Genomic DNA, 72,089 nt, shown 5'->3' on the forward strand with positions numbered 1-72,089 from the left:
TTACACAAGATGTCAGCTGAAACAGTACAGCACTCCCCTCACTGACAGAGTTGTGAGATGGATTTTCCCAGCCTGGAATCTCAGCCACTGGGAACACTTATTGGAGAATCATATAGGCTGCACCGGCAGGATTTCCTGACCTTTTCTGTGTAGGGAAATGGGAATAAGCTACCACATGGGATGTGAACCATCAATTCACCTGCATCATGACCTTCCAGCATTGACCCTGTCAGGGAATGTATTGAGGCCAGTGGCAGGTATCCCTCGAATCCTCATGCCCTCGGACACAGACAACAGAAACCAATTCATGCCTTTCAGAAGAATAAGTTATTAACCTCTTTGTTCCCCTCACATTGTCATGTCACAATGTTCTCCACAGCCTTTCATTCTGAGCTCGGTGAAGCATAACAGAGAAAAGAAAGATTTGCGTTCATATCACACTTTTCATGATTGGGGCCTCACGGTAGCATGGTGGTTAGCATCAATGCTTTACAGCTCCAGGGTCCCAGGTTTGATTCCCGGCTGGGTCACTGTCTGTGTGGAGTCTGCACGTCCTCCCCGTGTGTGCGTGGGTTTCCTCCGGGTGCTCCGGTTTCCTCCCACAGTCCAAAGATGTGCGGGTTAGGTGGATTGGCCATGCTAAATTGCCCATAGTGTAAGGTTGATGGGGGGATTGTTGGGTTACGGGTATACGGGTTACGTGGATTTAAGTGGGGTGATCATTGCTCGGCACAACATCGAGGGCCGAAGGGCCTGTTCTGTGCTGTACTGTTCTATGTTCTATGTTCTATGATGTCACAATGTCCCAAAAGGCTTTATAACAGTGAAATACATTTTTTTTGAACTGCAGTTTCTGTTGTATTGCAGGAACTGTGGCAGAAAATTTACACAGCAAGATCCCACAAACAGCCACTTGATAATGGCCAGATAATCTGATGAAACCACAGGAGCGTTCCATACTGAGGAATACCTTCAGCAGCGACTAGACACTCCCTCATTCCTTTTTTAAAAAAAATTAGAGTATCCAATTCATTTTTTTCTAATTAAGAGGCAATTTAGAGTGGCCAATCCCCCTACCCTGCACATCTTTAGGTTGTGGGGGCGAAACCCACACAAGCACGGGGATAATGTGCAAACTCCACATGGACAGTGACCCAGAGCCGGGATTGAACCTGGGGCCTCAGCGTCGTGAGGCAGCAGTGCTAATCACTGTGTCACTATGCTGCCCGACACTCCCTCATTCCTGTAAAGAGTTTGGCATCAGGGAGATACTGTCACGGTCCAGGATGCTACCATACCATCAATCATTGAAAATTTGACCCAGGCGATTGCTGGTCTATCTAGGCTTTGCATATCTAGGCTCTGTTCATGCCCTCATAATTTAGCAGACTCCCTTCAGGTTGTCCTTCAACCTCAGTTGTTCCAGTGAGAACAAACTGAGTTTATCCAACCTCTCCTCATAGTTAATACACTTCATAGCAGGTAACGTCCAGGTAAACCTCTTCTAAACCCCCTCCAATACATCCACATCCTTCTGGTAGTGTGACGACCAGAATTGAATGCTATATTCAAAGCGTGGCCTAACTAAGGTGCTATACAGCTGCAGCATGACTTGCCAATTTTTATGCTCAATGCCCCATCCGATGAAGGCAAGCAAGCCATATGCCTCCCTATTACCTTCTCCACCTGCCTTGCCACTTTCAATGACCTGTGGACCTGTACACCCAGATCCCTCTGCCTGTCAATACTTTTAGGGGTTCTGCAATTTACTGTATATTTCCCATCTGTATTAGATCTTCTAAAATGCTTACCTCACATTTTTCTGTATTAAACTGCATTTGCCATCTCTCCGCTGTAGATTCCAACCAATCTATTTCCTGTTGTATCCTCTGACAGTCCTCATTGCTATCCGCAATTCCACCAACTTTTCAGTGGTCCACAAACTTACTGATCAGACCAGTTACATTTTCCCCCAAATCATTGATATACAAACAGCAAAGATTGCAGCACTGATCCCTGCAGAACACCACAGCCATCCATTCAGCAAAGCACGCTTCCACTGCCAGCTTCCGTCTTCTATCGCCGAGCCAGGTCTGGATCCATTTTGCCAGCTCAACTCTGATCCCATGTGACTTCACATTCAGTACCACTCTGCCATGAGGGACCTTGTTAAAGGTCTTACTGAAGTTCATGCAGACAACATCCACTGTCCCACCTTCATCAATCATCTTCGTCACTTCCTCAAAAAATGCGATCAAGCTTGTGAGACATGACCTCTCCTTCACAAAACAATGCTGCCTCTTGCTAATAGTAAGAAGTCTTACAACACCAGGTTAAAGTCCAACAGGTTTGTTTAGAACACGAGCTTTCGGAGCACTACTCCTTCCTCAGGTGAATGGAGAGGTATGTTCCAGAATCGTTTATATAGACAAAGTCAGAGACGACCAATGCTTGGAATGCGAGCATTTGCGGGTAATCAAATCATTACACATCCAGAGAAAGGGGGTGATCCCAGGTTAAAGAGGTGTGAATTGTCTCAAGCCAGGGGTACCACAGTAGAAAACAATACAGGGGAATCTATTGTCAACTTGTCGGACTACACCCTTCAACCAGACGAAATCGAAGTCCTCAGCAGAGAGCTCAATTTCTGCACCACCACTAAAATGGACCCCATCAGTCTCGTGGCAGACACAGAGGAATTCATCAGATGAATGAGGCTCCGGGAATTCTTCCACAGACCCCAAGAGGCCGACAGCGAACCCAAGGAGACGACCAATGAACCGGAACAGCAGACCGCGAGATCTGCAGTGCAGCAAACGAAAAGGAAAGAGTCGAATTGGACCCCTCCGGAAGGCCGCTGCCCTAGACTCGACATGTATGCTCAAGCCGTCAGGAGTCGTGTCAATGCCAGATTCATCAGTCACATTCATAAGGCAGCCCCGAACGTCACCCAAGCACAACGCAACGCTATCCGCGCTCTCAAGACCAACCGCAACATCGTCATCAAACCAGCAGACAAAGGAGGGGCCACCGTCATACTGAACAGAACATAGAACAGTACAGCACAGAACAGGCCAGGCCCTTCGGCCCTTAATGTTGTGCCGAGCCATGATCACCCTACTCAAACCCACGTATCCACCCTATACCCGTAACCCAACAATCCCCCCCCCCCCCCCCCCCCCCCCTAACCTTACTTTTATTAGGACACTACGGGCAATTTAGCATGGCCAATCCACCTAAGCCGCACATCTTTGGACTACTGCAAAGAAGTATACCGACAACTCAACAACCAGCAACACTACAGACAGTTACCCACAGATCCAACCAAGGAACACATCCGCCAACTCAACAGACTGATCAAGACCTTGGATCCAGACCTTCAGAGCACCCTACGTGCTCTCATCCCACGTCATCCCCGCATTGGAGATCTCTACTGCCTCCTGAAAATACACAAGACCAACACACCAGGCTGTCCTATCGTTTCAGGCAATGGGACCCTGTGTGAGAACATCTCTGGCTATATTGAGGGCATCTTGAAACCCATCGTACAAGGTACACCCAGCTTCTGTCGCGACACGACAGACTTCCTACAGAAACTCAGCACCCATGGACCAGTTGAACCAGGAACATTCCTCATCACAATGGATGTCTCGGCACTCAACACCAGCATCCCCCATGACGACGGCATTGCTGCAACAGCCTCAGTCCTCAACACTGACAACTGCCAATCTCCAGACGCAATTCTGCAACTCATCCGCTTCATTCTAGATCACAACATCTTCACCTTCGACAAGTTCTTCATCCAGACGCACGGAACAGCCATGGGGACCATATTTGCACCTCAATATGCCAACATCTTCATGCACAAGTTTGAACAAGACTTCCTCACCGCACAGGACTTTCAAACGACGTTATACACCAGATACATCGATTACATTTTTTCCTTTGGACCCACAGCGAAGAATCACTGAAACGACTACACGATGACATCAATAAGTTCCACCCCACCATCAGACTCACCATGGACTACTCTCCAAATTCTGTTGCATTCTTGAACACACTCATTTCCATCAAGGACGGTCACCTCAGCACTTCGCTTTACCGCAAGCCCACAGATAACCTCACGATGCTCCACTTCTCCAGCTTCCACCCTAAACACATTAAAGAAGCCATCCCTATGGACAAGCCCTCCGATTATATAGGATCTGCTCAGACGAGGAGGAATGTAACAGACACCTACAGATGCTGAAAGATGCCCTTGTACGAACGGGATATGGCGCTCGACTCATCGATCGACAGTTCCAACGCGCCACAGCAAAAAACCGAACCGACCTCCTCAGAAGACAAACACGGGACACAACTGACAGAGTACCCTTCGTCATCCAGCACTTTCCTGGGGCGGAGAAACTACGACATCTTCTTCGCAGCCTTCAACACATCATCGATGAAGATGAACATCTTGCCAAGGTCATCCCCACACCCCCACTACTTGCCTTCAAACAACCGCGCAACCTCAAACAAACCATTGTTTGCAGCAAACTACCCAGCCTTCAGAACAGCGACCACGACACCACACAACCCTGCCAGGGCAATCTCTGCAAGACATGCCAGATCATCGACATGGATACCACCATTACACGTGGAAACACCACCCACCAGGTACGCGGCACACACTCGTGCGACTCGACCAATGTAGTCTACCTCATATGCTGCAGGAAAGGATGTCCCGAAGCGTGGTACATTGGCGAGACCATGCAGACACTGTGACAAAGAATGACGGGCATCGTGCGACAATCACCAGGCAGGAATGTTCCCTTCCAGTCGGGGAACACTTCAGCAGTCAAGGGCATTCAGCCTCTGATCTCCGGGTAAGCGTTCTCCAAGGCGGTCTTGAGGACACGCGACAACGCAGAATTGCTGAGCAAAACCTTACAGCTAGGTTCCGCACGCATGAGTGCGGCCTCAACAGGGATCTTGGATTCATGTCACATTACATCCACTCCCCACCATCTGGCCTGGACTTTCAAAATCCTACCAACTGTCCTGGCTTGAGACAATTCACACCTCTTTAACCTGGGATCACCCCCTATCTCTGGATCTGTAATAATTTGATTACCCGCAAATGCTCACATTCCAAGCATTGTCTGGCATCTCTGACTTTGTCTCTATAAATGTTTCTGGAACATACCTCTCCATTCACCTGAGGAAGGAGCAGTGCTCCGAAAGCTCGTGTTTGAAACAAACCTGTTGGACTTTAACCTGGTGTTGGAAGACTTCTTACTGTGCTCACCCTAGTCCAACGCCGGCATCTCCACATCTTGCTAATAGGTCCACTTTCTTCCAAATGGGAGTAAATCCTGTCACTGGTGTAAGGTTCATCGGCCTGCAATTTCTTGGATTATCCTTATTGCCCTAAAACAAAGGAACAACATTAGCTATTCTCCAGTCCTCTGGGACCTCATCTGTAGCCAGTGAGGATACAAAGATTTCTGCCAAGGCCCCAGCAATTTCTTTCCTTGCCTCCCTCAATATTCTGGGGTATGTCCAATCAGGCCCTGGGGACTTATCTACCTTAATGTTTTTCAAGACACCCAACACCTCCTCCTTTTGGATCTCAATGGAACCAAGACTATCTACACACCCCTCTCCAGAGACCTGAATAACATGTACCAGGCAGGAGAAAAAGTGAAACAGTTTTCACTTTTATTGTCTCAGATGTATCCTTGGCATCTCTGGACAGGACAAAATTATCAACTCAGAGATCCTGGAGTATGCCAATTCCATCAGCTCATTGTTAAGCCAATGACATCTGCGCTGGCTCAGCCACATTCATTGGATGGATGAGAGCCATATACCCAAAGGCCTCCTGTACTGTGAACTACTACTGGGCCACGATATCCATACCCCCTCCGTTGAAAGGAGATTTGCAAACGAGACATGAAGATGGTGGACACTAACAACTGGGAGACAGCTACCGATGACTGAGAATTCTTGAGACTGACTGTGGAACTTTGGAAGAGGCAGGGAGAAACAGAAAGCTCAGCTGCCTGAGAAGAAGACCCAGATAAAAACACAGGAACATAGAAACAGGAGTAGGCCATTCAGCCGCTGAGCCTGCTCACCATTCAATGAGATCATGGCTAATTCTGTGGCCTAACTCCATATACCTGACTTTGGCCCATATTCATTAACACTGGGCTGGTTTAGCTCACTGGGCCAAATCGCTGGCTTTTAAAGCAGACCAAGCAGGCCAGCAGCACGGTTCGATTCCCGTACCAGCCTCCCCGGACAGGCGCCGGAATATGGCGACTAGGGGCTTTTCACAGTAACTTCATTGCAGCCTACTCGTGACAATAAGCAATTTTCATTTTTCATTTTCATTTCAACAATAATAATAATGGTTTATTGTCACAAGTAGGCTTCAATGAAGTTACTGTGAAAGCCCCTAGTCGCCACATTCTGGTGCCTGTTTGGGGAGGCCGGTACACGAATTAAACCCTAGCTACTGGCCTTGTTCTGCATTACAAGCCAACTGGTTAGCCCACTGTGCTAAACCAGCCCCTGGCTAAACCAGCCCCTGAACCTTGCTTAACAAAAATTTATTGATCTCAGATTAAAATTATCAAATAATCTAGCATCAATTGCCTATGTGGTTGAGAGTCCCGTAACTACTACCACCCTTTGCAAGTAGAAGTACTTCCTAACATGTCTCCCGAACAGTCTGGCCCATTGATAGTCTATTCCCCCTAGTTCTAGAATCTCAAATAAGTGGAAACAGTTTATCTGTATCTACCTTGAATTTTCCTGTTAATATCTTGAAGACTTCGATCAGTTTATCCCTTAACCTTCCAAACCCGAGCGAACAACGGTTTAATTTGTATAATCTCTCCTCATAGCTTAAGCTCTGAAGTCCGGGTATCATCAAAAAAAGGTCAATGAGTTGTACACCTTCTCAGCCTACTGCCTTTCTGCTGAGAAAATGCAGCAAAGACTGTCATACCAGACAGGCTCCTGAGCCACACGAGGCAATGTTTAGCACAGAGTTTTAAAAAAAATTTTGAGAATACACAATTCATTTTTTTCCAATCAAGGGGCAATTTAGCATGGCCCATCAACCTACCCTGCACATCTTTGGGTTGTGGAGGTGAAACCCACGCAAACACGGGGAGAATGTGCAAACTTCACACGGACAGTGACCCGGGGCCGGGATCGAACTTCAGAACTTGGCACTGTGGGGCAGCGATGCTAACCATGCGCCACCATGCTGCCCTTGTTCAGCACAGAGTTAAACACCACCATGCAAACCATCCTTTCACAAGATAGAAGGTTCCCAACACAATCTTTTTTTTTTAACAATGTTGGCTGAGGGATAAATATTGGTGTGGGCATCAGACAGACCTCCTCTGCCCTTCTCTGAAAGGGGGCCACGGAATCTTTCCGCTTCACCCAACGGGGCAGGTGGGACATCCAATAAGTGTCAGCTAAGATTTTGTGCTCTAGTTTCTAAACTGAGACATGAATTCACACTTAGGGTTAGAGAGTTTAACCCACTGAACCAGGGTAACTAATCATCACTTCACCTAGACTCCAAACATACAAGTTCTGTCCATGTTTTATGCTCAATATTGTCGTTGTTTAACTTGGTTCTGCTATGTGGCCCATAAAATGTGTCCTTATTGCTTTCATTTTATTAGATTGTTAAAGTCTCAAGAATGAAAGGCCTGCCAGTGTAGCGGAAAGCTGATAACTGAGGCTCTACCTGTCAACTCATAAAATAATCCTGAATAGTTTTAATCTTCTCATGGATACATTTTTGCGTTTATTGTTTTCCGTACACGTTAGTGGATATATTTTGTGTTCGGTCTTGAGATTGAGTTGTGGAGCCTTTATGTACCTTTGACATGTCCAATTAAAACTATCTAATGTAAAACTGTGAGTGAAGCTTGTGGAGGCGGTGATACAATAGCATTTTAGGTTTGCTTACAAACAAGACAATTGCAATGGGAGGTTTGGTGATGAAAAAGGAAATGTCGTGAGGCTATCGCTTGACTGAGCGTAACTCGAGTGCATGCTCAGAAGCTAAGAATTATTTTGTTTATTCTTCCATTGGATGGGGTGTCGCTGGCAGGGGAAGAAATTGTTGCCCATCCCTAATTGCCCTTCAAATGAGTGGCTTGCTGGGTGTAGCGCTAACAATTATACTAAAAGCCAAGAGACTGGTTCAATAGAGGCTTTATTGTTGTACGATGTTGTCCCTCCATCTGCAACTGTAGACTGAGGGTCTGAGCAGCTCTCATACATTTATACATAAGCTCCCTGTGGGCGGAGCTAGCCGGCAGGGGCTTACCGGAGGAACCTGTATTACAGGTACAGGCATACATCCCCCTACTGCAGTACACATAACTACAGTGGTTATCTCACCACATTCACCCCCTGTAAAAAATGAGTCCGGCGGGGGTGACATGTAACTCTAATACAAAGGATGCTATTTACAAGAGGGTCCAACAAGGAAAATCAAGAGTCCATCCGGTTAGCAGGTTACAGGTTGAGCCGAATCGGTGGTCGAACGTTCCGCTGTGATCGGCGTAGCTGTGGTGGTGACGTCGGCACAGGCGGTGATGGCAACGATGGTGCAGGTGTTGGCGGTGTTGGTGCTGGCTGCTGGCGGGATGACTCCAAGAGCAGGCCGAAATCTTCCGTGTCCTCCAGGGTGGGCAGGGGGATGAGGGATGGACCTGATGGGGACGAATAGGGGGGCGCTGGGTTTGGCGCGGGAAGGGGTGTGGGCATCGGATCGGCACCTGAGGGAGCCAGGTCCCGGAGCGAGACTGTGTCCTGGCGGCCGTCGGGGAACTCCACGTAGGCATACTGAGGGTTGGCGTGGAGAAGGTGTACTTTGTCCACCAGGGGTTCCGCCTTGTGGTGCCGTACATGCCTACGGAGAAGGACTGGGCCCGGAGTCGTGAGCCAAGTCGGGAGCGACACTCCGGATGTGGACTTCCTAGGGAAGGCAAAAACACGTTCATGGGGTGTACTGTTAGTTGCGGTGCACAGTAGTGACCAAATGGAATGGAGCGCGTCAGGGAGGACCTGCTGCCAGCGAGCGGCTGGGAGGTTCCTGGACCGTAGGGCCAGCTGGACGGCCCTCCATACCGTCCCGTTCTCCTTCTCTACCTGCCCGTTTCCCCGGGGGTTGTAGCTGGTTGTCCTGCTGGAGGCGATACCCCTGCTGAGCAGGAATTGACGCAGCTCTTCGCTCATAAATGAGGATCTCCATCACTGTGGATATAGTCGGGGAAACCGAACAGGGCGAAAATGGAATCTAGGGCCTTGATGACGGTGGCAGACGTCATATCTGGGCATGGGATGGCAAAGGGGAACCTAGAAAATTCATCGACCACACTAAGGATGTAGGTGTTGCGGTCGGTGGAGGGAAGGGGCCCTTTGAAGTCCACGCTGAGGCGTTCAAAGGGGCGGGATGCTTTCACCAGGCGCGCGCGATCTGGCCGGTAGAAGTGCGGCTTGCACTCCGCACAGATCTGGCAGTCTCCGGTGACTGTCCGTACTTCCTCGACAGAGTAGGGCAGATTGCGGGCTTTGATTAGATGGTACAAGCGAGTGACCCCCGGATGGCAAAGGCTCTCGTGCAAGGCACGGAGCTGGTTCACTTGTGCACTGGCACATGTACCACGGGAGAGGGCGTCTGGGGGCTCGTTGAGCTTGCCGGGGCGATACAAGATCTCGTAGTTAAAGGTGGAGAGCTCGATTCTCCACCGCAAGATTTTGTCATTCTTGATCTTGCCCCGCTGCGTGTTGTTGAACATGAAGGCTACCGACCGTTGGTCAGTGAGGAGAGTGAATCTCCTGCCGGCCAGGTAATGCCTCCAGTGCCGCACCGCTTCAACGATTGCCTGGGCTTCCTTTTCGACAGAGGAATGCCGAATTTCGGAGGCGTGGAGGGTGCGTGAAAAGAATGCCACGGGTCTGCCGGCCTGATTCAGCGTGGCGTCAAGTGCGACATCTGAAGCGTCGCTCTCTACTTGGAAAGGCAGAGTCTCATCTACGGCGTGCATCCCCGCCCTGGCTATGTCAGATCGAATGCGGGCGAAGGCCTGTTGTGCCTCGGCCGAGAGGGGAAAATGTGTGGACTGGATAAGTGGCCGGGCCTTGTCTGCGTATTGCGGGACCCACTGGGCGTAATAAGAAAAAAACCCAAGGCAGCGTTTGAGGGCCTTGGGGCAGTGGGGGATTGGGAGCTCCATGAGGGGGCGCATGCGGTCGGGATCGGGCCCCAGTAGTCCGTTTTGGACTACGTAGCCAAGGATGGCTAAGCGGTCTGTGCGGAACACGCACTTCTCCTTGTTGTACGTGAGATTAAGGAGAGATGCGGTGTGGAGGAATTTATGAAGGTTGGCATCATGGTCCTGCTGGTCATGGCCGCAGATGGTGACATTGTCGAGGTACGGGAAGGTGGCCTGCAGTCCGTACCGGTCAACCATTCGGTTCATTTCTCGCTGAAAGACCGAGACCCCATTCGTGACGGCGAAGGGAACCCTCAGAAATTGGTACAGACGACCGTCTGCCTCAAAGGCAGTGTAGGGACGGTCCGATTTACGGATGGGGAGCTGGTGGTAGGCGGATTTCAGGTCAATAGTAGAGAAGACCCGGTACTGTGCAATCTGATTGACCATATCAGAAATGCGGGGGAGGGGGTACGCGTCGAGCTGCGTGTACCGGTTGATGGTCTGGCTGTAGTCCACGACCATCCTGTGCTTCTCCCCGGTCTTAACCACTACCACCTGGGCTCTCCAAGGGCTGTTGCTGGCCTCGATGATACCCTCCCGAAGCAGCCGCTGGACTTCGGACCTGATGAAGGCCTTGTCCTGGGTGCTGTACCGTCTGCTCCTGGTGGCGACGGGCTTGCAATCCATAGTCAGATTGGCAAAGAGGGAGGGAGGCTCGACCTTGAGGGGCGTGAGGCCGCAAACGGTGAGGGGAGGTAGGGGTCCGCCCAATTTGAGGGTGAGGCTCTGGAGATTGGAAATCCAGGCCTAGTAAGAGTGAAGTGCAGAGGTCGGGGCGAATGTACAGACGGAAACGGTCGAATTCCACGCCCTGTACAGTAAGTTTAACCAGGCAGAAACCCCGGATCGGGACAGAGTGGGAACCTGAGGCAAGGGAGATCTGCCGGTCGGCGGGATGGACCGCAAGGGAATAGCGTCTTACCGTGTCTGGGTGGACGAAGCTCTCGGTGCTCCCGGAGTCGATGAGGCAGGAGGTCACATGGCCGTTGACCAGCACCGATGTGGAAGAGGGTGCCAGGTTGCGAGGATGGGACTGGTCGAGCGTAACGGAGGCGAGCAGTGGTTGGTCGGCAGTTGAGTCAGATGAGTCCGATGAGGAGCGGTAGCGACCCGTGTCCCGCGATGGCGGCCCCTGGAGACGAGATGGCGGCATCCGCAGTACCTGTGGGTAAAATGGCGGCGTCCATGGAGCGCACGTTGTGGGGTCGGAACAAAATGGCGGCGCCCATGGAACGCACATGGCTGTGGTGGATGAAGATGGCGGCGCCCATGGGGCGCACATGGCGGGGGCGGCAAAAGATGGCGGCGCCCACTGATCGCACGTGGGGTCGGGGGAAGCGGACGGCGGGGCCCATTGAGGGAGCGGCTGAGGCGTGGGGACCGGCGGCGCGATAGCGGTGATCGTCCGGGACTGACACACCGCTGTGAAATGGCCTTTCTTGCCACAAGCTTTGCAGGTCGCTGTGCGGGCCGGGCAGCGTTGGCGAGGGTGCTTCTGCTGGCCGCAGAAGTAACAGTGGGGACCCCCAGGGGGTGCGGTGCGGCGGGCAGCGCAGGCATAGTGCGCGGGAGCAGCTGCTGGGGGGGCCGTTTGCGGGGTCCACGAGGGGTAGGACGGATGTTCGCCGATGGTGCATAGTTCTCCTTGAGCAGTTCCATAGCTGCGGTGTAGTCGGTCGCATCCCGAATGAGCGGAAAGACGCTGGAGCTAAGTCTGGAGTACAGGAGTTGCTTTTTCTGAGCCTCCATCGGGGGAGGGTCCGCTGAAGAGATGTAGGCCTCGAAGACTGCGAGCCAGTGATCAAAGTCTTTTCTGGCGTGAGGTGAATGCGGATCCAGCTGCAGACGGTCAGGCTTGATTCTGATGTCCATGGTGAATGGGAAATCGTACAACAATAAATTGTAGCGCTAACAATTATACTCAAAGCCGAGAGACTGGTTCGATAGAGGCTTTATTGTTGTACGATGTTGTCCCTCCATCTGCAACTGTAGACTGAGGGTCTGAGCAGCTCTCATACATTTATACATAAGCTCCCTGTGGGCGGAGCTAGCCGGCAGGGGCTGACCGGAGGAACCTGTATTACAGGTACAGGCATACATCCCCCTACTGCAGTACATATAACTACAGTGGTTATCTCACCACACTGGGCCATTCCAGAGAACAGTTAGAAGCCAAATTTGGGTTTGGAGTCATATTTAGCCCAGACCAAGTAGAGATAGCAGATTTCCTTCCGTAAAGCGCACGAGTGAACCGGAGGCATTTTGATAACAATTGAGAATGGTCCATTACTGAGGTGGCATTAGATTCCCAATTTGTTAATTGAATTTATATTCCACCAGCTGCTGTGGTGGGATTCATGCCCATATTGCCAGAGAATTAGCCTGGGCCTCTCGTTTACTGCTCCAGTGACATTACCGCAATGGCACTGTCTCCCCCAAATAGGGGCAGGGATAGGCCATTTGATCCATCAAGCCTGCTCTTTCAGTCGATTAGTTCCTGGTTTGTCCTTTGCGGCCTTAACTCCACTTTCCTGCCTGTCTTCCGTAACCCTTGTCTAACTTTGCCTTGAATATTCAATGATCCGGCCTCTACTATTCTCTTGAGGTGGAGAATACTGAACAATATCCACCCTCAGAGAAGACATGGAAGGCCAACAGTCATTTGATCGACACATGGACCGGGATTCTCCGACCCCACGCCGGGTCGGAGAATCCCCGGGGGGGGGGGGAGAATCACACCACACCGCTTCAACGCCGGCTCGCCTATTCTCCCCCGCCGATTCATGAGCACCCGCGGGATCGCCACCACGCCGGTCAGAGGCTGTTGAAAGTGCGATTCTCCGGATCTCGACGGGCCGAGTGCCCGCCGTGTTCGGCCAAGTCTCGTCGGCGTGGGTTACGTATGGTCCCACACGGCGGGACCTGGAAATTCTGTCTGTGAAGGCCGTCTTGGTGGGGGAGGGCTGATCCAACCCCGGTGGGGGGGGGGCCTCCACAGTGGTCTGGCCCGCGATCGGGGCCTACCGATCGGCGGGTGGGCTGGTTCCGTGGAGGCCTATGTTCCTCCGCGCTGGACCCCAGGGGCTGGCAGAGAGACGGGAACCCACGAGCTTGCGCGAACTCGTGTCGGCCGTGCCATGCCAGCTGGAGCAGCAGTGACCACTCCGGCACCGACCTAGTCCCCTAGGAAGGGGTGCATACCCGACAACCGAAGACCGTTGACACCGGAGTGGTTGGCGCCGCTTTTCACGCCAGCGTCAGAACTTGGCCGCAGGATTGGAGAATCCCGGCCATGAAGTGCCAGTAGTATAGTTCAGGCTCACAAGCCCTTTGGTTGTTGTATATTTTATATCTTGAAGCTAGGCAGAGATGATCCACTGTACAGTATCTGTGTGTATAATAGAAATTTATTTACAGCACTTTAAAACGTCTGCTCTCTCATACTTCCAGCAGCAAGCTTCTAGCTTGGTTTTGTTAAGATCCTGGACCAGATTTATGTTAGGAAACCAGATGAGACCCCAATGATTTTTCAATTTGTAAAACTGAGGAAAGGATACTTCAATCCAGGAGTGATTCCACTGACAACAAGGGATATGCTATATTAAGACAAACTTTATTTATAACACCCGATTAAACACATTAACGTCACAGTAAATAGTTTTTCAATTAACAGTTAACAGTTCTTAAAATAAAAGGAAACACTTTTTAATATTAACTTATACCTTCTCTGCCTTCAATTAAGCAAAGCCCATTGCAGGGAAAAAGAAATACTGGTGAATAAAGTTAGCAAACACAGGGATGCTTATGCTACATTTATATTGAGATTTCTTGGAAAGACTGCTTGGAGAGAGAGAGTGAGAGAAAGAGAGAGGCCTATTCAGGAAACAGCCTGCTGATCCTTCCGTCTTTGTCAGACTCCTGCTTAACCTGGCAGCATCTTCAAAAATCTGCTGCTCAACTAAAAACTCCCTGCAAACTGTCAAACATATGTCAAAGTGCAAAACTATTTCAGATATGTCTGTTTCAATTAATTATGTAATTTTTATCCTATTCAGATCCCTGCTTACCAAAGTTTAAACATGAAGGGCGGGATTCTCCCTTCTGGGGACTAAGTCCCCACGCCGGCGGAAAAACTGGCGCCAACCACTCCATCGTCAACAGGCCCCGAAAGTGAGGAAATCTCCAAATTTACGGGGGCTAGATTGACGGCAGAGTGGCTGGCGAGTTGGCGCATGCACGGAAGGGCTGGCGTGATCTCTAGCATGCGCTGACCGGCCGCTGTATTTCCGCGCATGCGCAGACCAGTCGGTGTATTTCCGTGCACAGGTGGGGGTTCTCTTCTCAGTGCTGTACCCCGGACAATATGGCGGGGCCCTACAGGGGCCCAGCGCAGAGGAAAGAAGCCCTCCACGGAAACAGCACGCTCGCAGGATCGGTAGATTGTGCGATTGTGGGCCAGGCCACCGTGGGCCCCCCCCCCCACCCCGAGGGTCGGATCCCCCCACGCCCCCACCCCCAGGACCACCCCGCACAGTTACCTGCCAGATCCCACCGTGCGTGAGGTGAGTAATTCACGCCGGCGGGACTGGCCAAAACTGGACCACTTGGCCCACTGGGGCCCTGAGAACCACAGGGGAGCCGCTGCCAATGACCCCTGACCGGTGTAGCGGGAATTCCAGCGCCCCCTGAAAAACGGCGCCGGAGAATAGGGCAGCGGGGCAGGATTCGCGCCTCCCCCCCGGGGATTCTCCGTCCCGGCGGGGGGCTGGAGAATCCCAGCCAAAGTCTCCAGCAGTTATCTACTCTCCAGGGAATCTCCAGGAATCATAACAAAGTTCCATTCGGCATCTCAATATAAACAAATACACGGTGAAGAGTAATCATGACCTCACATTTTACAATCTCTTGCAGTCAGAGTCTGGATACATTAACCTAGATTCTTTAATAATATTACTGCAGCAGATATATACACCAGAACTCAGGCTTTAGTGTAACAGATATAAAATGCAATGGGTTGAATTCTTCATTGCAGAGAGGACTGGATTCACCAATTTGAAGATGCTGGTGTGGGAACAGCGACGTTTAATGCCCAAAGAAATGGTGCAAAAGCTGCACCAATCCCTGTCTGGTGGGGTGCGAGCAATCACGCAGCGTGGAGCCACCGGCTCCAGCTGCGGATACGGACGGAGAATTGCCGGGTCCGTGGCTGCAAATGCGCACGGTGCCGGCCTGCAGCGGTCGCGCTGTGTTACATGGCACCAGCCGTGTGTGGACCCAGCCTGCCAAAATCAGCTCCCCTGTAATCAGCCTCGCCACCCACTGAACACCTCCTCTAGTGCCCCCAGCTCCCGCCAAAGCCCCCCTGCCCGTGGGATGGCTGCCCCCTGACTGTGGTTGTGCTGGACTCAGTCCGCAGCTGCCAAGTCAGGTTCACTACAAAATAAGGACAAGTGTTCCATGCCGTCAGGAACTCGGCACATTGGGGGCGGAGCATCGGGGGAGGGCTTCAGGTGACGTCCCTAGGCTGTGCCAATGGCGTGCGTTTTCGAGGGGGCTGACCATTGCAAAAGCGGTGCCCTCGATTTTGATGCAAACAGGAATTCCCGACTGGAGAATCCCGCCCGAAGTCTGAATCGGTGGACTACTACGATCACGGAATCGGCACCGGCCCCGACCAATTCAGGGTCCATTAATGGGCTAGCACCAGCACCACATGGACCTCAAGCAACTCCAGTGACTAACGGTGTCTCACTCGCCGGGGACAAGATTGTCACTCGAGAGGCTGACAAGCTGCGGCCGCATATGAGCACTTCACTCCCCACACACACTCATGCCAGCCAACAAGATGGCAGCATGGAGAGCGGCACCCGGTTTCAGAATGTGGAGTTGAAGACCCTGTTGGAAGTCGTGGAGGAGAGGCAGGCCGCCCTGTTCCCCGGAGTGGGAAGGAAGTTGCCACCCACCACTGCACACTGGGCCGCCACCACCACCACATGGAGAGAAATAGTGAAACAATCTGAGACTGTGATTTTCAACCTGCACCTGCAGCCAGCTGTGCCCACTTGGGCAACTGAACACCGAACCCATAGTCTCTCCTGGTTTGTCCTCTCAATATCATTGCTTATCCTTTTGTTTATTAACCTTTCTTTTTTTAAATTCATTCATAGGACGTGGGCGTCACTGGCTGTGCCAGCATTTATTCCCCATCCCGAATTGCCCTTGAGGGGCAGTTAAGAGTCAACCGCATTGCTGTGGGTCTGGAGTCACATGACCAGGAAAGGAACGCAGATTTTCTTCCCTAAAGGACATGAGTGAACCAGATATGTTTTTCCAACAATCAACAATGGTTTCATGGTCATCATTAGACTTTTTTAATTGCAATTTTTTTAAAAATTGAATTCAAATTTCACCATCTGCGGTGGCGGGATTTGAACCTGCGTCCCTGGTGCATTACCCTGGATCTCTGGTTTCTAGTCCAGTGACAATACCACTATGCCACTGCCTCCCCTGACCAGTGCTTTTTCTTCCGACATTATTTCAGGTTCTTTCTGTGGCACTTCAACAATAAATATTTTCCACATGTTGGTGTCGTTCTTTAATTACCTCTTATATTTACTCCTTGACTCCCATTATTCACTCCTGCGAATTTTGTGTCAGTTTGGACCCCCACATGAATTCCTTCATTATATCTCACAGCTATTGCCGTGCACACTGGGGGCTGAATTCTCCCAAAATGAGGCAATGTCCCCACGCCGGTGTATAAACGCAGGCGTTGTGCTCCCGAGTTTCCTCAAAAAAATACCAGCCGATTCGCTTATCTTCAGGGGCCTAGCAGGGACCCAGAGTGCTTCACACAGCTTTGGCTGCAGATACGGTCCCCCGCACTTCCAGTTCCGAGTCCGCGCATGCGCACGGAGGCGGCCTCCAGTGACCACTCCGAGTGCTATGGTGGACTCGGACCGTGGAGGCAGCTGAACAATGTAGGCCCCCCCGATCTGCCGCATGCCCGAGAATCCGTCCAGCCCGATCTCTCCCCCGGCCGCTCATGAGGACCCCCCTGGTGCCAGGTCTCCCCCCTCCCACCTGGGCGGACGCGGACTGAGTCCACAGCAGCCACGGGAGTCCCGACCGGCGATAGCATGTTAGTTCCACGTCGTCGGGAACTCGGCTGGTCGGGAGCGGAGGTGTGCTGGGCGGGCCTCTGGCAATGGACCCCCCAGCTGCCTGCCGTAATTCGCGAATGCGTGGATATTCGGGGCCCGGAGAATCGCCGGTAAATTTGATTCTCCGCACACGCGCCAAACGCGATTTTGGCATGGGCTGCGGAGAATCCAGCCCAGGGTTTGATAAAGGAGCATTGCCAATATGGGGCACTGTATCCAAAACAGTCCAAAGATGTACAGGTCATGTGGATTGGCCATGCTAAATTGCCCCTTAGTGTCCAAGGGTGTGCGGGTAAGATGAGGTTACAGAGACATGGAAAGGGAGTGGGCCTAGGTAGGGTACTTTTTCGGAGGATGGTGCATACTTGATGGACTGAATGGCCTCCTTCTGCACTGTAGGGATTCTATGGAATAACATGGGATAGTACACTGCTGCCTCACAGATCCTGGGACCTGGATTCGATTCTGGCTTTGGGTGGCGGTGTGGAGATTGAAAATGAAAAGTGAAATGAAATGAAAATCGCTTATTGTCACGAGTAGGCTTCAAATGAAGTTACTGTGAAAAGCCCCTAGTCGCCACATTCCAGCACCTGTGGGTTTCCTCCAGGTGTTCCGGTTTCCTCCCACAGCCCAAACAAGTGCAGATTAGGTGGATTGTGTCATGATATGCAGACATGCAGATAATGATATACAGACAGGCACAGACAGGCAGCTAATGAACACACAGAACAGGACATGACCAATGAGCAGGCAGGACACTCAGGGGTGGTATCTCACTATAAAAGGCACGAGGCACTCACACTCCGCCTCTTTCCACTGATGAACATCTGCAGAGTGAGTCAGGGTGTATGTACAGTATGACACCTCCAGCACGTGGCTAAGAGCTAGTCTGGTTCAGACAGAGTAACCACACTCAGGTAAGCAGAGAGTCGAACTCATAGAGAACTGTGCTAACTGTGCTACTGGTTCAATAAATCAGATTGAACTAACTTCAAGGCCTGAAGTATCTTTTGGTTAAAGCTGCATCCAGTTGCAGCCTGTGTTATCCCAGAGTACTAACACAACAGATTGGACATGCTAAAATTGCCTCTGAGCAATGTGTCGGTTAGGTGGGATTAGGGGAATATGGCTGGGGATTGGGCCAAGGTAGGGTGCTCTTTTGGGGGTTTGGTGATGACCTGCTGGGCCAAATGCCTTCCTTCTGCACTGGAGGGATTCTGTAAAATCTATTCTATTCTATGAAACATCAAAAGGAAACTTGGTAAATTAAATAAAAATGTCATTACCGGGGATGAGGATGCACCCATCCATTACAGAAGGCCTAAAGCGTGCCAGTGGATACCACTTGCCCCTTCTCCAGGGCCACCCAGCTGCGTGTAGCTGCGGCGGTAGGGCAGTCAGCACCCTCGACCACCCATTGCCTTGGCCTGTTAATGATCAACTTGGTCAGGCCCAGGAGCAGGTTCACAAGGAGGTCCTTCTTGCTTCCCACCCCCACCACCCCGCCATTCATTTCCCCCCCCCACCTCTCTCACCCACTACGCACCGGGTGTCCTCCCGCATTTATGGGCAGCAGCTAATTACCGATGCTGACCCACCAACTGGAGCTTCTGGCTCAATCAGAGGACGGGCAGACAGTGGGTGGCAAGGGGATAGCCACGAGCCTTGAAATGTGAGTTCAAAGCTGACTCGTGATGCCATTTTAAACATGAAACAGTGTCTGCACACCTTTATTGATGAAAAGATAACAGAGGCCTGTCATTTCAGCACTGCTACCAGGAACAGTGGTCACTGCTGAGTTAGGCTGGAGACTAAACTGGAGCCTCCAGCTGGGTGAAGACAAAGGGGCCACTGCTGGATGGGAATCTGCTGTGGGGAAATTACTAGGGCCATGGTGGCTGCCTTCCCTGTCTGCAGCTCGCTTTCTGCCTCATAAATCCTTACTCCTTTTAACTGCCGGCCTCTGCTCGCAGCGTGGGGATGGAGGCGGGGGCGGGGGGGGGGGGGGGGGGGGGGGGGGGGTGAGGGAGTCAATTCACCCTTGGTACAATGCTGACAGCAGCATAAAATGGCCTCTGATTTGACCTTTCATTATGTAAATTGGCTTTGCAACTCCTTGCGTCAGGCAGCCTGGGGTACTTCCAGTACTGGCATGGGTAAAATACCCTCCTCTGGAATAACTTTCTGAGGACGTTGATCTGGTGCACATTCCACCCCCCCCCCCCCCCCCCCCCCCCCCCCCACCCCCCGCCTCGGTGCTCATAAAACTTAGGCAATGGAGGCAGAAAGCATGGATGGTTACTAAAAGACGCAGCAAACTATCTGTTACAACACAGCTCCTAATTCCCAAACACTGAACTGCTTACCCTATTAACCCAGTTCAGACTAATTTGACAATACCACCTTCAGAGGTCCTATTCAGGAGTGTATCCTGCAGCATGTTGGTTAATGACAGCGAGGCACTGATTGTAGCGGCAAAGCTATCTACAGTTTTCTTTGATATTTGCAATTAAATTGTGAGCACGAATCAAAGCGCTTCCAGGCAAAGTGTTTCCTCCTATCTGCCTGTGAGAAGATCAGTGCTTGTGGGGAGCAAGCACAGACTGGGGTCTGATTCTCACAGCAGCTGACGATAAGATAATGGAATTTCATAAAGACTGGAACACGAACATAGCAATAGGTGGAGGCAGGAATGTGACTCGAAAATAAAGATTGAAAAGAAGGGATGAAATCTGCCTCGTTTCCAAGAACAATAGTTTCCATTTATATAAGCACCTCTGATTTAAAAAGCCATGAGGCACAGCAGCTCTTCCTGAGCAATATGAACATTGAGCTAAGAGGGACTGAGAGAAGTCAAAAGCCCTGTTCAAAAATGTGCTTTGAGGTTATTTTGAAAATGAACACAGTCCAGTTACACAGTGACATTAACCTTGTTGAATAAGGTGTTGTTCTGTACTTATAGAGTGAATAATCTTTACCCCGTTGAATAAACAGTCATTCTGTCCAGTTACACAGTAAATAATCTTTCCCCTTTTGAATAAGCAGTCATTCTGTCCAGTTACACAGTAAATAATCTTTCCCCTTTTGAATAAGCAGTCATTCTGCCCAGTTACACAGTGAATAATCTTTACCCTGTTGAATAAACAGTCATTCTGTCCAGTTACACAGTGAATAATCTTTCCCCTTTTGAATAAGCAGTCATTCTGCCCAGTTACACAGTGAATAATCTTTACCCTGTTGAATAAACAGTCATTCTGTCCAGTTACACAGTGAATAATCTTTACCCTGTTGAATAAACAGTCATTCTGTCCAGTTATACAGTGAATAATCTTTACCCTGTTGAATAAACAGTAATTCTGTCCAGTTATACAGTGAATAATCTTTACCCTGTTGAATAGAACAAAGAACAAAGAAAAGTACAGAACAGGAACAGGCCCTTCAGCCCTCCAAGCCTGTGCCGACCATGCTGCCCGACTAAACTACAATCTTCTACAATTCCTGGGTCCGTATCCCTCCATTCCCATCCTATTCATGTATTTATCAAGATGACCCTTAAATGTCACTATCGTCCCTGCTTCCACCACCTCCTCCGGCAGCGAGTTCCGGGCACCCACTACCCTCTGTGTAAAAATCTTGCCTTGTACATCTACTCTAAACCTTGCCCCTCGCACCTTAAACCTATGCCCCCTAGTAATTGTCTCCTCTACCCTGGGGAAAAGCCTCTGACTATCCACTCTGTCTATGCCCCTCATAATGTTTTGACGTCTATCAGATCACCCCTCAACCTCCGTTGTTCCATTGAGAACAAACAAGTTTATTCAACCGTATGCCTTCTTCACTACCTTCTCCACCTGTGTTGCCCCTTTCAGTGACCTGTGGACCTGTACACCTAGATCTTTCTGACTTTAAATATTCTTGAAGATTCTACCATTCACTGTATATTCCCTACCTGCATTAGACCTTCCAAAATGCTACCTCACATTTGTCCAGATTAAACTCCATCTGCCATCTCTCCGCCCAGGCCTGCAAACAATCTAAATCCTGCTGTATCCTCTGACAGTCCTCATCGCTATCCGCAATTCCACCAACCTTTGTGTCGTCTGCAAACTTACTAATCAGACCAGTGACAATTTCCTCCAAATCATTTATATATACTACGAATAGCAAACGTCCCAGCACTGATCCCTATGGAATAAACAGTCATTCTGTCCAGTTACACTATGCATAATCTTTACCCTGTTGAATAAACAGTCAATCTGTCCAGTTGCACAGTCAATAAACTTTACCCTACTGAATTAGTTATTCTATACAGTTATGCAATGTGTAACCTTTACCATGTTGAATAAACAATCATTCTGTCTGGGTACACCATGAATAACATTTATCCTGCTGGATAAATATTCATTCTGTCCAGTTACGCAGTGAGTAAGATTTACCTTGTTGTATAAACTGTCATTCTATCCGGTTGCACATTAAATAACCTTTACCCTTTCGTATAAACAGTCATTCTACACACGCAGTGAGTAAGATTGACCCTGTTGAATAAACCCTCATTCTGTATCGTTACACAGTGAATAACATTTACCCAATTGCATAATCCGTCATTCTATACAGTTACGCAATAGTAAATGGCCTTTATCCTGTTGGATAAACAGTCATTCTGTACAGTTAGGCAGTGAATGACCTTTACCCTGTTGATTAAATGGTCAAAACAGCTTCTTTCCCGCTGTTACCAGACTCCTAAACGACCCTCTTATGGACCGACCTCATTAACACTACACCCCTGTATGCTTCACCCGATGCTGGTGTTACGTAGTTACATTGTGTACCTTGTGTTGCCCTATTATGTATTTTCTTTTATTTCCTTTTCTTTTCATGTACTTAATGATCTGTTGAGCTGCTCGCAGAACAATACTTTTCACTGTACCTCGGTACACGTGACAATAAACAAAATCCAATCCATTCTATATAGTTACACACGGAATAATCTTTGCCTTATTGAATAAACAGTTATTCTGCACAGTTACACAGTGAATAATCTTTAGCCAGTTGATTAATTGATCATTCTATATAGTTACACAGTGAATATCCTTTTCCCTGTTGAATAAACAGTTATTCCGTACAGTTGCACAGTGAATAACAATTACCCTGTTGAATAATCCGTCATTCTATACCATGATTTTTCAAACTCAGGGTCGTGACCCATGGATGTGTCACGGGTGGGTGTCGAGAGAGTCGTCGAGCAATCGGTTGTGGAGTGATTGGTCACAGCAATCCCAATCATGGGAGAAATGCCCAACAGCTGTGACCGGCTTTTCAGAATGCCGGCCGCGACTGTTTTTTAAGATCAGGATGCCGACAGCGACCGGCCTTTAAATGCGAACGATGGAGTTTTCCCACCAGAAGCGGCGGCAGAGAGCAGGTCACACGCACGGCACATACACTGACATTATGCTCCCTGTAAGTCCGTCCTTTGGAGCAAAATGACAGAGAAGAGATTCATCCATTTTGTAGCTGCCAGCAAGTAAGCAACAGGCCTGTGTGAAGAACTGAAGATGGATCATTTTGTAAATAAGGAAGAGAGGGCCAGAGACACAAACAGGCCAGGATCTCACAATAGAATCTACTGGAGAGAGCTTCGCAGGAGAGTCCACGGTAGGACAAAACAGTGCTGATGTGAGCTGGATCCAGAGATCCAGAGCCTCTGGTGAACCACCCGTTCAGAAGAAATTGAAATCGGGAACAAAACAGTATAAAGTTAATTTCTTGATGTATGGCATTGTTAATTGTAAATCAGAATGCAAAGCATATGTGTGTTATATGCAGGGAAGTACTCGCAAATGAAAGCTTAATACCCTCAGAACTTCAAAGGCATTTGAAGCACGGCGCGTTTGAGGACAAATCTCCTGATTGTTTTCAAATGGTACAGCAAGAACTCAAATCATCAGCTGAAGTCCTTAGCAGAAACATTGAATGGCAAAGCAAGTGAGATTGTGAGGACCAAGCAGGCTCACCTGTTGCATTGAATCTATTGAATAATAGTCAATCTATACAGGTACACTGTGAGTAACATTTACCCTGTTGTATAAATAGCCATTCTGTCCAGTTACACAGGAGTAATAATAATAACCTTTTATTGTCACAAGTATGAAGTTGCTGTGAAAAGATCCTTGTCGCCACATTCTAGGTAAGCTGGTGTGGGGATTGAACCCACGCTTCTGGCTTTGTTCTGCATCACAAACCAGCTGTCCACCCACTGAGCTAAATCAGCCATTTATTTACCCTTATTTATTTTGTTTTCATAGCTTCCGCACCTAGATGTGGATGAGGTAGAAGAAGCATTCTAATCTTTCTTGTCCACAGTCAATGTCCTCATATCTCTCCAGCATTGCTGGCCAGCTGGAGATCTTTACTGCCAGTCTGGTGGTAGTTTATGTTGCGGGTGGGTTGACTTCTTCTTTGGGGTCCACTGGATGACCAGATGGAATCCTGTGATAACAGAAGTTGGGTAAAATGGTGACCCAGCTTCAACAGATGGGGGATGAAGCTGGAGGATGTACTAAGCATTTTCGGACTTTGCTGTTGGGTATAAAATGTCTCCAGTCAATGTCTAGAATCCTTTGAAGCAGCTCGAATATCAAGGCATCCAGTTTTCTTTGTTGGCAGGATATCAGCTTCCAAGTTTCATAACCATTTTGGAGAGTAAAGAGCACATGTGCACCGTAAAACCTAAGCTGTTTTCATGAAAAGCGATTTACTGTTCCAATAGGTTGAAAGATGATGTTACTTTACCTATTCTCACACTGAGCTCTTTGTCTATGTCTCCCTGGATATTAATGCAACTGTACAGACAGATGAAGTCCTCTATGATCATAGAATCAGAGAATTTACAGTGCAAAAGGAAGTCATTCGGCCCATCGAGTCTGCACTGGCCCTAGGAAAGAGCACCCCACCCAAGCCTCCATCCTATTCTCGTAACCCAGCAACCCCACCCAACCTTTTTTTGGACACTAAGGGAAATTTAGCATGGCCAATCCGCCACACTTGCACATCTTTGGACTGTGGGAGGAAACTGGAACACCCGGAAGAAATCCACGCCGGCACAAGGAGAACATGCAGACTCCGCACAGACACTTCACAGACAGTAACCCAACCGGGAATCGAACCTGGGACCCTGGAGCTGTGAAGCAACTCTGCTAACCACTCTGCTTCCATGCTGCCCCAATTCTGTTCTGATTGACGTAAACTTCTGGGGCAGGATTCTCGATTGGGGGATCTTCCGTTTCGCCGGCAGCTCACTCAGCCCGCGGATTTCCCATTGGCTGGCTGCCGGGAAGGAAATTCCCGCTGCCGGCAATGATGCGCCTCGCCAGGAAATAGGGTCTGGTGGGACAGAACATCCTGCCCCTGTTGTTGACAGTTTCCCAACATCATGGACTGGATCATTTGCCTCGTAATGGCGATCGGGTAGAGAATCAGACGTCCGCTGGAAATAGAGGTCCGCACACGGTGCCGATTTGGATGTCATGCTCTGGTCCCTCCCAAGTGGCCAAAATGAAATTTGCAGACCCCGCAGGTGAGGGCATGCCAAATCGGGACTTCCATGTATTTATCGGGCTGGACCCAGAATGCTCCACGCAGCCGCGACCGATCATCTGCTCCTCTCAGGCGGAAATCACGGGAGCATAAATTACTACAAGTATTTACAAACGGGGACTAGGTGCCATGGCAGTAGGTGGGGAGCAGGAAGCTAAAAAAACACTGAAAAACCATTGAAAACTGTCAGGCTTGCTGGGGGTGGTTGCCAGGGCTGGGGGCAGTAGCTTGGAGCGACAAGGTATCCAGTCTGTGGACTCGGGGTATCCCCTTCAGGACTGGGGTGGCCTGGCTCAGACCACCATTGCTGTAGCCTGACTTTTAAACTCACCCCTTTGGTGCTTCTTACAGGTTCCTGGCTGCTCACACTGCTGTTTCCTTTGAATGCTCAGAAGGTGTCTGGTCATCTGGGAGCCCACCCAGGCCACCTCTCTGGGCACGTTCATACCCCAGCTGTTCATCAAAGGGATGGTCGTGGCCAAGCTCAATCAGGGGCCCAATGGGTGTTGGTACTCCTCAGAAGCACAGCCTCACTGCAGAGGAAGAAAGCAATCAGCAGAGTTCACCCCAACCAGAGAACACCTGCATTGTGGCCTTTGGAACCCACCCTGGTTCTCTGCCTCTCTCAGGACAGAGGCCTCACTAGTGACCCCACCCCTCAGGATCACCAGCTGTTTCCCTCTGGTGAGGCTGGCAGCACTGACTGCCTCTGCCACCACCTCCCAGACAGGGCATCAGCAAAGTCCGAACCTGTAAGTTGATCATCATTTATCCATTTCAATCCAAGATTATTCTTGGTTGACTTGATTGAAATGGATCAATGATGGTTAACTTACAGATAATCTTTATCCTGTTGAATAAACAGTGACTCTCTTCAGTTAAGTAGTGAGTAATCCTTTGTCTGCCGAATAAACAGAATTCTGTCATCTGGGACTACGTCCTGTGGCAGGGAGCGGGAAGTGTTGTGTTTTCCATTGCGGAGGCAGATGGGAAACCAAGCTATAACTTCTTCCCCCAACCTAATTAATTGTGCACTGACAGTTTTTGCGCCATATTACATGGCGGGGTGAACACGAGGCCCGGGTCCCGCAATCATATCTGGGTGCCATGTTGAAAAGGCTCCCAATATTTATTTTTAAAAAAAATTTACAGTACCCAATTCATTCTTTCCAATTAAGGGGCAATTTAGCGTGGCCAATCTACCTACCCACACAAACACAGGGAGAATGTGCAAACACCACACAGACAGTGACCCAGAGCCGGGATCGAACCTATCTTGGCACTGTGAGGCAGCAGTGCTAACCACTGTGCCACCTTGCTGCCCTGGCTCCCAATATTTCTGACCCACTGTCAAAGAAAGAAGATGGACTTCCTGGAAAAGAAAATGGAACTCCAGGAAATCGCTGAGATTGGAAGGTGGACCTTCTCGAAGACACTGAATCTGCGAGATCCATTGTAGATGATCCGTCCACCTATGACTGTATTTTTGCAAGGTCCAGGTTTACTGGAAGTCTCCACTCCAAACTCCAGAGATAGCCAGAGGTCTTGTTCAGATGAGACCCAAGTTCTGCAAACCACATTGTTTCAGACATATTCCGGGCAAGCTTGTTATCCCGTTGATGTCATAAAGAATCGGGGAAGGTGCTGTTGGGGGGCAGGCTGAATACATCAGTCGGTTTTACTCGAGCCAGCACTTTTCTTACTGTATTTAACTCTGTATTCCATTCATGCTGTACCCAATGCTTAGCGCTCACATCACAAACAAAACAATTCTTCATGGCCAGTGTGAACAAAGCTCACCTCAATGAACGCATGACATTGATGTTGAATTTGCAACATTGATGGAGAACTTTAAAACAAACCCTGCTCACTGGTGGGATGCCTGGTCATGCACAATCATGCAGCTCTTTAGGAGGATAGGAACTCACTGAAATGTTGCTTCGCCCGTCTTCCTGATTGCAGGACGAGAGAGTGGCAAAGACAGTGGTTAGCTGTCCCAGAAATCAGAATCCTGCACCCTGCAGAAAAGGAATAGCGGTGGGAGAGACTGCAGAAATGGTAGGGGAGGATGGTGGTTGATCCTGTGCTGCCGGAGAGATCGGAGGTTGAGGGCTTCAGAGTGAGGATTTCTTCAGCCTCGATTCCAGAACTGAGTAAGCAAGTCGCTGTAGCCCAGATGAAACAGGTTGCTTTCCCCTTTGAGGGGGAGAGTTGACTGGTGATGGTTTCATCTGATGATCACCACACCACAGGCGAGGGGCAAGATTCAGAAGGCATAGCCTTCATGAATAACCTCAGCCGGTACGGGAATTGTACCCCCACTGTTGGCCTTCTTCTACACCACAAACCAGCTGTCCAGCAAACTGAGCTAAACCTAGTGCGGGAACCACACCGGAAGTAGTTTCCGATCAGAGGAACCTCATTGGCTTGGTGAGATTCTGGTGCCATTCCTGACCCCGTCCTAAATCTCAAGTCCCGCCCAGCTTCGTTCTACTTGTCCAGACAGCAGCAAACATGAGATTTGATTGTGTTATGGGCCAGGGTTTATAGAACACCAAAGTATATCATGGAGTTCACCTGACCTACAACTGTTTCCAGATTTTGGTTATGAGGAGCACAAGGGCCTACACTTCAGGTGTTATGCACCAGAGGCCTTAAGCAATTGAAATCAAAATCAAAGTTTATGCTAAAAATTCAGTTAACATTTTATAAACACACACAATAAGCATTTTTATCAACTACAAACATACATCCCCCTACACAGCTACAGTTCTCTAGAATATACCCCTCAATAACTTCCCTTTCAACTTGATAATGACATCCAAGAACAGTAAAACACTTTTTAACAAAACAGTAGTTTTGAATTCTTTACAGAAAACAGGTATCACTTTTAAATTATCAGGTGATCTGGACCCCTTTTAACATATATATATATATAGAGAGAGACCAAAATACACCTTCTTTGTTTGAAATGCAGCTCCTAACTGTCTAAACTGAAAGTAAAACACAGAGCCACAAACAGCTCCCAACTCAAAACGAAAGTAAAATCCAGAACAACAGCCCAGCTCCACCCACACAATAACATCACTGAAGCTATTTAATAAACACACATTTCTTAAAGGGACATTCCCATGACAATTGGCCATTGCAAATGGCACTGTCAGGGGTGGGCAGTTTGAATCTTCATCCTGTAAGAGGCCATCCACATGGTGTCCAAACTACGAGAGAGAAAGAAGTTTCAGCTGTCAATAATTCTGAAAGTTCTGATGGGATGTATTTCTGGGCAGTTGGGAAAAACATTTTTATTTCCTTTAAGTAAATTTGTCAAGCAATGTAGTGAGAGGAGTTATCGCAATTTTGAGACAGTTCTGCTTAAGTATGCTGCAATAAAGTATTCTTTTGTTGTTTTAATTGATCCATGTTTATCTCTGTTCTTAGAACACTTGTAATTTAGTTGTGGGACTCAATCTGACCAGACGTCCAAAGTCTTGCATGTCTGTTAGGCATCTCTACCACCCTTAATTCACACGTGCTGTGAAAACACACAAGGGACCCACGCCAGCCAACCTTCGCGACCCACGGCAGCCGACCTTTGCGACCCACGGCAGCCGACCTTCACGACCCACGCCAGCCGACCTTCGCGACCCACGCCAGCTAACCTTCGCGACCCACGGCAGCCGACCATCACGACCCACGGCAGCCGACCTTCACGACCCACGCCAGCCGACCTTCACGACCCACGCCAGCCGACCTTCACGACCCACGCCAGCCGACCTTCACGACCCACGACAGCTGACCTTCACGGCTCACTCCAGCTAACCTGCGGGACACACCATCTTCACTTACATTTGAAGCAACAGGTGAGCCGGCTTTGTCCTGATGATCTCACTTCTTTGTCACTCAGCGTTACATTTCTGCTAAGGACGTTAGCTGACGATTTAAGATCTTGTTGCATCCTTTGAAGATAATCAAGAGGTTTGTCCTCAAACTCGCCATGCTTAATCTTCAAATGTCTTTGATGTTTTGAGGGTTTTAAACTTTCATTTGCCAGTACTTCTCTGCATATAACACACATGGGCTTCGCATCAAATGCTGCCTTGATGTCAACGGTAGTTACCTCACCTCACTTCTGGAGTTCAGGACTTTAGCCCATGTTTAGACTAGGGGCGGGATTCTCTGATCCACTGCTGGGTCGGAGGATCACCGGGGGGGGGCAGCGTGAATCCCGCCCAGCCCCTCCGACGGCAGCTGCCAAATTCTCTGGCGCCGGTTTTCGGGCGGGGATCGCACCACGCTGGTCGGGTGTCGTTGGCAACGGCCTCCCCGGCAATTCTCCAGGCCCCGATGGGCCAGCCCTGGGGGGATGGCCTACGGTGGCCTGGCCTGTGATCGAGGCCCACCGATCTGCGGGCGGGCCTGTGCCGCGGGGGCACTCTTTCCCTCCGTGCTGGCCTCTATAAGGCGCCGTGATGGCCGGTGGAGAAGAAACCCCCTGCGCATGCGCAGGAAATGCACCAGCGGTTCTGCGCATGCACCAACTCATGCCTGCTGGCGGTTGGCATGGCACCAACCCCTCCAGCTCCAGCCTGGCCCCCAGAAGTGTGGAGGATTCCGCAACTTCTGAGCGGCCTGACGCCGGAGTGCTTCACGCCGCTCTTTGGCGCCGGTACTGGCCGCCCTGGCAATTCCGGGAGAATCCGGCCTAAGTCTGGAATGAAATCGGGAATTGAATGGCCTTTGCAGTTCCCAATCTGAACATCAGTGAGCAGGTTATTGTTTTGTGTGTGTCAACAGAAAGCACTATTGACAACATCTTCCATCACTTTGCTGATCATTGAGAGTAAACAGATGGGGCGGTAAGCTTATTTCATTGATGAACAATATCTAAACTGTTGCTTCTTAACAAACTGCTGAGACCCCCTTTTTTGGTAACCTGCAACTCCAGACTAAAGCTTCCATTGGGTTTCAGCAGCAAGTGAGCTGAGGAAGCGGTGGATTCAGGCAATGTTATGAAGGTAACATATAGGCGGTCTTAATTGCATTACAAATTTGTAGTTGGAAAGTCAACGCGGGGTCAAGTTTGACACCGAATTTGCAACCAGTCTGGATCAGCCTTAGATGTAGATGAATTCAGTAACGAAGGAATGGAGTTTGGAGTGGGGAACTGAAAGAATGGCTGCTCTCCTTGCAGCACTTAATTGGGAGAAATGTTGGCTCATCTAGTAATGGTTGTCAGACAGAAACCAGTTAATTTAGCAAAAATAGAGGATTTGAAGGAGGTGATTTTGAGGTGGAGCTCGCTGTAATCAACAATATGTGAAAACCGATGCTACATTTTTTGATGTTGTCACCCTTTAAATATTTGTGAACTAATTAACAAGGTGACACGCAGATGTCAAAAACACCGCCTACATGTTTTCTCTCCTTGTGGATTACTGTCTGTGGCACTCTGAAGGTTTCCGTAGTGAAGTTGTCCTCCACAGAGCTATCCACCAGATATTAGTGAATACGCTGGTGAATATTCCGGGTGCCCTCTCATAAGAATCCTCAGTTGATTCTGAATTGTGTTAAAGGGCTGGAGCATCGTCTGGTGATAAATGCCACATTGATCAAACAGCGGCTTCAACTGATTTAGAGTTAGCACATTGATAGGCCCTCTGGAATAGCAGAGAGAAGTGGGCAGAATCATCCCTAAAAGTCATTTACATGAATGTCCATCAGCTATGGCTCAGTGCTGGGACCAAGAGCCGAAGTTTGAAGTCCCAGTTGTGAAATTGGAGACAGTGCTAACCACGATGCTACCGTGCAGCCCCTGTGCAGCCTCCTGTGCCTGCTCGGGCCCCATTCTCTGCCAATCCTGGTCCTCTCCTGCATCCTCCTCATCGGACAAGGCTTGATGTTCACCCTCCTCCTGTAGCATGTCACCCAGCTGCTGTGAGATTTTGTGCAGGACATAGCAGGTCACCACATGGGAGACCCTCCTGGGCTGTACTGGAGGGCGCCTCTAGAGCGGTCCAGGCACTTTGAGCACGCCGATGCACGGCTCAATCACGCTCTTGGCCACAGTATGAGCATCGTTTCTGCTTTGGTCTGTGGACTCGATAGGTGTCATCAGCCACAACTGCAGTGGATAACCCCTGTCACCCAGGAGCCAACCCCTCACCCAGGGGAATGCCTCGAATGTGTCGGTCACTGTCAAGTGTGCCAGGATGAACACCCTGTGCACGCTGCCTGGACATCGGACGCAGATGTGCAGCCAGTGATCACTCATCAATGCGCACTCAGGGAGTGGAATCCCTTCCGGGGAAGGGCAGCCCCTCAATGCGCCGGTTCTCGGAGGGGACATGCATCCCGTCGATCACACCCGGGACCTGGGGCATCCCAGCAATGGCAGCGAATCTCGCTGCCCAGGCAAACTAGTGGGCTCGGTCCACATCTAGATGGGTGTATTGTGCCAGGCACACAGGGCCTCCATAAAGACATGGATGTACCTGTGCGCGGAGGTCTGGGAGATCCCAGAAAGGTCCCCACTCTGCACCTGGAAGGACTGTTTCAAAGGGAAGCACGGTAGCACAGTTATTCGCACAGTTGCTTCACAGCTCCAGGATTCCAGGTTCGCTTCCTCCGGGTGCTCCGGTTTCCTCCCACAGTCCAAAGATGTGCGGGTTAGGTGGATTGGCCATGCTAAATTGCCCTTAGTGTCCAAAAAATTTAGGTGGGGTTATGGGGATAGGGTGGAAGCACGGGAGTCAGGTGCTCTTTCCAAGGGCTGGTGCAGACTTGATGGACTGAATGGCCTCCATCTGCACTGTAAATTCTATGATTCTATGAAAGGGTTTCAGGGCGACCATCACCTTGACAGTCCCCCATACCCCCATGGCTCCAGATGCGGTATGATCTGGCACAGATGTCTCACGGTCTCCCTGCTCAGCCACAGTGGCCGCGGAACGCTCGGTCTGGCAGGTCATCATGCGACAGGTGCTGCCGGTATGCATGAGGTCTGATGCGATGCATCCTTCCCACATCCTCCTCATCCTGTTGGGTGGCCGGCTCTCCAACATCACCGGCTGGCTCCTGCTCCTCTGGGGCCAGCTCCTGTTCTGCAGGGTCCTCCCCGAGCAGCTCCTGCTCATGCAGCCTCAGTGATCTGCCAGGGCTTCAGCGGCAAGGCAGATGCCAACCACTCCTGGCTCGATACCAATATCCATTTTCTGCAGTGGGTAAAGGGGGGACATGTTAGCCTGGTGAGTACTTCCGCGCCCAACCAGGTCCAACGGACTGCACGGTGGTACTGGCCTGCACTGCAGCCCCCGCCCCGCATGTCCCCCATGGCCCCTCCTCCCCCGATCAAACCCAGCCCCACCCCTGGTCATTCACCCTGACACTTTGCCTTCTGCATTGCACCCATGGCCCCTATTGGTGCCTGGCACTGTGTGGGCCTCTGACCACACCACCCATTCTTGCTGACAGTGCCAGCAGGACACTCTGCAGCCCCTGTCCTGCGCCCTCTTGTGGGATCTAATGTGGGGCTTTTCCCTGAGTGAACCATATGATACGCTGTTTGCAGAGTGGTGCCAGGTTGTAGGGGGGGGGGGGGGGTGAGGAGGTGGGTGCAGTGCACCACCAACCAGTGCCATGCTTGGTGGAATGTGTACAGGCAGGGCCCATGGAAGGTCTCGGCCAGAGAGGTAGCCACCTGTTGGGACCGTAGCTGAGGTATGCTATGTGACTATTGTGCCACGCACTGGTGGTGCCTACTTGTCTGAGGGAAGGATGTATAGGGGCAGGGGTGCAGTGGGCAGGCAGGGTTTGGTGACAGCTGGTGGTCCTGCGGGGTGGGATAACTGATGGTGTCACTGGCAGGACTTCTGCCCTGCGAGGGACCGTGTGCCAGGGTGCATGCCAATGCTGCTGCCCCTGCAGTGGGGCAATGCCTCAGATGGGTGCACTGGGGGACATACCCATTCTGTTGATGGGCCAGCTGCGGCCTGTGGGCTCCTAGGGGTGTGGGCTGGCGGGAGGGCACTCATACGGCCAGTGGCGCTCTGCACATTTATGGGCCACATTGAGCAATGAGTGGGTGCACAGCCAGATAGCTGCCTTGCAAGCAGCGGCAATGGTCGTCCGTGTCTATACATCCCGGTCCTGAGTACACGTTGACCCCATGGCCCATCCCCTGGTCACTCACTGCCATTCCACATGGCCCTCGCAGATGCCCGCAACCAGCGGCACTGCTGCCAGCCCATCGTTGCGCCTTTGGTCACTTGGCTTACCTCCTCTCTCTCTCTCATTGGCCACAGCACTTGATCCCGATTTTAAATACCACAAGTGAACCAGGCCATCCTTACTCCTGCATGGTGGAGGCGGAGCATTGTGGGAGGTGGGAGAATACCAGGTCAGGCCCAGTAATGATATGTTATCGGCCGTTACTGTGCAATTTTCATGCCCACACCAATGTGCGGTGTAGAACGCAATCACGCCACTGTCAAAGCGTTGGAGCATGGAGTTCTGTTGGGCGCCTGGCTCCGACCGTGATTTTCAGCTGACGTACAATTCTCCACCCGATCGTGATTCATGATTTAGGAGTGGAATCCTGCCTGCTGTCTTCTAGGCAGATGTAAAACCAAAGCTCCATCTGTCCACTCAAGCGGGCTAAAGGATCCCATGGCATTATCATGCTCGTGAAAATTCATCCCCCAAGCAATATCCTGGTCTCATGAGAGGTACAATATCAATTTAAAAAATTGTTTGCACTGAGTGTCAGTTAGAGGGAAATGCCATGCTGAAGTTAGCACAACATTGACAATCTGACAGAGTGAAGCTACAGAGATTTATCATGGTGCTTGTGGTAGTATTGCTAGGGGTATTACGGTACCTGGGAGTGTGAGCTGCCATTGGTGCAGAGGGCTCGCTGTTCATTGGCCCAAGTATCGTGTTCTCTGTATTCTTATTGGCCAAGAGGAAGGTAGCTCCGCCTACAAGGCGGGGTATAAGAACCCGTGTTCCCCAGCAGCCAGGCCATTTCTGTACGTCTGCTGCCGGGCTCACTTCTTGCTGATTAGAGCCTTTTGTTTCGGACTTCACCTACGTTTTGTGTCCATTGATTGTGCATCAGTGCTGTACGGGGCACACTGGTTAGTATTACTGCCTCACAGAACCGGGTAGAATTCTGGCCTTGAGTGGCTGTGAGGAATTTGCACGTTCTCTCGATGTCTATGTGGGTTTCCAGTGGGTGTTCTGGTTTCCTCCCACACTCCAAAGATGTGCAGTTTAAGTGGATTGACCATGATCAATTGCCCCTTTGTGTCTAAAACATTAGGTTGAGTTATGGGGATATGACGTTAGGTTTGGTACTTTTTCGGAGGGTCGGTGCCACTTTCTGCATTGACCCATCAAGTCCACACTGACCCTCTGAAAGAATACCATAAATTGGCACACTTCCCCGCCCTCTTCCTGTAACCCCATAACCCCACCGAATCTCTGGGCACTAAGGGACAATGTAGCAAGGCCAATCCACCTAATCTGCACACCTTTGAACTATGGGAGGAAACCTGAGCCCCTGGAGGAAACCCACGCAGACATGGGGATAATGTGCAAACTCCACACAGACAGTGATCCAAGGCTGGAATTAAAGGGGATGGGGGGGGGGGGGGAGTTTGCCGAGGTGGGGTGCTCCTTAATAGGGTCAGTGCAGACCCAATGGGCTGAATGGCCTCCTTCTGCACTGTAGGGATTCTATGCTGGCCTTGCCCAGTGGCACCCAGATCCTATGAAAGAGTAAAAAAAAATCTCTCTATCATGACAATTATATTGCAATGAGTTAGATTAGAACAGTACAGCGCAGAACAGGCCCTTCGGCCCTCAATGTTGTGCCGAGCAATGATCACCCTACCCAAGCCCACGCATCCACCCTATACCAGTAACCCAACAACCCCATTAATATTATTTTTTAGGACACTAAGGGCAATTTAGCCTGGCCAATCCACCTAACCCGCACATCTTTGGACTGTGGGAGGAAACCGGAGCACCCGGAGGAAACCCACGCAGACACGGGGAGGACGTGCAGACTCCACACAGACAGTGCCCCAGCCGGGAATCGAACCTGGGACCCTGGAGCTGTGAAGCATTGATGCTAACCACCATGCTACCATGCTGCCCATGTTGTGCACACTCTGAATATTAGAAGTGCTGCCCACCAGTGACAGGCACATTAGCCAGACCCGAGAGGTCTGAGGAGTGGTCCAATTTGGCCCCAAAGTCAAGCCTGCACATGCAGGACAGCCTCAAATAATTCCACATGATCCCAACAGAAGGTTCAGAAATTAGCATTGTCCACCCTGGACAGGATGCTCTGCATAAAATGCATGTCTCAATTTAGTAGCAGTGCAAAAATTAATTTCAAGGCAACTTTGATTTGTTTTGGGCAGGGAAACATCAATCTTTGTTTTCGACCTAATTGGCAATAAATTGGCGACACAAGCTGTGCGTTTTATAAACAAAAACCGTGACAAGCACTTTGAGCAGCACAGAAGGCAAGGTGATGTGGGTGGAACCCATCTCGCCATTACCACGCCACAGAGATCCAATTAAAAGATCCCCTACTGGGAAGAAGTGTAATAATTGGAATTATATCAAATAGGACAATCGACTGACACAGATCCCTTGTATTTTCATTTTGCGTGAGCATAAAAGAATGGAAGAAAACTTTGATTAGAGATGCACAAACCTACCTTGTTGTCCCTTGCCTTTATATAGCGCCTTTTCATGGCTTCATGCTGTCCCCAATGGCTCAGCAGCTGATTAAATATTCTTGAGAAGCAGCAACTTGCTGTGTGGAAAACGTGGCAACCAATTTTTGCCAGGCAATATTCCAGAGATAGCAACAGCAGTTACAGTTTGGTCAGCAGAGTACCGAGGATGATGGATTCTAAATCGAGTGCAGACAAGGCTGGAGATACACCATTATAGTTTGGTGTTGAGGTTGACAAGCCAGGGGAAGGGCAGACAGCAACTTTCACGTGGTCCTCCTGTTAAAGTAGGCTTTCCGACCTGAAGTGCTGTTCACTAACTTAGCACTGCTGCCTCACAGTGCCAACGACCCGGGTTTGATTCTGACCTTGGGTGGCTGCCTGTGTGGAATTTGTACGTTCCCCCCGTGTCTGCGTGCATTTCCTCCGGTTTCCATCCACAGTCCAAAAGATGTGCAGGTTAGGTGGATTGGCCATAATAAATTGCCCCTTAGTGTGCACAGCTGTGCAGATTAGGTGGGGTTATGGGATAGAGCGAACAGGGCCCAGGTAGGGTGCACTTTCAGAGGGTCGGTACAGATTGATGGGCCAAATGGCCTCCTTCAGCATGAGGGATTTTGTAGTTCTATTACTGACAAGAAGACAATAAAACTCCGGACACCCCAGGTTCCTGGTCCAAGCAGTAATAACACACCGGAAAAAGGATTGTCTCAACAACAGGATAATGAGTGAATATTCTGTTTTTAGTGATGTTAGTTCTGGCATAATTATTGATCAGGACATCAGCAAACATTCCCCAGTTTTACAAAATAATGCAATGGATAGGGTTTGTTTATTGTCACATGTACCAAGGTACAGTGAAAAATATTGTTCTGCGTACAGTCCAGACAGATCATATCATACATGAAAAAAAATAGGGCATACGTAAATACATAATGTAAATACATAGACACAGGCAACGGGTGAGCATTCGGAGTGTAGTACTACTCAGTAGAGAAGATGTGTGAAGAGATCAGATCAGCACATAAGAGGGTCGTTCAGGAATATTGTCACAGCGGGGAAGAAGTTGTTTTGTTTTTTTTTAAATAAATTTAGAATACCCAATTTATTTTCTCCAATTAAGGGGCAATTTAATGTGGCCAATTGACCTACCCTGCACATCTTTGGGTTGTGGGGGCGAAACCCACGCAGACACGGGGAGAATGTGCAAACTCCACACGGACAGTGACCCAGAGCCGGGATCGAACCTGGGACCTCGGCACCGTGAGACCGCAGGGCTAACCCACTGCGCCACCACGCTGCCCTAGAAGTTGTTTTTGAATCTATTAGCGCGTGTTCTCAGACTTTTGTATCTCCTGCCTGATGGAAGAAGTTGGAAGAGTGAGTAAGCTGGGTGGGAGGGGTCTTTGATTACGTTGCATGCTTTCCCGAGGCATTAGGAGGTGTGCACAGAGTCAGTGGATTGGAGACGGTTTCACATGATGGACTGGGCGGTGTTCACAACTCTCTGTAGCTTCTTCCGGTCTTGGGCCGAGCAGTTGCCATACCAGGCTGTAATGCAATCAGATAGGATGCTTTCTATGGTGCATCTGTAAAAGTTGGTAAGATTTCATGTGGACATGCCGAATTTCCTTAGTTTCCTGAGGAAGTACAGGTGCTGTTGTGCTTTCCTGGTCATAGCGTCGACGTGGGTGGACCAGGACAGATTGTTGGTGATGTGCACACCGAGGAATTGAAGCTGTCAATCGTCTCCACCTCAGAACCATTGATGACAGGGGTGTGTACAGTACTTTGCTTCCTGAGGTCAATGACCAGCTCTTTAGTTTTGCTGAAATTGAGGGAGAGAATGGGGTCTTTGATGTTCTCCTAGGGTTGCCAACTGTGATTAAATGTATTCCTGGAAGTTTCATCACATGACTTGTCCCCGCCCCCACTGCATGCCAGCCATCAGTCGGCCATCTTTGATACTCACTGCCTTCCTACACCAATTGAATGTGGGCTGGTTTATCTCACTTGGTTAGACAGCTGGTTTATGATGCAGAGTAAGGCCAGCAGCGCAGATTCAGTTCCGGTACTGACTGAGGTTATTCAGGATGCTTGCTGTCGGCTAAACAGCCTTTGTTCCTATTTTCAATATTTTTGCAGCTGATGAAGAGAATTGTTCAAAGAAACTTAGGAAAAAGAAACTGTCCAGAAACAACGATATGGGCGAAAAACCCCATGAGATACCAAAAACCTTCTCACCGGTGAGATGTCGCGACGTGAACATACCCGCACCCCTCGCCAGTGACAAATGAGGTTCCCACCCAGAAAGTCAAGGGGCTGGATTCTCCCAAAATGGGGCTATGTCCCCACGTTGGCACAAAAATGCAGGCGTTTCACTCCGCAGTCTTCTGAAAGAACGAGGAGGCTTACCTGCAGGGGGCTAGCAGGGACCTGGGGAGCTTCACAGCTTTGGCCGTGGGTATGGGCCCCTGAACTTCTGATTACGAGTCCGTGCATGCGCACAGCGGCGGCCTCCAGCGTCGGTGCCGAGCACCATGGCGGACCAACATGCAATATCAAGGCCCCCCCGATTGGCTGCGCGCCACTGCATCGAACCCACCTGATCGCTACCCTGGCCGCCCATAAGGTACTCGATCCCCCCGCCCCTCACCAGGCCGGCCACAGACTGAGTCCACAGCCGCCGCCCCAGAGTCCCGACCGGCCATAACACATTAGTTCCACACCATCGGGCACTCGGCCAGTCGGGAGTGGAGTATCGCTGTGAGGGCCTCTGGCAATGGCCACCCAGTCGCACGGCGTAATTTGCGGATAAGTGATTCTCTGGGGCCTGGAGCGGAGCCAGGCCCGATTCGGTTGGGAATTTTGATTCTCTGCCCATTTGCCAGACACCATTTTGGCACAGGGCTGTGGAGAATCAGCCCAAGGAACCTCATTTAAATACATTTTAATGACATTGGCATCCTTTCCCGCTCTATCATCCCTCCACATTGGGATTTTACCCCCTTGGTGCCTTGACTTCCTCTCAGTGAGCTGCGGAACAGGTTAGTAAAAATGTGAGACAGGTAAAGGGAACAGTTCAATATAGCCTCCAGGGGCAGAAGGACATGCGTGGGTACTGTACTGGTACAGTCACCTAGCACTGCCCCATGGCACAGTCCCCAGGGGGTAGGGGGAAGTGTCATGATGCCAGGGGGAAGTGCTGAGGAGGAAATCTTGAGACCTCCATGGGGGTCTTCCCATGTACATAGAGTGGGGTGTCATAATATACATCCATGTATATAATGGAGCGCAGACAGGCATTGATTGACACACAGGATGACCAGTGAGCACACAGAACACAGCAGCCAATCACCAGACAGGACACAACCACTATAAAGCCAGAGGGCACCAGTTTACCCGCTCTCTCGGGGATCCAGCCTCTGAGACAGTCAGAGCTCGTGAGTATAGCCAGTGCAAACACCATGTGGTAGTCAGTTAGTCTGGTCAGGCTAGCATCAGGACTCAAGTCAAGTCATCATAGTGTCAACCCACAGTTGAACATGTATAATAGTTTAGATGTTAAATAAAATCGTGTTGCATCTCATCAAGTTTTGGAAGTCTGTCTCTCGCTACACTGCATCAAACGCAATCCACATAGACCCAGCCTACCAACATATCATTGGGTGTCCTGTGTACGTGGGAGAGCTGTTCCCTGTGTGCATGTTAGATGGGCGGGCGGTGGGGGGGGGGGGGGGGGGGGTTATTTTTTCTTGCACCGGAGTTTGGGGCGCCCTTTGAAAGTCGACATTGCCAGTTCTTTCAGGCCCTGCACGACCAGCATGACAGTGTGGGACACATGAAAATGAAAATGAAAAATGAAAATCGCTTACTGTCACGAGTAGGCTTCAATGAAGTTACTGTGAAAAGCCCCTAGTTGCCACATTCCGGCGCCTGTCCGGGGAGGCTGGTATGGGAATTGAACCCGTGCTGCTGGCCTGCTTGGTCTGCTTTAAAAGCCAGCGATTTAGCCTGGTGAGCTAAACCAGCCCCTCTGGGGCATCTCCAGTGCTGGGCAATATGGAGGGAAAAGCCAGCCGTGCAGTCGATGAGCTGCACACCGTTTTTCTCACCTGGTCCAGCACTTTGAAGAAAAATCCGGCCTACTATCTTTTTCTAGTGACCCGATGATTTTACTCCAGGGTCACACACACAGCAGATTGACCTTCAATTCCTGGAGACTCCATGCCATCCTTGGGTGGGGTTGGAAATCCCAGGTCCATCTGAGAAGGACAGCAGGCCTCAGCTTTACATTTCATCCAAAAGATATGTGCGCTCTAACAGTGCAGCACTCCCTCGATGTTTGACTAAAATGCTAGATTACCTGCTCAATGCCCATGAGTGAGACCTGAATCTGTAAGCCTCCTAAATCAGAGGTGACAGTGCGAGCACTAAGCTGCAACTGACAGTACAAGGTGGAGTGGAATTGCTTGAAACATTTTGGATTTGGATTTTTGGATTTGGGTTTATTGTCATGTGTACCGAGGTACAGTGAAAAGTATTGTTCTGCCTACAGTCCAGGCAGATTGTTCCAAACATGTAAAACATAGGACATACAATAAATACACAATGTAAATACATAGACATCGGGTGAAGCATATCGAGATTGGTGTGACTCACTGGAGAAAATGTGTGGAGAGATCAGTTCGATCTATAAGAGGGTTATTCAGGAATCTGGTAACAGCGGGGAAGAAGCTCTTTTTGAATCTATTCCTGTATGTTCTCAGACTTTTGTATCTCCTGCCCGATGGAAGAGGTTTGAACAGTGTGGTAAACACCACTAGTAAGACATTGTATGTATTACGGTACTGCCCATATATTATAGGTACCACAGTAAATCCCTGCCTCCTGGCTCCGCCCAGCAGGCGATGTATAAAAGTGTATGCTCTCCTGCGCTGCTCCCATTCTGGTTCCAGCTGCAGGAGGCACAACATCCTGTACAATAAAGCCTCAATTGTTTCACCATTCTCGTCTCGTGGTAATTGATGGTACATCAATTTATTGCACAAGATTTTAAAAGATCAACATCTTAATCAAGCCTGATCGCCTGGAGATGAGCCCTCACGCAGTCAACGCCACGTCCACCTTTGAGTACTGGCTAGCCTGCTTTGAAGGCTACCTCAGAGCAGCCACTGAAGAACTCTTGGACCCACAAAAGCTCCAACTCCTCTACTCATGGGTGAGCCCTCAAGTATTTCCCCTCATCCGGGATGCGCCCACCTACACAGAAGCAATGACGCTACTAAAGGGACATTACATTAAGTCGATGAATCAAGTGTACGCCAGGCACCAACTGGCCACGAGATGGCAACTCCCGGGGGAGACACTGGACGATTTATTGCGGGCTCTACAGATTCTCGGTAGGAACTGCAATTGCCAGGCAGTTTCGGTAGTCCAACACACCGAACTACTAATCAGAGATGCTTATGTCACGGGCATGAAGTCTACGTACGTTTGCCAGTGACTATTGGACTCTTGCAGAGACTATGCAGCTTGCTAATTCACTAGAAGTGGCCTCCCGTAATCTGGAGGCCGACACCTGCGAATGCGCAGCACCTTTGTGGGCATTGTGGGCCCCACCAGCTGCCGACTCAAGCTCACCGCAAGCCTGCGCCGCACGGCAGCAAGCCAACTCCGGGGGGGCCCAAGTGTTATTTTTGTGGCCAGAGCAAACATCCCAGGCAGCGCTGCCCGGCACGGAGCGCAACCTGCAACAGATGCAGGAAGATGGGCCACTTTGTTTCCGTTTGCAGGCCCGGTTGGTCCTCGCTTTTTCCAGGCCCGGCACTGCTACACCCCCCAACGTGTGATTTAATGAAGGAGCCTCAACTGCTTCACTGGGCAAGAAATTCCATAGATTCACAACCCTTTGGGTGAAGAAGTTCCTCCTAAACTCAGTCCTAAATCTACTTCCCCTTATTTTGAGGCTATGCCCCCTAGTTCTGCTTTCACCCGCCAGTGGAAACAACCTGCCCACATCTATCCTATCTATTCCCTTCATAATTTTATACATTTCGATAAGATCCACCCTCATCCTTCTAAATTCCAAAGAGTACAGTCCCAGTCTACTCAACCTCTCCTCGTAATCCAACCCCTTCAGCTCTGGGATTAACCTAATGAATCTCCTCTGCACACCCTCCAGCTCCAGTACGTCCTTTCTCAAATAAGGAGACCAAAACTGAACACAATACTCCAGGTGTGGCCTCACTAACACCTTATACAATTGCAGCATAACCTCCCTAGCCTTAAACTCCATCCCTTCAGCAATGAAGGACAAAACTCCATTTGCCTTCTTGATCACCTGTTGCACCTGTAAACCAATTTTTTGCAACTCATGCACTAGCATGATGTGGAGATGCCGGCGTTGGACTGGGGTGAGCACAGTAAGAAGTCTTACAACACCAGGTTAAAGTCCAACAGGTTTGATTCAAACACGAGCTTTCGGAGCGCAGCTCCTTCCTCAGGTGAATGGCGAGGTATGTTCCAGAAACATTTATATAGACAAAGTCAGAGATGCTGGACAATGCTTGGAATGCAGGCATTTGCAGGTAATCAAATCATTAGAGATCCAGGGAGAGGGATAATCACAGGTTAAAGAGGTGTGAATTGTCTCAAGCCCGAACAGTTGGTAAGATTTTGCAAGTCCAGGCCTGATGGTGGGGGGTGGATGTAATGCGACATGAATCCATGAATCCAGGATTCATGTCGCATTACATCCACCCCCCACCATCAGGCCTGGACTTGCAAAACCCTACCAACTGTTCGGGCTTGAGACAATTCACACCTCTTTAACCTGTGATTATCCCTCTCCCTGGATCTGTAATGATTGGATTACCTGCAAATGCCTGCATTCCAAGCATTGTCCAGCATCTCTGACTTTGTCTATATAAATGTTTCTGGAACATACCTCGCCATTCACCTGAGGAAGGAGCTGCGCTCCGAAAGCTCGTGTTTGAATCAAACCTGTTGGACTTTAACCTGGTGTTGTAAGACTTCTTACTATGCACTAGCACACCCAGGTCTCTCTGCACAGCGGCATGTTTTAATATTTTATCATTTAAATAATAATCCTGTTTGCTATTATTCCTACCAAAATGGATAACCTCACATTCGTCAACATTGTATTCCATCTGCCAGACCCTAGCCCATTCACTTAACCTCTCCAAATCCCTCTGCAGACTTTGGTATCCTCTGCACTTTTTGCTTTACCACTCATCTTAGTGTCGTCTGCAAACTTGCACACATTGTACTTGGTCCCCAACTCCAAATCATCTATGTAAATTGTGCTTTCTATTAATTAACCAATCCTCTCTCCATGCTACTACTTTACTCTTAATGCCATGCACCTTAACCTTATGCAGCAACCTTTTGTGTGGCATCTTGTCAAAAGCTTTCTGGATATCCAGATATACCACATCCATTGGCTCCCCATTATCTACCGCACTGGTAATGCCCTCAAGAAATTCCACTAAATTAGTTGGGCATGACCTGCCCTTTATGAACCCATGCTGCGTCTGCCCAATGGGACAATTTCTATCCAGATGCCTTGCTATTTCATCCTTGATAGATTCCAGCATCTTCCCTACTACCGAAGTTAAGCTCACTGGCCTATAATTACCCGCTTTCTGCCTACCTCCTTTTTAAAAAGTGGTGTCACGTTTGCTAATTTCCAGTCCGCCGGGACCACCCCAGAGTCTAGTGAATTTTGGTAAATTATCACTAGTGCAATTGCAATTTCCCTAGCCATCTCTTTTAGCACTCTGGGATGCATTCCATCAGGTCCAGGAGACTTTTCTACCTTTAGCCTCATTAGCTTGCCCATCACTCCCTCCTTAGTGATAACAATCATCTCTAGGTCCTCACCTGTCGTAGGCTCATTTCCATCAGTCACAGGCATGTGATTTGTGTCTTCCACTGTGAAGACCGACCCAAAAAACCTGTTCAGTTCCTCAGCCATTTCCTCATCTCCCATTATTAAATCTCCCTTCTCATCCTCTAAAGGACCAATATTTACCTTAGCCACTCTTTTTTGTTTTATATATTTGTAAAAACTTTTACTGTCTGTTTTTATATTCTGTGCAAGTTTACTCTCATAATCTATCTTACTCTTCTTTATAGCTTTTTTAGTAACTTTCTGTTGCCCCCTAAAGATTTCCCAGTCCTCTAGTCTCCCACTAATCTTTGCCACTTGGTATGCTTTTTTCTTCAATTTGATACTCTCCCTTATTTCCTGAGATATCCATGGTCGATTTTCCCTCTTTCTACCGTCCTACCTTTTTTTTGTGGTATAAACCTTTGCTGGGCACTGTGAAAAATCACTTGGAAGGTTCTCCACTGTTCCTCAACTGATTCACCATAAAGTCGTTGCTCCCAGTCTATTTTAGCTACCTGTTCTCTCATCCCATTGTAATCTCCTTTGTTTAAGCACAAAACACTCGTGTTTGATTTTACCTTCTCACCCTCCATCTGTATTTTAAATTCCACCATATTGTGATCGCTCCTTCCGAGAGGATGCCTAACTATGAGATCTTTAATCAATCCTGTCTTATTACACAGGACCAGATCTAGGACCACTTGTTCCCTCGTAGGTTCCATTACATACTGTTCTAGGAAACTATCGCGGATACATTCTATAAACTCCTCCCCAAGGCTGCCTTGACCGACCTGGTTAAACCAATCGACATGTAGATTAAAATCCCCCATGATAACTGCTGTACCATTTCTACATGCATCAGTTATTTCTTTGTTTATTGCCTGCCCCACCATAATGTTACTATTTGGTGGCGTATAGGCTACTCCTATCAGTGATTTTCTCGCCTTACTATTCCTGATTTCCACTGAAATGGATTCAACCTTATCCTCCATAGCACCAATGTCATCCCTTACTATTGCCCGGATGTCATCCTTAAATACCAGAGCTACACCACCTCCTTTACCATCCACCCTGTCCTTCCAAATAGTTTGATACCCTTGGATATTTAACTCCCAGTCGTGGCCATCCTTTAACCATGTTTCAGTAAAGGCCACTAAATCATAGTCATTCACGATGATTTGAGCTATTCCAAATACTACGAGCATTCAGGTAAAGTACACTTTAAGGGAAGGGAAGGGAAGCTGCGTCCTTCAGGAAGGCAACATCTGTGAGACGCCAAACACTTGTGACCTGTCCTATTCGGTTTGATTCATATGCACACTTGGAAGGAAATAAACTCTTGTCAAAGCTGCTCGTGCTGTTTGTTTTATAGTCAGGAAACACAAGGCCTGGAAATGTGAAGCTGTGCTATACCGAGACCAATAAATATCTGTCAGCATTATATCCAATGAGGAATTCAGGAGGAACCTCTATACTGTGAGACGTGCTCACACACAGAATGGTTATGGTGAATTGCAGCGATGCACTCAGAGAGAAGCTCGAATCTGAGTGAGAATGAAGTAGGCAGCTATGCAGAGAATGCAGTCAAAAGGGGTTTAGGAGTAGGGGGGGTGTAAGTGCTGATGCCGAGCTGATTGATTTGTTTCTGTGCTGTAATCCTATAGCCAGGATTTTCCGTCGCCACGCAGCAGGCATCGTCGCAGGAGGACTGGCACCTCCCGCTGCCTTGGGAAAGCGAGCAGCATAATCATGTAGGGAACGATCTGTCTGGACTGTATGCAGAACAACACTTTTCACTGTAGAAGAGTGGCCCACCCTCAGCGATGCCCACTCCTGCCAGGACTGGAACATTCCAGCCTTTGTTATTCAATAGAAAAAAGTTATCTGCTTGGAATTTTCTAGGTTTCTATGTTTTTGACAAAGTAAAAAAATTTTTTACATGTCAAACCCAATGCTTTTGGTTGTCTCTTACACTTATAGTTGTGCATGTGATGCTGAGGGCTCAGAAATTGAATTTGACCATCAGATTGGTTGCTGCATGAGTGTAAGTGGCCGGAGGACCAGCTGACAGGAAATTGGTGTTCTTGTCAATTGGTACAATGCTGGTGAACAGTCACTGCCAGTCTTTCCGCACCCCTCCCCGCCCCTCCCCCACCAGCCCCTCCACCCTCCAGAGGCAGCTTGCTGATTGATGGATGCATGTGAGATCATTGGATCGGGACACATGCAGGCTGAGAGCAGCAGGTCGGGAATGTGGGGGAACAGCAGCCAGCAGTTTCAATATGGAGTTGGAGGGGGGGGGGAAGGGGGTGTCATTGAGGAAACCCTGCCCACATCCTGTAAGCAAATATATGGCCGGTATTCTGTTCCCACTGGCAGCCCACCTGTGGATTTCCCAGCGGTATAGGATGGCTTCAGTGGGAAATCCCATTGTTACATCATTCTGGCCAAGTGGGGGGTCAATTCCAGCTCCACATGCCCTGGAGTCACAACACAAGTGAATTAACTAATAAGTCTTATAAAAATACCCCAAATACCCACACTCACAAGTCAGACAAACACAGAGAGTAGGAAAGGGGTAAAAATAATAAGGATGATATTCAAAACATAAGAATCTTTGCTTCAGATGGTGTCTTCAGTACGCTTTTCTCACAGCACACTGGTTGATCAGAGTCCTTGGTTTTCAACCTGTAATGACCTTTTCTGTAGTTCAGAGATATATTATTCATTGCTTTACCTGGAGGCCCAGTTGCTTCACTTCATAAAAGCAAATTACTACGGATGCTGGAATCTGAAACGAAAGGGAAAATGCTGGAAAATCTCAGCAAGTCTGGCAGCATCTGTAGGGAGAGAAAAGAGCCAACGTTTCGAGTCCGATGACTCTTTGTCAAAGTTAACAGGCAGAGAAAGTGGGAAATATTTATACTGTGGAGTGAGAATTAAAGATGAGATGAGATGAAAGAATGAAAGATGCTTCACTTCATACTCTGCTTTCAGTTCATAGTTTAGTTTAGTTCCAAGCCTCTGCCTTTTCTCCTGAGAGTTGGTCGGTTCACATCAGCTTTTTCTGCAGAGAGAATTACTCGAGTCTGCCCTGCTTGTGCAGCCTGTAATGGTTCTCCTGAACATAGATTCATCCAAGCTTTCAGCCAGTTCAGAAACGCAGCCTTTCTGGATGATGTACCATCAATTCGACTCAAGACACAATTAGGATCCGAACTGTGGCTTTAATCAGCTAGTTGTTAGCCCGGTGGTCGACTACAGAGACTGGCCGACCGCCGAGAGCTCTGGGTACTTATACCCCGCTTCAGAGGCGGGGCCTACTTGCCTCTCGACCAATTGGAGAGCAGTCACATGACTAGTCCCAACCAATCGGACGAGAGGCACATGACCAGCCAGAGCCAATGGGAAGCCAGTGCTCTGCAGCAATGGCAGTGCTCATATCCATACCACCACACTGGAGAAAAATGGAGAGGAGAAAGAGGAGGTCTTTTCCCTAACTGCCAGGAGTCAAACTGAAACGAAACTCAGCCCTTGAATCTCTGGTATACATTCCAGTGGGACCAATCCCGCTGCCAGCGAATAATCCATCCCTATATCTGCAAAAACAAATCTAACTCCACATTCAAAGAGCATAGAACAAAAAAAGTACAGCACAGGAACAGGCCCTTCTGCCCTCTGCGCCAATCATGATGCCCTAACTAAAAAACGAAACCTTCTGCCCTTACCCAGTCCATATCCCTCTCTTCATGCATCCATTCAGGTGCCTTTTAAATGTTGCTAATGTGCCTGCTTCCACTATGTCCTCTGCCAGCACACTCCAGGCTCCCACCACTCTGTGCATGAAAAACATCTCCTTTAAACATTCCCCCCCTCAACTTGAACCTGTGCCCCCTTGTAATTGCCATTTCCACCCTTGGAAAAAGCCTGACTATCCATCCTGCCTATGCCTCTCATAATTTTGTAGACCTCTATCAGGTCTCCCCTCAGCCTCCGTTTTTCCAGTGAAAACAATCCTTGTTTATTCAACCTCTCGTCATAGCCAACATCCTCGAGACCTGACAGATTCCAGATGAACCTTCTTTGCACTCTCTCTCCAAAGCTTCCACTTCCTTCTGATAATGTGGTGACCAGAACTTCACTCAATACTCCAGATGCGGCCTAACCAAGATTTTATATAGCTGCTACATGGTTTCCCAACTCTTGTACTCAATGCCCCAGCTGATGAATGCAAGCGTGCCATATGTCTTCTTAATCACCTTGGCCACTTGTGTTGCCACTTTCAGGGAACTGTGGACCTGCACACCCAGATCCCTCTGTATGTTAATGTCCCCAAGGGTTCTGCCATTTACAGTATAATTCATACCTAGATTTGATCCTCCAAAATGCATCACCTCGCATTTGTCAGCAACTCCACTAATCTTTGTGCCATCCGCAAACTTATTAATCAGACCACCCACATTTTCCTCCAGATCATTGATATATACTATAAACAACAGAGATCCCAACACTGATCCCGATGGAATGCCAGTAGCTACAGACCTACATTCTGAACAACACCCTTCCATTGCTACTCTCTGTCTTCTATAATCAAGCCAGTTCTGTATCAATCTAGCCAAATCGCATGTTTTTTAAGTTTTGTTTTACTAATCTGCTGTGTGGGACCTTGTCAAATGTCATACTAAAATCCATATAAACTACATCCACAACCCTTCCCTCATCAATTTTCTTTGTCACCTCTTCAAAAAACTCAATCAAGTTGGTAACACATGACCTTCCCCGTATAAAACCATGCTGCCTGTCACTAACTATTCATATTGGTAAAACAATGTTGTGCTTCCAGTTTTGGTGGCCGTCTCCAGCAGCAGTGTTGAACATTGGGGTTCTGTAACATGGGCTAGGCTGCATATTTGGATAGGCCCAAGGCCTGTTTCAGACAAGTATATTTAACAAACTACAGGACACTCTTACTAATATGACACGCGGTTCATTTCAGGGAGAGTGGATTGGGCACATTAAAAGCATATTGGACCCATCAACACACATTCTGTGTTTGGATCATGGCGCTGTGTCATTGATTGCTCAGGATGCTGATTCTCACTCCAGGCAGTCCAGGCATTTTTTCACTTTCAAGGAAGAGACGGAAGTGTCAGGGGTGAAATTTGCCTTGCCAATATTGCAAATTGGCGGGAATGAATCAGCTCAAGCAGGCCTTTTCCTGCTGCATATGATGTGTTAGGCAGGTTGGTTCGATGTGGACTGCACTCGATCCAGGGAAGCTAGAAACAGACGTCTAACACTGGAGAAGATCCAACACTGTTTTGTTCAACTATAGAACTGCTGTACATATTCAGCTGTGGGTCAACACTATACTGATCTGACTGGTGACCTTGTAGTAGCCTGACCAGACTTACTAGCTACCGCATGGTGTTTGCACTTGCTAGCTCGTGGACTCTGACTGTCTCAGTAGCTGGGTCCAGAGAGAGTGGGAAACCTAGTGCCCTCTGGCTTTATAGTGGTAGCGTCCTGTCTGGTGATTGGTTGTACTGTGCTGTATGCTTACTGATCATCCTGTGTGTCAATCACTGCCTGTCTGCATCTCATTATATACGAGTGGATATTATGACAGCATAGACTTGAAGGAGGTCTATATTCCAACCATTGAAGCCTGTCAGTTACAGCAGGCACCCTCTCAATGCCATTAGCATCTTTATATCAGAATTCCTGTTGGTCAGTGACCACCCTTGGGCTGGTTTAGCACAGGGCTAAATCGCTAGCTTTTAAAGCAGACCAAGGCAGGCCAGCAGCATGGTTCAATTCCCGCACTAGCCTCCCAGAACAGGCGTCGGAATGTGGCGACTAGGAGCTTTTCACAGTAACTTCATTTGAAGCCTACTTGTGACAACAAGCGATTTTTATTTCATTTTTATCATTTCATTTCATTTCACCCTGAACTTGGTCTCAGTCTTGGTGACTGGGGATTTCCATCACGATGCAGCTCCCTTTCTGCCAGCAAATGCCAGGACTCCATGTCAAACCCATGAGAAGCTAGCTCATAAAAACAGTCGGAGGAAAAGCATGACTGCCCAATCACAATAACAATACAGCCTACGGTATAACTGTGGTAGTATGACTAGAGGTACTACGGTACCTGGGAGTGTGAGCTGCTATTGGTGGAGAAAGCCCAAGTGTTGACTTCCCATTGGTCGAGATGAAGTTAGCTCCGCCCATGAGGTGGAGTATAAGAATTTGTGTTTCCCAGCAGCCAGGTCATTTCTGTACTCCTGCTGCTGGGAACACTTCTTGTAGATTAAAGCCTTCGATTCGGACTATTCCTTCATTTTCGTGTCCATTGATCACGCATCAATTTAATCAGCAAGATTTTTAAAGGGTGGAGCTCCGCATCAAGCCGGAGTGTCTACGAATCAGCCCCCACGCAGCAAATGCAACAGCCACATTTAAGCACTGGCTGGCTTGTTTCAACAGCTACCTTAGCACGGCGGAAAACGTCCCGACGAAGGAGCAGAAACTGCACATCCTCCACTCGTGCGTTGGCACCGCCACATACACGCTCATCGAGGACACGACAGACTACGACGCGGCTATGGACCTACTCAAAGGACACTTCATACGACGGTAAATCAGGTCTACGCTGGGCACTTACGAGCCACAAGGCAGCAGATCCCTGGTGAGTCGTTGGACGATTTTTACCGTGCCCTCCTTGTGCTGGGGAGGAACTGCGGCTGCCCACAAGTGTCTGCTGCTGAGCACACTGAACTCCTAATCCGAGACGCCTTCGTTGCAGGAATGCAGTCCCCACAGATCCGCCAGAGACTATTAGAAAGGGAAACCTTGAGCCTCACGGCGGCACGGTCCCTCGCTAACTCCCCAGATGTCGTGAACAGAAACGCCCGCTCATATACCCCCTACCGTGCGGCGGCCCCCTGGGCAGCGTGGAATTCAGCCTCTCTCTCCCCCACGGACTTGGACTACCTCCAGGCGTGCGCCGCAGGACACCCCGCTGCTATTTTTGCGGCTAGGCGAAACTCCCCCGACAACGTTGCCCAGCCCGATCTGCAACCTGCAAGGGCTGCGGGAAGAAAGGCCACTTTGTGGCCGTCTGCCAGGCCAAGGCGGTCGCTGTGGTCCCGGGCAGCGACCGCAGGACTCCCCCTTCTCTCTCTCCAGGGGCCCCGTGCGGCCCACGGATCTCGCTGCCCCCCATCCCCCAACGCCACGTGCGACACCCGGGCGCCGCCATTTTGTGCCTCCGACACCACATGCGGGGAACGGGCGCCGCCATTTTGTCCACCCCCCACCATGTGTGACCGATGGGCGCAGCCATTTTAGATCGGCTCCGAGGACCCTGCGAGTGATTACGCACCGCCCGATGAAGACTCCGGAAGTCTCTGCCACGACTCGCTTCAGTCACTCTGGACCAGTCTTGACTCCGCACCCTCTCTATGGCAACAACGAGGATCCTGCTCAACGGGCACGGGGCGACCTGCCTACTGGACTCCGGGAGCACGGAGAGTTTCGTACACCCTACCACAGTAAGATGCTGTGCTCTCCGTCTATCCCGTCAAGCAAAAAAATCGCCCTGGCCTCTGGCTCCCATTCAGTGCAGATCACGGGATGTTGTATAGAAGACCTCACGTCCAGGGGAGGGAGTTTGAAAATTACAGACTCTACGTCCTCCTCCATCTCTGCGCGGCCACACTCCTGGGGTTAGACTTCCAATGTAACCTCCGGAGCCTAACATTTAAATTCGGCGGCCCTATGCCTCCCCTCACTGTCTGCAGCCTCGCGACCCTCAAGGTCGATCCGCCGTCCTTGTTTGCAAACCTCACCCCGGATTGCAAACCTGTCGCCACCAGGAGCCGACGGTACAGTGCCCAGCACCGCACCTTCATCAGGTCCGAGGTCCAACGGCTTATGAAGGAAGGGGTCATCGAGGCTAGCAACAGCCCCTGGCGAGCATAAGTTCTGGTGGTAAAGACCGGGGAGAAGAATAGGATGGTCATAGACTACAGTCAGACCATCAACAGGTTTACGCAGCTGGACGCGTACCCTCTCCCCCGTATATCCGACCTGGTCAACAGGATCGCACAGTACAAGGTCTTCTCCACAGTGGACCTCAAGTCCGCCTACCACCAGCTCCCCATCCGCACGAGCGATCGCAAATACACTGCGTTCGAAGCGGACGGGCGGCTCTACCACTTTTTAAGGGTTCCCTTCAGTGTCACAAACGGGGTCACCAACGACAAGATCTTGCGGTGGAGGATCGAGTTGTCCACCTACAACTACGACATCTTGTATCGTCCTGGGAAGCTGAACAAACATCCCAATGCCCTGTTCCGCGGTACCTGTGCCAACGCACAAGTGGACCACCTCTGAGCCCTTCACGCGGACCTCTGCCACCCGGGGGTCACCAGCTTCTTTCATTTTGTGAAGACCCGCAACCTGCCCTACTCCATCGAGGAGGTCAGGACAGTCACTAGAAATTGCAAGCCGCACTTCTACCACCCCGAAAAAAGCGCATCTGATAAAGACTTCCCGTCCCTTTGAACGCCTCGGCATGGACTTCAAAGGTCCCCTCCCTTCTACCAACAGCAACACGTACTTCCTCAACGTGATTGACGAGTACTCCCGCTTCCTATTCGCCATCCCCTGCCGCAACATGACCACACCCACCACATAAAAGCCCTCCACACCATTTTCTCCCTGTTCAGATTCTCCGCTTACATTCACAGCGATAAGGAGTTCTCCTTTATGAGTGATGAACTGCATCAATTCCTGCTCAGCAAGGGCATTGCCTCACGCAGGACGACCAGTTACAACCCCCGGGGAAACGGACACGTCGAGAGGGAGAACGGTACGGTCTGGAAGACCGTCCTGCTGGCCCTACGGTCCAGATATCTCCCAGTCTCCCACTGGCAAGAGGTCCTCCCAGACGCCCTCCACTCAATCCGGTCACTACTTTGCACATCCACTGATCAAATGCCTCATGAATGCCTTCTTGTCTTCCCCAGGAAGTCGTCCTCATGGACCCCGCTCCCGACCTGGCTGGCTGCCCCCGGGCCCATCCTGCTCCGGAAACACGTGCGGGCGCACAAATCGGACCAGTTGGTCGAGAGGGTCCAGCTGCTCCACGCAAACCCGCAATACGCATATGAGGAATATACCGATGGCCGACAGGACACGGTCTCCCTACGGGACCTGCCACCCGCAGGATCCCCGCCATCGCCCCCGGCACCAGTCCCGCCCACCCCCCTCCAACCACAACTGCTCCCTGCAGGCACTCCCCTCCCTGGCCTGCCAACCATAGAACATAGAACATAGAACGATACAGCGCAGTACAGGCCCTTCGGCCCTCGATGTTGCACCGACATGGAGAAAAAAAAAAACTAAAGGCCATCTAACCTACACTATGCCCTTATCATCCATATGCTTATCCAATAAATTTTTAAATGCCCTCAATGTTGGCGAGTTCACTACTGTTGCAGGTAGGGCATTCCACGGCCTCACCACTCTTTGCGTAAAAAACCCACCTCTGACCTCTGTCCTATATCTATTACCCCTCAATTTAAGGCTATGTCCCCTCGTGCTAGCCACCTCCATCCGCGGGAGAAGGCTCTCGCTGTCCACCCTATCTAACCCTCTGATCATTTTGTATGCCTCTATTAAGTCACCTCTTAACCTTCTTCTCTCTAACGAAAACAACCTCAAGTCCATCAGCCTTTCCTCATAAGATTTTCCCTCCATACCAGGCAACATCCTGGTAAATCTCCTCTGCACCCGTTCCAAAGCTTCCACGTCCTTCCTATAATGAGGCGACCAGAACTGTACGCAATACTCCAAATGCGGCCGTACCAGAGTTTGGTACAGCTGCATCATGACCTCATGGCTCCGGAACTCAATCCCTCTACCAATAAAGGCCAACACACCATAGGCCTTCTTCACAACCCTATCAACCTGGGTGGCAACTTTCAGGGATCTATGTACATGGACACCGAGATCCCTCTGCTCATCCACACTACCAAGAATTTTACCATTAGCCAAATATTCCGCATTCCTGTTATTCTTTCCAAAGTGAATCACCTCACACTTCTCCACATTAAACTCCATTTGCCACCTCTCAGCCCAGCTCTGCAGCTTATCTATGTCCCTCTGTAACCTGCAACATCCTTCCGCACTGTCTACAACTCCACCGACTTTAGTGTCGTCTGCAAATTTACTCACCCATCCTTCTGCGCCCTCCTCTAGGTCATTTATAAAAATGACAAACAGCAACGGCCCCAGAACAGATCCTTGTGGTACGCCACTCGTAACTGAACTCCATTCTGAACATTTCCCATCAACTACCACTCTCTGTCTTCTTTCAACTAGCCAATTTCTGATCCACATCTCTAAATCACCCTCAATCCCCAGCCTCCGTATTTTCTGCAATAGCCGACCGTGGGGAACCTTATCAAACGCTTTACTGAAATCCATATACACCACATCAACTGCTCTACCCTCGTCTACCTGTTCAGTCACCTTCTCAAAGAACTCGATAAGGTTTGTGAGGCATGACCTACCCTTCACAAAACCATGCTGACTATCCCTAATCATATTATTCCTATCTAGATGATTATAAATCGTATCTTTTATAATCCTCTCCAAGACTTTACCCACCACAGACGTGAGGCTCACCGGCCTATAGTTACCGGGGTTATCTCTACTCCCCTTCTTGAACAAAGGGACCACATTTGCTATCCTCCAGTCCTCTGGCACTATTCCTGTAGCCAATGATGACCTAAAAATCAAAGCCAAAGGCTCAGCAATCTCTTCCCTGGCTTCCCAGAGAATCCTAGGATAAATCCCATCCGGCCCCGGGGACTTATCTATTTTCACCTTGTCCAGAATTGCCAACACTTCTTCCCTACGCACCTCAATGCCATCTATTCTAATAGCCTGGGTCTCAGCATTCTCCTCCTCAATATTATCTTTTTCTTGAGTGAATACTGACGAAAAGTATTCATTTAGTATCTCGCTTATCTCCTCAGCCTCCACACACAACTTCCCACCACTGTCCTTGACTGGCCCTACTCTTACCCTAGTCATTCTTTTATTCCTGACATACCTATAGAAAGCTTTTGGGTTTTCCTTGATCCTACCTGCCAAAGACTTCTCATGTCCCCTCCTTGCTCGTCTCAGCTCTCTCTTTAGATCCTTCCTCGCTTCCTTGTAACTATCAAGCGCCCCAACTGAAACTTCACGCCTCATCTTCACATAGGCCTCCTTCTTCCTCTTAACAAGAGATTCCACTTCTTTGGTAAACCACGGTTCCCTCGCTCGACCCCTTCCTCCCTGCCTGACTGGTACGTACTTATCAAGAACATGCAATAGCTGTTCCTTGAACAAGCTCCACATATCCAGTGTGCCCAACCCTTGCAGCCTACTTCTCCAACCAACACATCCTAAGTCATGTCTAATGGCATCATAATTGCCCTTCCCCCAGCTATAACTCTTGCTCTGCGGGGTATACTTATCCCTTTCCATCACTAACGTAAAGGTCACCGAATTGTGGTCACTGTCTCCAAAGTGTTCACCTACCTCCAGATCTAACACCTGGCCTGGTTCATTACCCAAAACCAAATCCAAAGTGGCCTCACCTCTTGTTGGCCTGTCAACATATTGTGTCAGAAAACCCTCCTGCACACATTGTACAAAGAACGACCCATCCAATGTACTCGAACTATATCTTTTCCAGTCAATATTAGGAAAGTTAAAGTCTCCCATAACAACTACCCTGTTACTTTCGCTCTTTTCCAGAATCATCTTCGCCATCCTTTCCTCTACATCTCTAGAACTATTAGGTGGCCTATAGAAAACTCCCAACAGGGTGACCTCTCCTTTCCTGTTTCTAACCTCAGCCCATACTACCTCGGAAGAAGAGTCCCCATCTTGCATCCTTTCTACCACCGTAATACTGTCCTTGACTAGCAGCGCCACACCTCCCCCTCTTTTGCCCCACTCACCTGCGCCGCCTAGAGTACCAGATGCCCCCCCCCCCCCCCCCCCCCCCCCCCCCCCCCCACGGCCCGGCTGTCACCAGCTCATCTAGGGGTGTGAAAACCTCCATGAGGACCGGACCATCGCTCCAAGAGTCATGGACGCCCGCATCTCCAACGTCGCCGACAAAGCTCCGCAGGTCGCAGATGACGTCCAAGGCCCGCGATCGGCTGATCGAGTCGATATGAACTTTTAAAGGACACTATTTCTTTTCTCTCGTTTTCCAACTCTAAATAATTGCCGTGGGCTAACACATCTCTGTATATAGTTATGGGTCAGTGGACAGCCGCCGTTGGAGAGGTATAATCCCATATCACTAGTCATACTACCAGTATCTTCTCCCACCCACACGGGATGACCCCCCTTCCTGCCCCGGCTTCTCAACAAGCACACGCCAACCCCCCTCCCCCCGGTTCCTTTCTCAACAAGGGGTGAATGTGGTAGTATGACTAGAGGTACTACGGTACCTGGGAGTGTGAGCTGCTATTGGTGGAGAAGGCTCGCTGCCCATTGGCCCAAGTCTTGTCTTCCCATTGGTCGAGATGAAGGTAGCTCCGCCCACGAGGCGGAGTATAAGAACCCGTGTTTCCCAGCAGCCATCGTTCTTTCTGTACTCAAGCTGCTGGGCACACTTCTTGTAGATTAAAGCCTTTGATTCGGACTACTCCTTCGTTTTTGTGTTCATTGATCGCGCATCAATAACCTTCCCTCCTCAGCCATAGATTAGAAGAGTTAGTTATTGAGCTCCTCAAGCCTGTTTCATTATTCAGTTCAAGTTTGACAGACCTGTGCCTCATCTTAATTTATATCCTGCAGCATAGGATATGGCAGTAGAGTTGAACAGAGGCCAATTAGAATGGGCGAGTCTAGACAGGACACAGGTTTGTCAAAATGGTGCACTGCCAGGGTGCGCTGTCAAGCGACACTGCCAAGGGGCATTGTCAGGGAGGGGGGGCTTCCAATGGGGAGGTGGATGTGGAGGGGACCTGTATCCATGTGGGCAGCTGGTTTCCGTGTCTATGGGGGGGAATTCCCTGGCGGGACGGATGGGGGTAGGATGTGTGTGGTGGGGGTCCTTTTTTATGTTTTTATTTTAAAGGGTGACTCGATCTCTTGAAAGCTGAGGTTGCCGGCGGGGCGACCCATTCAGAGCCCGCCCTGCCAGTGTGATGTCATGTGACCTGTCTCCAGGATATATTTTTAACCAAATGTCAAAAGTATGGTAGAAAAAGCCAGTAGTGGAGCGGGCGAGCTGCACACCGATGTTCTTTAATTTTTCCCAATTAAGGGACAATTTAGCATGGTCAATCCACCTACCCTGCACTTCTTTGGGTTGTGGGGGCGAGACCCACACAGACACGGGGAGAATGTGCGAACTCCACACGGACAGTGACCTGGGGATCGAACCCTCTCCTCGGTGCCGTGAAGCAGCAGTGCTAACCACAGCACCTCCTTTCTGCCCTAGCACTCTGCTTTTCCTGCCTGTGTTCTTTTTTATAATTTGGAGTACCCAATTCTTTTTTTTTCCAATTAATGGGCAATTTAGTGTGGAAAATTCACCTACTGTGCACATCTTTTTGGGTTGTGGGGGTGAGACCACGCAGGCACGGGAAGAATGTGCAAACCCCACACGGACAGTGACCCGGGGTCAGAATTGAACCTGGGTCTTCGATGCAATGAGGCAGCAGTGCTAACCACTGCACCACCGTGCTGCCCCATTTCTCGCCTGAGTTGAAACTTAAACAGGAAATGCTAAAACTCAGATCTATATGTAACAATAATCTTTATTAGTGTCTCAAGTAGGCTTATATTAACACTACAGTGACGTTACTGTGAAAAACATCCAGTCGCCGCACTCCGGCGCCTGTTCGGGTACACTGAGGGAGAATTCAGAATATCCAATTCATTGAGCAAGCATGTCTTTCGGGACTTGTGGGAGGAAACTGGAGCATCCGGAGGAAACCCACGCTGACACAGGGAAACTTGCAGACTCCGCACAGACAGTGACCCAGGCGGTAATCAAACCTGGGTCTCTGGCGCTGTAAAGCAACTATGCTAACAACTGTGCTACCGTGCCACCCACTGTGCTACAGTGCTGCCCGCCATCTCCCTCTTACTGTTTTGAAGTCTATACAATTAAACCAGGAGTGACTGCCCCTTTTTCCTCCCTTCGCTCAATCCATGGCCTCATTTGATGGTCCTTCCAGCAGAGCATCTCTCCACACAGCTCTATTTAATCGACCAAAATTCCCACCCAGTCATATATATCCCCCCTCTCTATCTTGTCTAAACCAGGAAAATTAAACTGTGATTCCTGTGCTTCTTTAAACCATGTTTCTGGAACAGTGATGCTGCCACATATGCATCCTTTCCCTTGGATTGTCTGCTTTATTTGATGTACTCCTTCTATTGAATTATCTCCCCCTGGGTACTGCCAATCCCTAATGCTTTTTAAATTTTCTACGCTTTGTTTCCTCTGCCTTCCAGACACATTCACTAATTGTCTGCCTTCCATTTCCATATCTGATTTTGTTCCAACTAAATTCACCCTGAACTTCCCCACACTGCCAGAGTGTTTTAAATCCGGCCCAACAGCAACTTTGGTATATTGGGCTGGATTCTCCATTGCCTGACGCTGGAAGCGGGTTTCCCAATCCGGCGGAGAATGGAGTGTTGGCTGAACAATGGGACAAGTGCCGGGTGCCAATCCCATTCTGGCACTCAGGTCCCCAGCTGGTGGGGGCAACATGCAGATTGGTGATTTGCACCCATTTGCATCTGATTAACAGGCTGGGAGCCCAATCTCCATCCCTTCATGATGCTCCAGCCCTCTCAGCCCAGGGGGACATGCGGATGTGATTTAGGGAAAGTATTTATTAGCGGGGCCCAGGCTCCATGGTCGTTGAGGGGGAGCGGGGAGGTAAGTAAACTTCAAATTTTTCAGGCTTGATAGTGAGTGTCTACCTGGACCTCATGGAGTAGCAAGGAACAACATGGTGGCAAGTGCTTGGATTTGGGGTGTCCCATCGGGATCGGGGTACTCTGGCTGAGACCCCCATTTCTTCATAAACTCATTTAAACCGACCCCGTGCTGCAACTTACAGGCTACTGGCTGGTGATTCTGCGGATAGTATCCTGCAAATGCTCTGGGGGTTCTGGTCATGTGTTTCCCCACCCACCCGCCCCTAGAAACCATCAGACCCCAGCAATATCATCAAGGGGGTGGGCATGGCCAAGCTCAATCGCCAGCCCACCAGGTGTTGGCACTCCTCAGTGCACACCTCAGGATGACAGCCCCCCGGCAGAGAAAGCAGGGATTAGCAGAGCTCACTCCAAACAAAGGACACAAGCACTGTTGCTGCTGGAACCTTCCCTGGCACACAGACCCTCTCAGAGTAAAAGCCTCATCAGTGACACCATCAGCTCGCTCACCCATGAGGATCACGAGATGTCTTCAAGCCTGGCCTGTCAAAACGCACCCCTGATCCCATCCATCCCAGCCCAGGCCAGGAATCCCTGTCACAGCTCACTGCGTAGATAATTTTTATTTTCAAAGGTCACTGTATAATGTATTTATACTGACATACAGCTCACTGCATAGTGTAGTTATATTTACAGATAGCTGACTGTGTAATGTATTTATACTTACATACAACTCATTGCATAGTGTATTTAGATTTACAGACAGCTCACTGTGTAGTGTATTCAGATTTACAGATAGCTGACTGTGTAATGTATTTATACTTAAATACAACTCATTGCATAGTGTATTTAGATTTAGTGTATTCAGATTTACAGATAGCTGACTGTGTAATGTATTTATACTTACATACAACTCATTGCATAGTGTATTTAGATTTACAGACAGCTCACTCTGTAGTGTATTTAGATTTACAGACAGCTCACTGTGTGTTGGAACCAACAATTCTACGGACACGTGCTTGTAGGATTAGAAAAGCGGTTTTAATATACTCACAACAGAGCCAGCCTATTAGCCATTGAACTTTCGGTGAACTGGCCGGCTGACCATGTGGCACTGACCTTTATACAACAGTTTCCAGGGAGGAGTCCTGGGCAGAGCCAAGGGAGAAGCCCCGTACAACGCGAGCATTCCCAGAGCTACTCCCCCTGGAGGACAGGTAGTGCAACTGCATTTACAATATAGACACATGTATATACAGATTATAATCCGGTGTGAATCACATTCACCACACTGTGTATTGTATTTATATTTACAGACAGCTAACTGTGTAATGTATTTATACTTACAGCCAACTCATTGCCTAGAGTATTTAGATTTACAGACAGCTCACTGTGTAGTGTATTTAGATTTACAGACAGCTCACTGTGTATTGTATTTATATTTACAGACAGCTCACTGTGCGGTATATTTATATTTACAGAGAACTCACTGTGTAGTGTTTATATTTACAGACAGCTCACTGTGTTGTGTATTTAGATTTATCGCAGCTCACTGTGTTGTGTATTTATATTTACAGACAGCTGACTGTGTAATGTATTTATACTTACATACCACCCATTGCATAGTGCATTTAGATTTACAGACAGCTCACTGTGTAGTGTATTAAGATTTACAGACAGCTCACTGTGTTGTGTATTTAGATTTACAGACAGCTCACTGTGTTGTGTATTTAGATTTACAGACAGCTCACTGTGTTGTGTATTTAGATTTACAGACAGCTCACGGTGTTGTGTATTTAGATTTACAGACAGCTCACGGTGTTGTGTATTTAGATTAGCTCTTTGCGTATAGAATCATAAAATCGCTACAGTGACGATGCAGGCCATTCGGCCCATGGGATATACAACGACACTCCGAAAGAGCACCTTCCCTAACCTACCCAGGCTCAATCCCACACCTACGTTTGGACATGTCAGTGCAAATTAGCATGGCCAAATCTACCTAGCCTGTACATCTTTGGACCGTGGGACAAATGCGGAGCACCTGGAGGAAACCCACACAGTCATGGGGAGAACGTACAATTTCCATACAGACAGTCACCCAAATCTGGGATTAAACCCATGTCCCTGATGCTGTGAGGTAGCGAATCGAACCACTGTTGCACCGTACTGTGTAGTGTACAGGTATTTAAAGATCGTTCGCTCTCATGTAAATATATTTTCTTACCGTTCACTATTTCCTTTCACCTGAACCATGTGCTGTGCAGGGGTTCTCTTGCGTGTGTATGCTCTGCGTATGCATGCTGCCTGGCTGCCAGCTGATGGAGTGTGGCCAAATGCAGGGAGAATTTGTGCTGTCAATGTGTAATAATGTTCCGTCTTGTTTGTACAGTATGGCCTGTCAGTCTGTGAGAGCTCATTTGAATGGTTAACCTCATTTGTATTTGGTGGTGTTCCAGGATCTTTTGGAGTGGAGACACTGGGAGGTGAGTACCAGGGATATGCTGAGCAGTAGCATCTGTCTTTCCTTCGTTCCTTCAACTGTGAGCTCCTCAGGGAATCGCTGCACCTAACATATTCCTCACTGAGGAAACCAGGAGAGTCACATCAGTCAACTGGTGACAGAGGATACAAAGAAAGAAGAGAAGGGAAAGGAAAAGGAAGATTTGTGTTTACAGTGTACCTTTCCTGACTTCAGCATGTCCGAAACCACATTTCTACCAATGAAGCCTATCTGATGTTTTGCAATGTACAAAACATAACATCCAATTCGCACACAGCTCCCATAAACAGCAATGCGATAAGTTTTATTTTTGCTATGTTAGTGAAGGGACAAAGCTTTGCTCAGATAAACCCCATCCTTTGAAATAACACCATGTGATTATTACATCCCCCTTCAGGCCTGGCAGGGCCTTTTGTTAACCTTTCATCTAAAACATAGCGGGCGGGATTCTCCGTTTGCGCCGGTTTGACGCCACATTGGGATGCTCTGGACCCTGAAAATGGCGTAAGAGAGTCGCTCGCCGTGCGGGCTGAAAGTACAGTAGGCATATCATTAGTGGGCCTGACGCCCGATGCTCCGGGCTCCACGATTCACCGCCTCCGATGGGCCAATTTCCCGACCTTGTGGCCCACTTGTGGTTTTAAAAATCGTGAACCTGGCATCCTGACTGCTGAGTGAGAGGCAGGAGGTAGGAAATGGCGTGGAGTGACTGCAGGCTGCCGGGCCCGACACTGGCCGTGATGGCTGTGGGGGTAAGGGGGGGGGATGTTGGGGGGGGGGGCAGGCCGTGCAGCTGGGGTGCCCCCACAGGGCTGGGGCAGTGCCCAGGCACCGACAGCCATCTTGCTGAACACCCACTCACCACCTACCCCAACCCCTGGTTCTACACAGTGGCACCAGCCATATGGGTGCGCCCACCCCTGCACCCCACCCCTTTCCACAGCACGCCCGCCCCCGAACACCCCGCCCAACCGGCATCCACCCACCAGGGGACCACGCAGGGCCACACCCAGTGAGGCCAGCGCCAGCCAACGGTATCCCTGGCAGCAGGGAGGGTGCCAGGACCGGGGGAACCGACAGGGCTGGATACCAACAGGGCAGTGGTGCATGATTGGGGGGGCGGGGACATGCGTGGGCAGGGCCCACAGTGCCAACAAGGGCCACCGTGTAGCCTATGGAACCTGCCAAGGCATGTGAGTAAACACCATGCTAACCTGGTGGCCTACCCCCTGCAGACAACGGGACAATGGCATTTGGACATCAACCTGTAATGCTGGCCGCTGTGATGCTGGCTGCTGTGGTGATGGCCGGGCCCTGCGAGATACCCTGCTGCCACGTGAGGGGGGAGCGCTCAGAGAGGAGGGGGAAGCTGCAGCAGAGGAACGGGGTACAGAGGGGCAGGCAGCGGCTGCATAGGCTGGATGGTCGGCTGCCCAACAGGCTGAGGAGGAGGAAGAGGTGTCATGGAAGTGCTGCATGAAGCCCCGCATGTACCGGCGCCGCATGTTGTTCGAGGACCTGCCGGTCCTGGCATGGAGACGGAGACTAGGGACGAGTAGAGGGACTGTGTGGCACATCTGTCAGATGATGGCACACCTGGCAGGGATATGGGGAAGGACACCCACTACCCGTGACCGTCAAGATGATGTTTGTCATCAGCTTTTACGCTACGGGGTCCTTCCAGACTGTGGTGATATGATTTGCATAGCTGTCTGCCATTGGTGCAGAACACCGGCTTACCGTTGGCCCTCGACGGTCATGTGCCTCTCGACCGATTGGTTGAGACCAGTCATGTGACAGCTCTCCGATTGGTCGAGAGGCTGAGTTAACCACGCCTCCATACCGAGGTATAAATAGTCGGAACGCCAGGCGGTCGTCCATTTTATTGTAGACAACCGCAGGGCTAAGTTCTAGCTTATTAAAGCCTAACTTTTGTAAAGCAACTCGTCTCTCGTGCAATTGATGGCTCATCACAGACACTGAGTGGGGACCTGTCCGGGTCTCACAGACCTCGGCGCACAGGTGCATCCGCGCCATCATGGACGCCCCTATACGCTGAGGCAGACCAGTATATCCAGTGCCATGTAGACCGAGCACTGGATCCAGGATCCACCACGATGCCCGGGCAGTGGGGTTCGCTCCATCGGCTGGATGCCCCGGGTCCAGAGGCCAATAGACGAGATGCATGTCGCCCTTTGGGCACTAGCGGATAACAGGCTGGGAGTGAGGGGGAATGAGGGGGGTAAGGGTGAGGGGGGTGAGGGGTGAGGATGAGGGGTGGGGGCATCTAAAATAGCCACCCGCACAGATCGATGGGAAATTGGTCAACACAGAGACGCAGACAGGCTGCCGCCTGCAAATATACGAAGGCTGCAGCCCGGATCTTGCAGAACTTAATACAGGGAAAAGGCCGTTGAAAGGCCATCCCAGAACAATGGGCTCCAAGTAGAAATTAACAAAATGTACAGACTTGATGGCGTCGGTTTCCTGATTTAGGACACTAATGGCCATGGCCGACAAGGACCCGCCCGCCATCGAGGTGTCCACCACCAATTGGTTGATATCGATCAGGGTGATCAAGCCATGATTGATCTATCGGACATCTACCTGGGTACGCCCAAAAGCGCAGGAAACCTGTAAGGGATAAAAGGTGCGGCGCAGATCACCACTCGTTTTCTCGACCACTGACGACAACAATGGTGATAACTTCACCAACCAAGGATGGGACCATGCACAAAGGGACCAGAGCCGAGGAGACAGACAACGTAACAGACATCCAGCACTGCCAGACAATGGATTCCAGATGAGGCCATATCAGCTCTGCACATGCCAGTCATCTGGAAATTAAGTTGGTCTTTCTTATTTGTTAGAGTCCAACCTGTATGTGTGTGTGATTGACTAATATTGTCTCGCTGTGTGTATTGACCTCTATTATTTTATACAACTTGTATGGTCATTTGTCCATCGTATACAGGTTGGAGACACGCTGTGGTTCAGAAGGTACAACAAATCTGGTGATCCTGGTGGGCCGCCACTGTGCCACCATAATGGGATGGCACATAGAGTTTTGTCATAATGCTGATCTTTTTATCTACAGGGAGGGTACATAATAGGTGCATCATTGATGCTCATCATAAGGATGCGTATGAGGAAAGAATAAGTTCAAGTAAGGGTGTGTGCCCTTCTAAGCCCATGAAATGCGAATGGTGGTTGATAAATATTGGATGAGTTTATTCAAGGTTGTATGCTGGACATTGGGCAGCGCGGTAGCACAGTGGTTAGCACAGTTGCTTCACAACTTCAGGGTCCCAGGTTCGATTCCTGGCTTGGGTCATTGTTTGTGCGGAGTCCGCATGTTCTCCCCGTGTCTGCGTGGGTTTCCTCCGGGTACTCCGGTTTCCTCCCACAGTCTAAAGATGTGCAGGTTAGCAGGATTGGCCATGATAAATTACCCTTAGTGTCCAAAAAAGGTTAGCTGGGGTTACTGGGTTACAGGGTTAGGGTGGAGGCGTGGTCTTACGTTTCCAAGAGCCGGTGCAGACTCGATGGGCCTAATGGCCACCATCTGCATTGTAAAATTTTGCACTGCATTTGCTATGAGGAGAGGTTGAATAAACTCGGTGTGTTCTCACTGAAATGACGGAGGTTGAGGGGCGACCTGATAGAGGTCTCCAAATATGAGGGGCATAGACAGGGTGGAGAGTCAGAGACTTTTTTCCCAGGGTAGATGGGTCAATTACTAGGAGGCATAGGTTTAAGGTGCGAGGGGCAAGGTTTAGAGGAAATGTACGAGGCAAGTTTTTTACACAGAGGGTAGTGGGTGCATGGAACTCGCTGCCGGAGGAGGTGGTGGAAGTAGGGACGATAGTGACATTTAAGGGGCATCTTGACAAAAACATGAATCGGATGGGAATAGAGGGATACGGTCCCAGGAAGTGTAGAAGATTTTAGTTCAGACGGGCAGCATGGTCGGCGCAGGCTTGGAGGGCTGAAGGGCCTGTTCCTGTGCTGTATTTTTGTTTGTTCTTTTGTTCTTTGTAAAATTATATGATTCTATGACCACAGTCCCACCCAAAGCTACCGAGTCACCCACTCTCTGTTAGAAACGTCTTTCTGAGCTTGCAAATATTCTGCCTCTGCTACTCCTGCTTGTGGAGACTTTGGCAATCATTTCCTCATATTTTGTTTTCAATTTAAGATAATAAGTCGAGTTCAGAATGTGAACAAGCATGTGAACAATGTGAGCAAGCACTGATATACATTCATACTCAGGGATCCATTCTTTGCAAACAAAAGGAATATTTTCAAGCCTTGCATCTTTTTTGAATTACCCAGATGCATATGGAATCTATAGGGCTGGATTCTCCGTCCCACCGCACCACATCTCTGCCTCGACCCGGCAGCGGGATTCTCCGTTACACCGGCCGGTCAATGGGTTTTCCCATTGTGTGGCAGCCCTACGCCATCGAGAAAGCCCCAAGCGCCGGCAAAACGGAGAATCCCGCCAGTGGAGAATCCCGCCCATAGTTGCCAGTTGCTTTCTCCATGGCAACACCCTGCCCAGTCGGGGTCGACTTACCAACGATTCAGCACCCTTTCTCTTGGAGCATAAATTATTGTGATTGTTTGAATTTTGGCACATTTGATTTTGACCCGATGAGTGCAAAATGAAAAACTTCGAAAGTGTGTCCCCCTTCAACAATATTTAACCTTGTTGTTTCAAGTTTGCCTGACACAATGCTCTGAAGGTTACCAGGAAGGAGGGGGATCAGCGTGGGAGGGGGATCAGTCTGGGGGGAGGAGCAGTCTGGGAGGGGGATCAGTCTGGGAGGGGGTCAGTCTGGGAGGGGGATCAGTCTGGGAGGGGGATCAGTCTGGGAGGGTTTTCAGTCTGGGAGGGGGTCAGTCTGGGAGGGTTTTCAGTCTGGGAGGGGGATCGGTCTGGGAGGGGATCAGTCTGGGAGGGGATCAGTCTGGGAGGGGGATCAGTCTGGGAGGGGGATCAGTCTGGGAGGGGATCAGCCTGGGAGGGGGATCAGTCTGGGAGGGGCTCAGTCTGGGAGGGGATCAGTCTGGGAGGGGATCAGTCTGGGAGGGGCGCAGTCTGGGAGGGGATCAGTCTGGGAGGGGGATCAGTCTGGGATGGGGATCAGTCTGGGAGGGGCTCAGTCTGGGATGGGGATCAGTCTGGGAGGGGATCAGTCTGGGAGGGGGATCAGTCTGGGAGGGGGCTCAGTCTGGGAGGGGATCAGTCTGGGAGGGGGATCAGTCTGGGATGGGGATCAGTCTGGGAGGGGCTCAGTCTGGGATGGGGATCAGTCTGGGAGGGGATCAGTCTGGGAGGGGGCTCAGTCTGGGAGGGGATCAGTCTGGGAGGGGGATCAGTCTGGGAGGGGGTCAGTCTGGGAGGGGGATGAGTCTGGGAGGGGATGAGTGTGGGAAGGGATCAGTCTGGGAGGGGGATCAGTCTGGGAGGGGGATGAGTCTGGGAGGGGATCAGTCTGGGAGGGGATCAGTCTGGGAGGGGGATCAGTCTGGGAGGGGATCAGTCTGGGAGGGGGATCAGTCTGGGAGGGGGTCAGTCTGGGAGGGGGATGAGTCTGGGAGGGGATGAGTCTGGGAAGGGATCAGTCTGGGAGGGGGATCAGTCTGGGAGGGGGATGAGTCTGGGAGGGGATCAGTCTGGGAGGGGATCAGTCTGGGAGGGGGATCAGTCTGGGAGGGGATGAGTCTGGGAGGGGATCAGTCTGGGAGGGGGATCAGTCTGGGAGGGGATCAGACTGGGAGGGGGATCAGTCTGGGAGGGGGCTCAGTCTGGGTGGGGGCTCAGTCTGGGAGGGAGATCAGTCTGGGAGGGGGATCAGTCTGGGAGGGGGATCAGTCTGGGTGGGGGATCAGTCTGGGAGGGGATCAGACTGGGAGGGGGATCAGTCTGGGAGGGGGCTCAGTCTGGGTGGGGGCTCAGTCTGGGAGGGAGATCAGTCTGGGAGGGGGATCAGTCTGGGAGGGGGATCAGTCTGGGAGGGGACCGGCCTGGGAGCGGATCATAGAACATAGAACATAGAACGATACAGCGCAGTACAGGCCCTTCGGCCCTCAATGTTGCACCGACATGGAAAAAAAAACTAAAGGCCATCTAACCTACACTATGCCCTTATCATCCATATGCTTATCCAATAAACTTTTAAATGCCCTCAATGTTGGCGAGTTCACTACTGTTGCAGGTAGGGCATTCCACGGCCTCACCACTCTTTGCGTAAAAAACCCACCTCTGACCTCTGTCCTATATCTATTACCCTTCAATTTAAGGCTATGTCCCCTCGTGATAGCCACCTCCATCCGCGGGAGAAGGCTCTCGCTGTCCACCCTATCTAACCCTCTGATCATTTTGTATGCCTCTATTAGGTCACCTCTTAACCTTCTTCTCTCTAACGAAAACAACCTCAAGTCCATCAGCCTTTCCTCATAAGATTTTCCCTCCATACCAGGCAACATCCTGGTAAATCTCCTCTGCACCCGTTCCAAAGCTTCTACGTCCTTCCTATAATGGGGCGACCAGAACTGTACGCAATACTCCAAATGCGGCCGTACTAGAGTTTTGTACAACTGCAACATGACCTCATGGCTCCGGAACTCAATCCCTCTACCAATAAAGGCCATCACACCATAGGCCTTCTTCACAACCCTATCAACCTGGGTGGCAACTTTCAGGGATCTATGTACATGGACACCGAGATCCCTCTGCTCATCCACACTACCAAGAATTTTACCATTAGCCAAATATTCCGCATTCCTGTTATTCTTTCCAAAGTGAATCACCTCACACTTCTCCACATTAAACTCCATTTGCCACCTCTCAGCCCAGCTCTGCAGCTTATCTATGTCCCTCTGTAACCTGCAACATCCTTCCGCACTGTCTACAACTCCACCGACTTTAGTGTCGTCTGCAAATTTACTTACCCATCCTTCTGCTCCCTCCTCTAGGTCATTTATAAAAATGACAAACAGCAACGGCCCCAGAACAGATCCTTGTGGTACGCCACTCGTAACTGAACTCCATTCTGAACATTTCCCATCAACTACCACTCTCTGTCTTCTTTCAACTAGCCAATTTCTGATCCACATCTCCAAATCACCCTCAATCCCCAGCCTCCGTATTTTCTGCAATAGCCGACCGTGGGGAACCTTATCAAACGCTTTACTGAAATCCATATACACCACATCAACTGCTTTACCCTCGTCCACATGTTCAGTCACCTTCTCAAAGAACTCGATAAGGTTTGTGAGGCTAATCAGGGGGATCAGTCTGGGAGGGGATCAGTCTGGGAGGGGCTCAGTCTGGGAGGGGATCAGTCTGGGAGGGGCTCAGTCTGGGAGGGGGATCAGTCTGGGAGGGGGATCAGTCTGGGAGGGGAATCAGTCTGGGAGGGGAGGATCAGTCTGGGAGGGGGATCAGTCTGGGAGGGGAATCAGTCTGGGAGGGGCTCAGTCTGGGAGGGGGATCAGTCTGGGAGGGGGATCAGTCTGGGAGGGGAATCAGTCTGGGAGGGGAGGATCAGTCTGGGAGGGGGATCAGTCTGGGAGGGGAATCAGTCTGGGAGGGGGCTCAGTCTGGGAGGGGATCAGTCTGGGAGGGGGATCAGCCTGGGAGGGGGATCAGTCTGGGAGGGGCTCAGTCTGGGAGGGGATCAGCCTGGGAGGGGATCAGCCTGGGAGGGGATCAGTCTGGGAGGGGATCAGCCTGGGAGGGGATCAGTCTGGGAGGGTCTCAGTCTGGGAGGGGATCAGCCTGGGAGGGGATCAGTCTGGGTGGGGATCAGTCTGGGAGGGGCTCAGTCTGGGAGGGGATCAGTCTGGGAGGGGATCAGTCTGGGAGGGGATCAGTCTGGGAGGGGGATCAGTCTGGGAGGGGGATCAGTCTGGGAGGGGGATCAGTCTGGGAGGGGATCAGCCTGGGAGGGGATCAGTCTGGGAGGGGATCAGTCTGGGAGGGGATCAGCCTGGGAGGGGATCAGTCTGGGAGGGGATCAGTCTGGGAGGGGATCAGTCTGGGAGGGGGATCAGTTTGGGAGGGGGATCAGTCTGGGAGGGGCTCAGTCTGGGAGGGGATCAGCCTGGGAGGGGCTCAGTCTGGGAGGGGCTCAGTCTGGGAGGGGTTCAGTCTGGGAGGGGGATCAGTCTGGGAGGGGATCAGTCTGGGAGGGGATCAGTCTGGGAGGGGGATCAGTCTGGGAGGGGATCAGTCTGGGAGGGGGATCAGTCTGGGAGGGGATCAGTCTGGGAGGGGGATCAGTCTGGGAGGGGATCAGTCTGGGAGGGGCTCAGACTAGGAGGGGGATCAGTCTGGGAGAGGATCAGTCTGGGAGGGGGATCAGTCTGGGAGGGGCTCAGTCTGGGAGGGGGATCAGTCTGGGAGGGGATCAGTCTGGGAGGGGGATCAGTCTGGGAGGGGGCTCAGTCTGGGAGGGGGCTCAGTCTGGGAGGGGGATCAGTCTGGGAGGGGGCTCAGTCTGGGAGGGGATCAGTCTGGGAGGGGGATCAGTCTGGGAGGGGGCTCAGTCTGGGAGGGGGCTCAGTCTGGGAGGGGGATCAGTCTGGGAGGGGATCAGCCTGGGAGGGGATCAGCCTGGGAGGGGATCAGTCTGGGAGGGGATCAGTCTGGGAGGGGGATCAGTCTGGGAGGGGATCAGTCTGGGAGGGGGATCAGTCTGGGAGGGGGATCAGCCTGAGAGGGGGATCAGTCTGGGAGGGGGATCAGTCTGGGAGGGGGGATCAGTCTGGGAGGGGAATCAGTCTGGGAGGGGAATCAGTCTGGGAGGGGGATCAGTCTGGGAGGGGGATCAGTCTGGGAGGGGAATCAGCCTGGGAGGGGATCAGTCTGGGAGGGGATCAGCCTGAGAGGTGATCAGCCTGGGAGGGGATCAGCTGGTTCATACTGGGAGGGGTGTTGTGTTGGGTGCGGCACGGAGAGGGGGGGGCGGGTTGGTTGGGGGCGTAGGGGTGGGTGTCGGGTTGGTCGGAGGTGGTTTGGGTCAGTGGGTGGTAGGGGCCTCGGGATGTGTTTGTGCGATAATTCCGTGCGAGGCTGCATCTGGGGTTTTATCAATAATTACTCTGGAGTTAAAAGTTTCTTTTCCATCTCACTATTTCAGAGTAACTATTAAGGTAATACTGGCAGACAACTGATGTCAGCGATTTAAATCGCTTTGGGCGGGTGGTTTCCCCCAAATCTGATGCTGGGGAACCCGGAAGTTATGTATTCATTGCAGCCTGCTTTCATTCCCATTGTATTAAATCAAATAAATCAAATTCCTTCTCATTGTGCACGGCCCAATGGATCAAATCCCTTGGGCGGAATTCACCATCCCGCCAGACCCATTTTCTGGCATGACCCCAGCGGGCAGCAGCGGGACCCTCCAATGGGGCTTCCCGTTTTGGCCACCCCCTCGCCATCAAGAAATCCACGGGAGTGAGTGCGCTGCCAGCAAAGCGGAGGATCCCGACAGAAAATCCCGTCCCTTACCTTTCATTCCCACTGGATAAAATTCAATAAACCAGCTCATTAATGTTCTGGCCAGGCTACCTCAGAAATATTGATTATCATTCAAGTCACTGATATGTAAATGAGATGTCCAGGCCCTACCAAAGGTGCTGAGGAAGCTGATTGTTAATTTGGAAGAATTATGGGGAATGATTAAAATAGCTTGGTCCCTTCGCTTTGGAAAGGATGGGCGGAATCTTACCAGAATTTGGCAAAGTGTCAGGCTCAGACTGAAAACTGGTATGTAACTCTCCAGTTACGCAGAGCTGGGGCTGGATTCTCCGTCCCCCCACGCCAGGCGTCTGGTTCAGCATGCGGACGGGATGCTCCGTTTCGCCAGCTGGTCAATGGGTTTTCCCATTAAGCGGCAGCCCCGGGCTGCAAGCAAAACAGAACATCCCAATGGCGGAGAATCCAGGCCCAGTTTTCTCGCAAAGTCTTGAGCCTCCTACATAATCGGAAATCAATAAGCATGGTTTATGCCAACACAATGGCAGGTGGGGCCTCATAGAGCCAGCAATCGGCTGCAAAGAGATCAGGGCGCAAACTTTAAAGGGCACTCTGCTCAGCACTGATGCCTAACGGCCCCCAGCCCCCACCACGGTTGTATCAGGGGCTCCCCACAAACGATCTTCAGTGGAGATTTACCAGGATGCTGCCTGGTTTGGAGGGTAGGTCTTAACGTTCAGAGACTATTTCCTCGGGTGGATGTAGCTGTTACAAGGGGGCGTGACTATAAGGTTCAGGGTGGAAGATATAGGAGGGATGTCCGAGGTAGGTTCTTTACTCAGAGAGTGGTTAGGGTGTGGAATGGACTGCCTGCTGTGTGGAGTCGGACACTTTAGGAACTTTCAAACGGTTATTGGATAGGCACATGGAGCACACCACAATGACAGGGAGTGGGATAGCTCGATCTTAGTTTTGGACAAAGCTCGGCACAACATTGAGGGCCGAAGGGCCTGATCTGTGCTGTACTGTTCTATGTTCTATGTGGTGTTCTGCTCCCTACCCCAACCCCCTCAGCCCTCCACAGCCGGCATTAAACACTGCCCCCCTCCCAACAACACCGCGGAGGTAGAGCCGCCATTTCCATCGCACCACACTTCAATGCACCACACCTCACCACCCTCATGGGGTTCCCATTAGGGCCCACCCCGGCATCGCCTCAGCAATGCTCAGAAATGTCACTCTCCCCCCTGGGGAGCTATACTTACCTCTGCACCCCAAAGAGATCCCCTCGACTGCCTCACGTCTGGCCAAACCTGTTATGAAAGTCTCATCGGCGAGATATGAATATTAAGTGAGAAGCGATAATTAGGCTGGGGTGGGGGGGTGGCGCT

The sequence above is a fragment of the Scyliorhinus canicula genome, chromosome 1 (assembly GCF_902713615.1).
Source record: "Scyliorhinus canicula chromosome 1, sScyCan1.1, whole genome shotgun sequence".
Classification (NCBI taxonomy): domain Eukaryota; kingdom Metazoa; phylum Chordata; class Chondrichthyes; order Carcharhiniformes; family Scyliorhinidae; genus Scyliorhinus; species Scyliorhinus canicula.